Source organism: Talpa occidentalis, unplaced genomic scaffold (assembly GCF_014898055.3).
Source record: "Talpa occidentalis isolate TD23 unplaced genomic scaffold, MPIMG_talOcc4v2.1 talOcc4.4, whole genome shotgun sequence".
NCBI classification, from domain to species: Eukaryota; Metazoa; Chordata; class Mammalia; order Eulipotyphla; family Talpidae; genus Talpa; species Talpa occidentalis.
This window is the reverse complement of record NW_023604295.1, coordinates 96,612,945-96,685,033: the sequence shown is the minus strand read 5'-3', so window position 1 is coordinate 96,685,033 and position 72,089 is coordinate 96,612,945. Positions and strand designations below refer to the sequence as shown.

At 38.3% G+C, this 72,089-nt stretch overlaps 1 protein-coding gene and 1 long non-coding RNA gene across 2 annotated transcripts; one reads left to right on the top strand and one right to left on the bottom strand.

Moving 5' to 3' along the window:
* Positions 1-3,910: 3,910 nt before the first annotated feature.
* On the bottom strand, positions 3,911-6,092 carry LOC129146687 (uncharacterized). Its single transcript, XR_008553716.1, has 3 exons — positions 6,018-6,092; positions 4,694-4,805; positions 3,911-4,041 (listed from the first exon to the last, which is right to left on the bottom strand). It is a non-coding gene; the product is annotated as an uncharacterized LOC129146687 (long non-coding RNA).
* Positions 6,093-39,359: 33,267 nt separating this feature from the next.
* SLC25A36 (solute carrier family 25 member 36) lies at positions 39,360-71,355 on the top strand. The gene is made up of 7 exons (XM_037525885.1): positions 39,360-39,560; positions 52,908-53,072; positions 56,324-56,401; positions 58,839-58,939; positions 66,644-66,710; positions 68,834-69,123; positions 70,983-71,355. Exons 1-7 carry the CDS (start codon positions 39,520-39,522, stop codon positions 71,174-71,176), a joined length of 936 nt encoding a protein of 311 aa, XP_037381782.1. The 5' UTR covers positions 39,360-39,519; the 3' UTR covers positions 71,177-71,355.
* The last annotated feature ends 734 nt before the right edge of the window (positions 71,356-72,089 follow it).

Here is a 72,089-nt window from a genome sequence, read left to right as displayed (position 1 = left end):
TGAACAAAAGATTTGAATGGACATTTCTCCAAAGAAGATATACAAATGGTCAATAAGCACACAAAAGAGATGTTCAATATCATTTATTACCAGGAAAATGCAAATAAAGACCACAATAAGGTACCAAGTAGAATAGTTATAAATATATTTTTTTAATGAATGATAGCAAGTGTGATGAAAATGTGTAGACATTGGAGTCCTCATACATTGCTGGTCATACCAGCCCTCATACATTGCTGGTCAGAATGTAAAATTGGGCAGCCTCCATATCAGTTTTGCAGTTCCTCAAAGAGTTAAAAATAAAGTTACCATATGATCCAGCAATTTTCACTTCTAGGCATATATACTCAAAAGCATTGAAAACATATACTCATATAAAAGTATGTACATGAATGTACATAGCAACATTATTGAAAATTGTCAAAAGTAGAAACAACCCAAAGGCACATCAAACTGACAAGAAGATAAACACAATGTGATATATCTATATTCAACCATAAAAAAAGAAATTAAATACTGGTGCTGTGACCTGCATAAACCTTACAAACATTGTACTTAGTAAAAAAAAAAAAAAAAAAAAAAAAAAGCCAGACCTAAAAGGTAACACGTCATATGATTCCATTCAATCACTGCAGATAGAAAAAAGATTAGTGGTTGCTAGAGGGGTTGGGAGAGGGGAGAATTGGGTGTAGGTAGTTTGGGTAAGTGTTGAAAATGCTCTGAAATTAGGTAGTGGTGATGGTTGCTCCACTTTGAGAATATATTAAAAAGTACCAAAATGTACATTTCAAAACAATAAATTTTAAGATATGTGAATTCTATGTCAATTTTGAAAGTATATGTTTCTCTTCCATCCTCGTATCACTATTCACATGCAACCACATTCACCTACTCAAGCTTTCTAACTGGTCTTCCTGCCTCCACTCCTGCTACTACTTACTATAACATTTTTCGCATAGCAGATCAGAACCCAATATTGTGTGCATGATTTTTAAAACTACTCATTATGTGTCTAACTTTTTGTTTTGTAATAGTTTCATATTTTATTAAAAAACTTCAAAAATAATTAAAGAGTTCTAATGTATCCTTCATCAAGCTTCCCCAACTTCCATAATCACAGAATAATCATCATCAATACCAGGAAATTTATACTGTCCTATAGCAGGTCTACAGACCTTATTTAAATGTCACCCATTGTTCCATCAATATCCTTAGCTGTCCTGTCTCCTTAATTTTCACCAGTCTGAGATAGCCCCTCTTTTTTTAAATCCCCTTGTCCATTTCTCCCTTCCCCACCCTTCTTAGCCTCGGAGCCCTCACAGTGTTTATTAATCTGCTCATTTGGGGGAGTATTTTGCTTTATCAAATCACTCACTGTGTAAATACCCAGTATTTGCTTTCATCAGTCCAACTTCTTTTCTGTATATAATCCCCTCCATTTTGCTGAAAACAGCACCATTTCATCTTTCCTTGTAACTGAATAGTATTCCATAGAGCAGATATACCACATTTTCTTGATCCAATCATCTGTTGATAAACATTCAAGTCCCTTCTATAGCCTAGCTACTGTAGTGCCACAAAAACCTTTGTAGAGCATATAATTTTTTGTGTTGATAGTTTCATGTTGTATGGATAGATGCTCAAGAGCAGGATTATTAGGTTATGTAGCATTTCCATTCTTAGTTTTTTTAGGGTAAATCCAGATCATTTTCCATAATAGACACACCAGCTTACTTTCCCACCAACAGTATAGTAGGGTTTCTCTTTTTCTGCATCCTCTCCAGTACTTAGTGTGGGGGTCTTCTAAAGTGTATGCCATTCTCATGTGCTATTCTCAAAGATGTGAGATAGCCTGGCATTATAGTTTTAACCTGCATCTTTCTTACTGGAAGCAACATGAACATTGTATTCATATGTCTATTGGCCTTCTGGATATCCGGGTTGGTGAATTTTCTGTTCATGACTCTGTCCACTTATTAATCTTTTTTTTATTTTTTTTTTTTATAGAGGCATGTTTTTTTTTATTTATTTATTTTGTTTGTTTTTTGTTTATACATGCACTGGGCACAGTCAGAAGCGCGGGAGGGTGAGAGAACCCACCAGAGCCAGAGCGGGGAGCAGAGCAGGCAGAAGGACCGAAGTACACTGCTGAGGGGAGCAGCGGGCGGCAGGAGAGGCCTGCGCGCCACGCGGGATCCTCCGCCGGTGGCCGGGGAGCAGCCGGGGATCGAACCGGCGCCGCAGAGGCCGTGGGCAGCTTCGCAACCCAGCGCTCAACCGCTGCGCCACCGGGGAGGCCCGACTCTGTCCACTTATTAATTGAGTTGTTTGTTTTTCAATTGTTGAATTGTGTAAGTTTTTCATGTATCTTATATAATAACCCCTTGTCAGTTAGATATTTTGTGAATATTTTCTCTCATCTTTGTCTTTTAATGTTTGAAAATGTTTGAAAATGAAAGTTAGTTATTTTGTAGAAAGTTAGTTAGTTTGTATTTTAATTTGTCTGATGTTAACTCATGATTATTTTCAAGTTATGCATTCTTAACAAAAACACCACAGAAGTAATATGTCCTTTTCAGTCATCTTATCAGAAGCAAGGGCATCAATTTTCCCATGACGAGTGATTACCTGGCTAAGGGGTGTCTCCAAGTTTCTCCTTTATAAATTTTCCCTTTGTAATTATCAAGTTTCATAAGGGAGATACTACAAGAAATGTAAATATGCTCTTTTTTTAAATCATATTTAGTCCACTAAATTTAGTTCTATTGATTATTCTTGCCTGCAACAATTTTACTGTGGTATTTGTCAAAGGATTATTTTCTATATCCATCACTTCTTTTTTAATCTTTTAAATTTATTTATATATATATTTACATCATTGTTCATTTTTTACAATGTTTGCTTTCTTTTATATTAATCTAATCAAATAATGAAGATCTATTCCTTATTCTTTCATTTTAGCATAAATCATGGATATTTATCTATTATTTGAGTTATAATTCACTATTATCTCTATTGTACAAACTATCCCTGGCTTGGTCTGAGAGCTCTTTCAAGTTGGTTCTTGTGTCTGCCCATCACTTTTTGAGTGCTTTTTAGCTTTCTGGCACTGCAAAATATTCCAGACTTGTTCTGCACTTTCCTTGGCCTTAGGTCTGCAATCTCACTTTTTTTATAAATATAATTCTATTCCCAATTTAATATCCCTCAGTGACTCCCCAGAGAATAAAATCTTATTGTGATTTCAAGTCCCTTTTTCACTTCTCAAGCCTCAATCCGTCCATTCTCCCTCTTGCTCACTTTCACTCTAATTATACAGTCATTCTGACAGTGGCCAGGACTTGTCCATCTATTGTGACCTCAGGGCCTTTGCTCCGCTAGCTCTTCGTAACCCTTTAACTTTTACCTCACCTCACTACCACTAAAGGATTCCTTGAGCTCTCATTCTCAAGTTACTTATCTTAATATTACCACCCAAATACCTCTTCTTAGCACTTGGTATATAATCTCTGTTGTGTTTGCTTTAAAACATATATATTGTCTCCCCAGTGGCGCAGCGGTTGAGCTCTGGGTTGCGAAGCTGCCCGCAGCCTCTGGAGCGCCGGTTCGATCCCCGGCCACTGGAGGAGGGTCCCACATGGCACGACAGACCTCTCCTGCCGCCCGCTGCTCCCCTCAGTAGTGTATTTCATCAGTCTGCCTATTCTGCTCTCTGCTCTGTCTCTGGTGAATTCTCTCACCCTCCCACACTTTTGACTGTACCCAGTGCTTGTATAAGTAAATAAATAAATCTTAAAAAATAAAAAATAAAAAAATAAATAAAACATATATATTATCAATGCTTTTTCTTTATTTTGGGCATTTTAAAGTAACTATGAATGCAATAGTTGTAATACAGACTAATACAAGCAAATCAAATTGGGTATCAAAGCTGTCAGTGTTGTTGCAAGTGACATGGTTTCTAACATGGTGAACATCACTCAGCAAAGCTCCAGACAAAACAAAGAACATTCTTGTTTGATTTACACTGTAGTTGCACCCCTGGAAAATTCAGTGTTTATTAAAATTGAGCAGAAAATACTTCTGTGTTTACATATAAAACAAGATTAGGTTTTAGACTCATATGGCTATAAACAAGTTATGCATCTTCTTGAATGTCAGGCAGGGCATTTGAGAGTCATGTACAACTGACAACAATTTTTCTTTGAACCAGACTGTCCTCTGCTTTCAGGATGTTTAGCTTCCCTGACTGTCTTAAACTTGCCAGCAGATTCCCCAACCAGTATGATAATAAGATGGGTCCCCATTTAATTGAAATTTCTAAAAATACTGGATTTATAAAGCCCATTTGTTTAAAATGTCTAAACATCTCCTGGGCGGTGAGGAGTTTTTTTAGAAGCCATGATTTAGAACTAAGACCCAGACACAAGGTAAACAAAAGGCCATGAACTAGGGCCTTTGTGTGGGATCACCCCACCTTACCAGAGCAGTCATCACAATACTAGAAATAAGCTCTAACTGACAGGAAGACATTCCCAAGAAGGAAAGAAACACAGCACCCCCTGAGCAAGATCTTCCTTGATCCCAAATAAGAGTTACCCATCTTTCCTTAATCCCCAAAACACAGCTCCTCGCTTGGGTCACTTCTACTTCATCTTAGTACTACATAGACATAGCTGTCCTCTCTATTAACCTGTCAGTTCCAGCAGGTCTGCTCTACTCCTGCATCTCCAGCATCCAGGGAAGGACCCAGCAGGCACTCCATCAGTGTTTTGTGGAATAAATAAATGTGTCCATGCTTGAATCTGGAAAGAATGGGAGATAGGACAGGCCTGAGGCAAGTTCTCCCCCAGGGCTGTTTCTAATGCACCACTGGACACCTGCCAGGACAGATCCCTACAGTGTACTAGGACCTGAGTGACACCAAGGATGCAGAGATAAGCAAGACAGATGTGTGCCCACACCTGTGGCAACTGTGGCACTGGGAGTCCAAAAGAGGGGCGACCAATTCTGCCAAGGGCAGATCCCCAGGATGACATCTAATGGAGTGAACGTCAGCCCTGGTGAGGATGGAGATTGCTCCACATGCAGTCAAGCTTACAAAACCAGGTCTGGAGAACTCTAGTAACCCACGCCTCCTCCAGAAGCCTGCCAGCACTGCCTTCTGCACACCACTGTGTGAGGGAGGCAGGGAGAGTCAGGAGACAGACCCAGGCCTGTTCTGAAGACCTGCTTTCTGACTAATACACGGCATTTTGTTCTTAGAATTTAAGGGATTTTTTTAGCCTAAGCAAATGATAATAAAACAGTTTTTCCTCAACTTCGTCATAATCTCTCTTCTGATATCCCTGATCCTGACTTTGAAGAGTAATAATAATAGGTCTGAATCTTTGAAGACTTCATATGAACTATTTTGGAGGAGGAAAATCCATTTAATTAAATTCTGTTTTCTGTTTATGAGTAAAAATTTAACCAATTAATTGTTCTTCCAAACTCCAAGTCTCCAGATTTATCTCTGAGATTAAGATAATAGCCGCCCCAGAACTCAAGTGGGATTGATAAGAAGAAAAATCTAATTGGTAGATGCCCAGGCCAGGAGACAGGGAAGACTGAAATTTGTTGAAGGGTGACCTGAAAGAAACATATTTTTGCAGCTATGAGTTGCTGAAGACATTCTCCCTGATCAACAGCCCTCATGGTGCCCCTCAGCCTGCCACCCAGGTTTCCGGCTCCTCTGCTACCTCACTGAATGGCCATGTTCTCCACCCAGAGAGGTGAATGCATCTGTCTTGTGTGCTGACTCTCGTTCACTGATAGTGGCGGCCTATTGAGGACTGTGGGCCTAACCTTCTAATAAAGCAATGAAGCATATGAAGGAATGAGGTAAACATAAAATGTGGTAAGGAAAGAAACCATAACAATGAGAGTAACTGGCAGGAGACTTAAATAGAGGAGTGGTCCTGGAAGACTGTCCCATTCTATTTGAATTAAACCGAAGATAGCATTTTAATACATACTGGAATATGAAACTGAACCCAGTGCACAAAGGCCAAAGGAAGCAAAGGCCTGGAGGAAGGAAGGAGCTTAGAATGTTACAGGTGCAGGACCAGGCAGGTATAACTGGAGTAGAATGAGCAAGAGAGAGTGCAAGTATTATGAAGTCAGTGTCGTGACACACCCACAGGCGCTTAGAGACTGTGAGTGAAGTGTAACTGTTATCTAATGCTGTGTCACAAAACAACCCAAAACAGTAGCTTAAAATAACAGCCATTTTATTTGTTCCCCATTCTGGGAGGCAGCAATTTGAGCCAAGATCAGCAGAACCAGCAGTCTCTCCTTGTCTTACTGGTGTGGCTATGATTATTTGGGGGCTGGACTGGGACTGGATGATCTAAGAAGACTTCACATATTTGTCTGGTATTAGTGCAGTTTCACTGGTTGGTCTAGGGAATCCTAGGTGAATTCATCTCTGTCAGATGAAGAATGGATGCATTCTACGGCCCTGAGCATCTACCAATTGTTTTTTTCTTATCAATTCCACCTGAGTTCTGAGAACCCATTTCTGGGAACTGAATTGCTGTGTGTCACTTATAACAATGGTTAATATTTTTAATTCTTTAACCATTGTCTACTGGAGATCCCTCACTCTCCAGCAGGCTAGATCAGGCCTCTGCAAGTGTTGGCCTCAGGTGAACATTCCAAGGAGACAAAAGCAGACGCTGTAAGGCCTAGAGGCTTAGGCTTAAAAGTCAAATGATGTCACTTGTAGCACATTCTATTGATCAACTGAGGTCACAAAGGCAGCCTAGATCCAAGGGGTGGGAAAAAAGACTACTTCTCTTTATGGGAGGAATGACAAAATCACATTTCAAAAGGGGCATGCAAACAGGAATGGAAGGAAGTTGTGACCAATTTTGAAATAGACTTCATCAATATTAGAAGTGTATATTTAAATCTGTGGGCAATAGGAAGTCACTGATGAGTTTCAAATATGGAAGTTGAGTGAATCTAGTTTATGTTTTACAAGGAGCACTCTGGGGCCTCCCTGGTGGCACAGGAATTAAAGTCTCAGCGCTATCAACCTATTGCCAGCCACTGTGGCATGAGTTCACATGAGTTCAATCCCCAGCCAGGGAGCTAACCCACATGGCTCAGCAGATCTCTCCTGTCTCCCCTGCTGCTCCCCTCAGCAGTGTATTTCAGTAGATCTGCCTGTTCTGCCACCCACTCTGTCTCTGGTAAGTCCTCTCATCCTCCTCATCTCTGGCCTACAGCCCAGTTCTTGTATGCATAAATAAAATAAATCTTTAAAAAAATAAAACAAAGTAAAATAAAAAAGGCACTCTGGTGAATCAGTGGATTAAAAATGAGAGTGAGGAGGGGCCTCCCTGGTGGCTTAAGGGGTTAAGTCTCAGCATTATGAAGCTATCCACAGTCACTACAGCAAGAGTCTGATCCCCTGCCAGGGAGCTGACCCACATGGTGCAGCAGACCTCTCCTGTCTGGCCCGCTGCTCCCCTCAGCAGTGTATTTCATTCAATCCACCTGTTCTGCTCCCCCCTCTGTCTTTGGTGAATCCTCTCACCTCCAATCCTCCACTTCTGGCCTACAACCCCAGCTCTTGTACGAGAGTGAGGAAAGAATGTAAGCAGAAGGCCTCTCCTGGTGGCGCAGCGGTTGAGCGCTGGGCTGTGAAGCTGCCCGCAGCCTCTGTAGTACCGGTTCTGTCCATGGCCACCCGCGAGGGTCCCACATGGCGCGCAGACCTCTCCTGACGCACTCACTGCTTCTCTCAGCAGTGTACTTCAGTCCTTCTGCCTGTTCTGCTCCCCGCTCTGGCTCTGGTGAATTCTCTCACCCTCCCACGCTTCTGACTGTACCCAGTGCTTGTATAAATAAATAAATAAAATAAATAAATAAATAAATAAATAAATAAATAAATAAATAAATCTTAATAAAAAGAATGTAAGCATAGACTGGTTAAATGTCTTTGGAAGTCTTCCAGACTGGAGATGGAGTGTGGGCTAAGGTGGGGGCTGTGGAGATGGTGAGACATGGGCATATCTGAAAGCTATTTGAGAACTGGAGAACATAGGATTTGTTTAAAAGTAGAGCTGAGAGACAGAGAAGCAAAGGTCATGCTGAAGTTTTTGGCTTCAACCAATGATTGTACCACTTACTGGAATGGAAAAGAAGGTAGTGGAGCAAGCAGGAGTAGGGACAGGAAGGAATCATACCTGTGGATTGGAGAAAGGCAAGTTTGAAACATTAAGTGATCATCACGGATAGATGGTTAGATGTTTAAATATGAGGCTCAATAGGGAGGTTGTGGTTGAAGTTGTCAATTCAAGAGTTTTGAAGGTCAGTTCATGCATTAACTTGTTTAGGCTACAGCCTCGATATTGCTGTGAAGGTATTTGGTAGATGTGACTAAATTCATAATCAGCTGGACTTAGGTATTGGAGATTTTCCTAGATAATCTGGATAGAGCTGAATCAATCTGTTGAATTTTATTAAGAGCACAGCCAGTCTCCCTAAAGGAAGAAAAATTTGTCTGTGGACAGCAGCTTCACTCCATGCCCAAGAGTTCTAGCCTGACCTTCCTGACAGCCTGGCCTTCCAAGTCCCTAAAATCACATAAGAAATTCCTTACAATAAGTCTTTTAGTTTTTGTATTTCCACTCATTTCTTCAGCCAAACCCTGCCTGATACAGGGTCATCAACAAATATACCACTTGGGTGAAATATTATGTCATGGGACATACGAGATCCCACAGAAAAAGAAAGAGATGAGAGCAAAGAATGGAGACCATCCCAGGACACAGCAACATTTAGATGAAAAAAAAAAAAGATTAAAAAGAGACCAAGAAGGACCAGACCAGCTAATGGAATAGTGGAAACTTTTGAGACTGTGCTGTTGCTAAAGTCAAGAGAGGAAAGTGTGTCAAGAATGAGGAAATGGTCAACCAGACTTATAGTATTGAGAGGTCAGGGTTGATAAAAACAGAAAAGTTTAGGTTTGGCAATATGGAAGACATTGGTCAATTTAGCAAGAGTGACAATTTCTGTAAAACAGCAAGACCTGAAGCCACATATCAGATGGACCATATTCTGGAATATACACAACAACCCTTAAGGCTAAGGATTGTAGGCCTCCCAGATTACTCAACATTGTGTCTGGACTTACAGACTGAAGCACTGGCACCGGGGCCAGATTCTGGCTTCTCCACATACTGACTAGAATACCTGGGCACATTACTTAACCAGTCTGTACTTGAATAATTTGTTAAGTATTTATTATCTGCCTTATTACCCCCATTGTACAGGTGATAAAACTGAGGCCCTTAGAGCGTCTGTAGATCTCAAGATTAATAGCAAGAGAGGAAGGATGTCAGCCCTGTCCTCCTGGATTCCATATTTTGAATTAGAATTTGAAGAGCGACTCTCATTCAAACACCTATACCTCAGATCAAGGATCCTTGAAGAGGAGGAGGTCTCTTGCTGGAGGTAAACCACATGACCAGCAGGACCCAGTTAACAAGTTTTACCCTTCTGGTAACAGTTGCCCACTTCATATGCCATTTATAAATAATATTGCATTCCTTAATCATACACATCTAGTAAACAAGGACAACATACCTATTGCAGTAGTTGAGATTAGTTGGTGGCAGGTCCCCAAACATGGCTATCATCTCCCCTATCTATTCCTTCAGCTTCTCTAACTTCCACATCCCTGTTTAGCCAGCCTGTAAATACTTACCTATAGCCAAGCTATTCATTCTCTTTTTTTTTTCCAAAAATTTATTTATTTATACAAGAACTAGAGTACAGGCCAGAGGCACCGCGGGAGGGTGAGAGAATTCTCCAGAGACAGAGGAGGGAGCAGAACAGGCAGAAGGACTGAAAACACTGCTGAGGGGAGCAGCGGGCCAGACAGGAGAGTTCTGCCATGCCATGTGGGTTTCTCCCTGGCCGGCTGGGAATTGAGCCCGCGCTGCAGAGGCTTTGGACAGCTTCACAGCACTGCACTCAACCCGCTGCATCACCAGGCAGACCCTTTTTTTAACATGATGGAAAAAGATTATATTTAAAATTAGCCAGCTGGCCTCAGGTTAAAGGACCTCAATTTTGCTGGAACATCCAAAGTACTATAATCAGGAGAAAGTCACATACTTTCTTCTCTCTTCTTATTCTAAGGATGTTGACCTTGGCCACATCAGTTTCACAGAGCTTCTTCACAGCCCGTGTGATGTGGTGCTTGCTGGCCTTGACATCTACTATGAACACAAGTGTGTTGTTGTCTGCTGTCATCTTCATGGTCGGGGGAACTTGATGATGGCATAGTCAAGCGTGTTTCCCCCGGGGGCACTCTTTAAGGATATTTGGACTATCTTCAGAGTCTCAGTGTCTTGGCCCTCCAGAAGGCAGGTGACTTGTGGATCTTCTTTTTTGTGTGTCTGTGGATGCCTTTCAGCTGCTTTCTTGTCCCTCAAAGTTTTAGTTATGGCTTTGACTTTAAGTTTGGGCAGGGCTGGGGCTTCCTTCTTTACTCTCAGTGCCATATTCATAAAGTGACTCATTCTTTATGAATGGCTCAATTATCTCTGGAAGACTGCAAAAATAAATTACAGCATGCAGACAATTATAACTGTTAAAACTCTTTAGGAGAGCAATAGGATGTACTGTATCCAGAATCAAAATAATGTCAACACCCTCCCCCATATCAAATTACATTTCTAAGAATTTATCCTGAAGAAATAAGCCAAGAGGAGGAAAGGATTTAATGGGCATGAAATGCTATATTATTAAGTGGACTATTGTACAGTTGGGTCTTCATATCTCCATAACAATATGAAAATCACTTATGCTCATGATCACCAGGCTATAGTTGAAGGTAATGTGAAAATTAAAGTCATGTAAAAAGCTTTCAGTATATAATAGCTGCTGTATACATAGGACTATTTGCCTTAGGGATAGCTGGGTTTTGTAATGAGAAACAGTAAGAATGGAGAAAAAGGGACCCAACTATGGAGGCAGCCCAGAAGGTTAGGACCCAGAGAACAATAATAATGACAGCCAATTTATATTACGTGTTTGCTTTTACTGGACACTGTTCAACTCTCAGCTCATTTAATCATTATAAATACCCTAAGAAGTTGGCAGTATTATTATTATTCTTCCCACATAATAAGTAATGAAATTAAGGCAGAGAGAGATTAAGAAACTTGCCTAAGATCAAGAGCTAATAAAAGGAGGAAGAGGTATCAAACCTCAGGCAATCCTAGCTTTCCAGCTCACCTGTTTTGCAATCTTTCTACACCTGTCTCAAAAAATAACAATGTTTGCCCTGCAATGATATCAAAAGATCACCTTGAACCTATCTAGGGATTGTAGATGAATATTTGCCCATTTTGTTGGAAGTTCAATTAATGTTGCTGTAGTGTTTACATGATTTTTTTAAATTCTAAAATTAGGTAAAGACTTGATAAACATCTTCAAAGAAGATACACAAGTGGCCACTTAACAAATAAAAACATACTCAACAGCACTAACCATTAGGGCAATGCACATCAAAAACCACAGTGAAATACTACTTCATACCCATAACGATGACTACTATTTTAAAAAAAAAAAGACAAGTGTTGACAAGAATATGGAAAAAAATGGAACCCTTTGCATTCATTGCTGGTGGGACTGCATCTCAGCATACACATTGGGAAAGGTAGCATGGCAATTCTTCAAAAAAATCAACATAGAATCACCATATCCTCTAGCAATTCTCCTTCTGAGTATATACCCAAATGATTTGGAAGCAGGAACTTGACTTAATATCTGTACAAGTTCATAGAGTATTACTCAGGATTGCCAAAAGGGGAAAGCAACCATGATGAGCTGAATTATGACCGCCCCCCCTCCTTCATATGTTGAAGTTCTAATTCTCAGAACTTCAGAATGTGACTGTATTTGGAATAGGGTCTTTAAGGAGGCAATTAAGATTAAATGAGATCATTATTGTGTGCTCTAATCCAATATGACTGATGTCATATAAGAAAAGGCAATTAGCGTAGACACAGGGAAAAGATCATGTGAACACACAGGGAGCCATCTGCAAGCCTCTAACTTGATGTTAAAGGCTCTAGAAGAAATCTACCCTGTCAACACCTTGATTTTAGGCTTCTAACCTCTAGAACTATGAGAAAATAAATTTCTGTTGTTTAAGCCACGCAGTCTGTGGTACTTTGTTATGGCAGCCCAAGCAAGCTAACTCACAATGAAATTTCCATTGACATATACGTGAATAAGCAAAATATAGGACATACCTACAATGGAATATTATTAAGCTCAAAGAGGAAAGGTAATTATGACAGCTGCTATAATATGGATGAATCTTGAAAATACTATGTGAGAAAAAGCCAAATACAAAAGAACAAATATTGTATGATCCCACTTACATGAAGCACCTAGAGTAGTCAGACTCATAGAGACAGAAAATAGAATGGTGGTTACTGGAGGCTGGGTGAAGGGGAAAATAGGGAGTTGTTGTTTAATGAGTACAAAGTTTCAGTTTGGGATGATGAAAAGTTCTGGAGTTCATGATGAATGATGGTGCTGGTTGCACAACAGTGTCATTGTACTTGATGTCACTGAACTGTCCATTTTAAAATTTTTGATGATAAATTTTATTAGGTAGCTATAATGCAGTTAAAAATTTTAATCAAAAAATAAGAATTTCAAAATAAAACGAAAGCCATATCAGTACAATAGGGAAAAAAGAAAACACTAGATAATTTAAAGAAAGAGAATTAAGATTAGGAGTGGTTACAAAGTTGTTGGAAGGAGTAAACGTGGAAAGTCCCCAAAAGATTAGCAACTGCAGAAAGCCACTACTAACCCCGGGAGTGGAAAAGTACAAATGGATTTGGTATCTCCAGAACCCAGAAATGTACTTCCAGGCTGCTATACCCAGCAGTTTGTGCTTGACTTGGTGACCACCCACAGCCTCTGCCCCCAATATGCCTGCAGGTGCTGTGGGAAATGGGTGGGGTGGCTGGAGAATTCTCTCTCTTCTTCCAAAAATCCTTCCTAACAAAAGAAACTGAAAAGGATTCTGAGAAATGTATTGTGTAGGCTTCCAGCATTAAAAAAGTATAGAAAGGGGCACGTTGATTGATGACAGGCTCTGCCCAACTCGCGGGTCTTTAAAGAAAGTGATCAGAAAAAGAAAAAAACAATGTGGGGAAAGAAATGAAATCTTGATACTCCCGGGTTTCCTGGACTTTTGTTACTTTCTATCAACCCCGCCTCCAGTTTTGTGGAACTGGCCATCCTAATCCAGGGGTCAATTAAGGAGGATGGCCGCCCTGCCGCACAGGGGTGAGCAAGAGACCCAAACACGTCACTCCTTATCTCCTGTCCCCTGGGCAGTGATTAGTTCAGGGCAGTGATTGGTTCAGGGCACATGATCCAAACAAGCTATTCACAGCCATTTTGGGGGATTTCTAGGGGTAAAAAGTCTCTCACTTTAGGAGACCATAAGCTTAGGACAATCCTGTTAGGCTGACAGTGCTGGAATCACCTTCCTACTAAGGAGAGAGAACCTGCTTGGGAATATGTCAGCTTTCTTAGCACTGTGTCAACTGCTAGTTTGGGCCCAGGATTAATCCAAACTCTGAGCAGTTTCTTCTGCTTCTTCTAAAAATTTTATCTGTAAAGTTTTGTTGTGTAAAATGCTATTGGTTCAGGTCTCCACACCTTAAACTTATGCAATGGAATTTTTTTTTTCTTTTTTCACCCAAAATGCGGGTTCAACTAGTTCAGCAATTTTCTTGTGCAATGCTCTAAAGTTACACTCAGGACCTGCCCTCACGGTGCAGGTCCCTGCACTATGGCCCTATAATTATGTGCTTTGGGAACTTGTATAAATAATTGACTTGAATGGGAGCCAAGGAGCTTTCTACTGAGTTCTGATATGTACAGAAAGGTGTCTCTGTGACCTACCAATGTGTTTGCTTGCTTAGTGATGACACAGGTCACCAAAGCCACCAAAACCCTCGAAACCATGGTCTCCGTCCCAGTCACTCAGTGAAAATCAGAACACCTTGTATTCAACCAAAAACTTTGTGAGTTTCCTGTGTCTACAGTTATTTGTATTATTTAAATAAGTTGAATTATTTCTGTTGCAAGTAATAAAAGCCCAAATCAAACTAGGCACAAAGGGGAATTTATTAGCTTCTGCACAAATTAGAGGCCAAAGATGAGAGAGCAAAAGGTAAACCCTAACTCCCCAAAAAGGCAAAGGCAAGGACCTACATTCCTAAGAGTCCTGACTGAATGTTAAGGAACTGCAGGTAAATATGAGGGGCCCCAAAGAAGCCACATGGTTGCCAGGAAACCAAGTCTACAGGCTGCTACACCTAGCATACAGGTGTTGCAATCCAGTTTAACCATAGGCTATGTGGTACCCAGACTTTAAGAGGGCCCCAATGATCCTACCTCCTAGATTTAAGAAAATCGTCAGGCATGATTGCATCCCCATGCAGGAATCTTTCTCCATCTCTAGAAACTCTTTGTCTTTTTTTTCCATCTCAGGCAAACACAGGCCCAGTTCTGGGTCAGAGCACACTGGGAGAGGTATGCTGTCTGGGAAGTCATTCTCTAAGCACAGAATGAACAAATGCAAATACACAGGTGTGGTAGCAAGTCGAGGATGGGTGGTTGGATCTGTCTCCCCCAACAGAATGGAGAAGTTTACCAGTGATGTTGTTTAGAACTCTCTGTACTCTTGATCAGAAAAAGTAGACTGACTTCTACTTCATTTTTATTACTTTTATTGCTTTTATATGATCTCCAGACAATGCCCCTCCTAATCTCTATACCCAGGCTGATGGCCTGAGCCACCCTGCATGAGATGTAGTCATCCTTCCTCTCACTTAGCACATTTGCCTGAAAACAAGAGCTTAACCGCCCCCCATGGTGCCTCCCCTTCTCTCTCCTTTGCAGCATCAACCAGCTAGCTGAAGGATTTTCCACTTATACCTCCAGCTGTGAGTCTGAGCTTCTGCCTGTCCCCCTGCTTCTCCCATCTGATCTCAGGGTGCATCTATACAACAAGCATGCGAGAGAGCATTTAGGAACACATGAGATGCACCCCTACTCTTTCAGGCAAGTCAGCCAGAGTTTCTCTCAAACTATCCTGCTTTGGGGACCTCTCAGAGACACCCTATGTGTCTGACATCCCATGTTGCTGACTGAATGAAACCAGACATTGACAGCAAGTTATTATTCACAAATCTTCAAGAATGGCCACAATGCTTAGAAGCTACCTGTTCCCAAGCCACTTTTAGACAAGAAAGGGAACACAACCCCAACCCTTACTTCTCACCTTTATGCCCAAGTGGACTCCTTGTTTCCAAGTGCCAGGCCTGGAGGAGCCATTTAAGATAGTTGAAGAGGTTCTCTGAGTGGCCCCAGTATATGGCTGGCAAACCCGGAAGCCCATTTTGGGCAGTGGAAGCAGGTCTGGGGAACAGGGGAGCCACATAGAATTCAATCATTCTGAAATTTATCTCCAAATCTGATCCCTAGATGTCAAAATTTCAACGGCACTCTTTTCCAAAACATCCCAACTTTGAACCCCCAAGTTAAATACACTGACAATGTTGGAGGGAAAGGATGTCCTGAACAACTTCACAAACAGGTTTTATGGACCCCACCCCAACCCCAGACCAAAGAAATCCAAGGTGTCAAGGACTACAAATCCCATAATGTCATCACCACCAAAGGGAGGATTGCTGGGAACTGAGGGTGAAGTTAAGCAGCCAGGTTTGGTACATCACCAGACATGTGGGCCTTGGGGCCCTTGGTTTTTTTGCCAGATTTCAGCATGCTGTTGGGGTTCCAGCTCAGCGGAACTGGTAGGACATGTTCACAAATTTATTCTCTCTCTTTCTCCCTGAGTTATTCATTTCTTCATTTCCCCTTTTTGTAAATAAACCCTTCATTACCCCCTTTTTGTGTGTGCCTGCAGTTGGGTCTCATTATAAGTCCCTCTTAAGCATGTGGGTGAGGACCCACAGTCAGCAACCCATTTCACATTGGGGTTGCCTTGTAACAACAAAACCAGCCTGTGCATGCTATTCTTTACAATATTCACCAAATGCCCAACAGTGGTTTTGTTTGTTTGTTTACACACTCACCTATTCTTTCCAACCACCCTGCGGGGGCTAGACAAATTCTTCCCCACTTTAAAAAGAGGAAATTAAAGCTCAAAGAAACTAGCATGACTTGGCTAAGATCCCACAGATAGTAAGTTGGGGGAGCCAGGCCCCAAACCCCAGCCTCAGTGTGCCATGATTCTATGTGAGAATCCCTGGCAAGGAGAGATCTCACCACCCTGGACAGGGCTATTCTGCTGACAAGACCTCCCCCTACCTGTCCGGTGATCAAATTTGCACCCCTAGAGAGTCATTACTTTGAGGAATGATTTGTTATCCATTGACTGGTGTACTCATTTATCAGATTTCCTCCTGAGATCACAGCACCAAGGACGTGGGCATCTTGCTGAGAAAAAAAGGAAGGTGCAGACATGCAGCAAGCTCTATGTGCAAAGGCAAAGCTCACAAGAAGGGCCTTCCAGGCCAGTGAGCTCCTTGGAGCATGGGTTCCTACAGCAGAACCAGAGCCAGCTAAAGGACTATACATTCACCCTCAGGGCTTCTCTACACCCTCAAAATTGGGTCAGAGGTCAAGTACTGGCATAACCTCTCAGTTTGCTTTTAACTACCTGGAATCATGAGGCAACTGTGCTCAGCAGGAGGGGAAACATGGAACACAGAGGGAGATTGCATATGAGGCTGTCACTTACCCTGGCATTCTTCCCTGAAGCCACTGACTTGTTCAATTTTGGAGAGACATCAGCTTTATGTTTTTAGTCCAGGACTCATTCATTCAGACAAGAGTGCCTGAGCATGCCCAGCATCCAGACACAGGCACACCCTCCATGCCATCACTGACTTCCCAGCTCTTACTCCTGACTGAAGGGCCTGCCCAGCCTTTTCTTAAAATCCGAAATTCCCTGTGTAATTGGACCCTGGAATTACTTAGCCTAGAATCCTTCGGCTCTTGGAAACGATCACTTTTATTTATGACTGAATTCTTCTGGGGAACAGTCCCTTCCTTGGCCTCATTAGATGCCATAAAATAACCTGCTGCTTAGGTCATCACCCGAGAAAAGCTGTAATATTACTCTTCAACAGAACTTCCAACAATACACAGTGCTGGAAGTCCTTTCCGTTTGCAAGAGCAGTCTCTGTAAAAGGATTGAGTGCACTAATAAACCAACCTTATAGCTTGACTTTTTTGATACAGGTTTATTTTTTAAATAAGGACTAATTTTATTCACATTTGGTAACAGGAAGCTAGAGTTGTCAACACAGCCATTTATACACATCAGAAAGCCCTAAAATAGTGCTTGTAGCCAGCCACTAGATGCCATAAAGCTGATGCCTTAATGGAACCATTCTTTCATTATTGCAAAATAGTCTCCACATCGATAAACATGTTGTCAACTTTGGCAAAGAAACCTTGGTTTGAGGTTTTAAAAAATAGCAGCATTGCTGTCTTGCAGGAAGAATTATTTACATTATCCATTCAGATTTATATTAGATTGGTATATTTTAAGCAGAGTTTCAAAGGGTGAGAGCCTGTTTTCCTCCAGAGAAGTAAGATTAATCACACTGTCTTCCAGAAATGAGTTCAAGCTGATTTGATAGCTTCCCTGCTGTTTCCTAGCAGTAGTGAAGGTTTTACAGTTAATTTGGAAACCCAACAAAATCATAGCAAGTGAAATAACATACAAAATTTCTATGCAGAAATTTCTTAGAGTATCTGAACTTAACTACTTTGCTCCCTCCTTGTTCTCTTTTCTTCCCCTCCAGAAAATTTTTTGAGCTCAGAGCAAGAGATTCACTTTGCAGCCAACTTGCCAAGGGTACCTGGTATATTGAACAACTGTCAAGCAATTATTAGGTGACCACTGTATATCCAGTCTTGTGTTGGGCTTTAGTAGAGGCTCTTTAAGAAAAGACAGTTAATGAGTTGCTACATGCAAAAGAATGAAGCTTGACTACTACCTCACACCATGGACAAAACCAACTCAAAATGGATTAAAGAACTAGACATAAGGTCCAGTGGTGCAGCGGGTTGAAGCAGCACTGGGAAGCTGTCCACAGCCTCTGCAGCGCGGGTTCAATTCCTGGGCAGCCCGGGAGATTCCCACATGGCATGGCAGACCTCTCCTGTCATGCCTGCTGCTCCCCTCAGCAGTGTATTTCGGCTGCCTGCCTGTTCCGCTTCCTGCTCTGTCTCTGGTGAGTCCTCTCACCCTCCCGTGCCTCAGGTCTGTACCCCAGCTCTTGTATAAAAATAAACATATCTTAAAAAAAAAAAAAAACCTAAACATAAGACCTGAAACCATAAAATATATAGAAGGAAATACAGGCGAAACACTATATGACATACACCTCAGCAACATCTCTGAAGACTCATCACCCAAAGCAGTGATAGTGAAGGCAAAGATAAACAGCTGGGACTACATCAAATTAAAGAGCTTCTGCACAGCAAAAGAGACAATAACAAAAACAAAGAGAAACCCCACCAACTGGGAGAACATTTTTGCACACAATACTAATGATAAAGGACTGATCACAAAAATCTGCAAAGAGCTGATGAGACTCAACAACAACAAAGAAAATAATCCAGTCAAAAAATGGGCAGAAGAGCTAAAAAGAAACTTCTCTGAAGAGGAAATGCAAATCGCCAACAGGCATATGAAAAAATGTTCAACATCACTTGTAATCAGGGAAATGCAAATCAAAACTACCATGAGATACCATCTTACACCAGTGAGAATGGCACATATTAAAAAAAACTATCAACAACAAATGTTGGCAAGGATGTGGAGAAAAAGGAACTCTCCTGCACCACTGGTGGGAGTGCACACTGGTCCAACCTCTATGGAAAGCTGTGTGAAGATTCCTCAACCTGCTAAAGAAGGAGCTTCCATATGACCCAGCAATTCCACTCCTAGGTATTTACCCAGAGGACACAGAATCATTAATTCCAAAGGACACCTGCACCCCTAAGTTTATAGCAGCAATATTTACAATAGCTAAGCTATGGAAACAACCCAAATGCCCTAAAATAGATGACTGGATCAAGAAGATGTGGTACATACACACAATGGAATATTACTCAGCAATCAAAAAAGATAAACTCGTGAAATTTGCAGCAACATGGATGGCGCTGGAAAGGATCATGCTCAGCAAAATAAGCCAGAAAGAAAAAGAAAAATGCCGGATGGTCTCTCATAGCAGGCATTTAGAAAACCCAAAGATTAATTATAATAAAGTAAAAATCAAAATCAACAAGCAACTATAAGCCAGAGACACAGTGAAGGGGCGGGGGGGAGAGGAAGGATTTAGGGTCAAAATAAGGGGGGTGGGAATTGTATAGGGAATATAACCAAGATGAAAATGCATACATTGTGCAAAAATGAAAAATGATGTAAAAAATATATATAATAAATAATAATGCAAAAAAAGATAGTTAAGAATTACTTGTGAAGTTATGTCTGACACACATGAAATAAACAGAAAATAATGCAACATTCAAGGTAATTAAGTATTAAACTGTGAACTGCTGACTCAGAGTGCTATTTGAGTTTAGAAAACTAGAAATGGCAATGCTAATTTTATTATTGTGATACAATTGAAGTTGACGTAAAAAATTAAGTTGGGCCTTGAAAGAAGATAGTAGTAATAATTACTAAAACTGATAACATAATAGACCAGGTTCTGGTGCTGCTTGTCACCACAAAAGCCAATAAGCAGAAACAGGAACTGAATCTATAAGCACTTTTATTTTTCAGACTGCTTGGCAGCAGTCTGAGAAAATGGTGAGCATAGCACCCTGAGGAAACCATTCTGCCATGGATATTGATATGAGAGAACAGTGGGCAAAGCACCTGAAGAAACCATTCTGCCATCTCATCTGGAGCTGGTCTTTTTAAATTGAGTTAAACAAAAACAATTAGTCATAAACAAAACAGCCCATTATAATGGCCCATCGAAGTTGATGTTTCTGGTATCTGTCATGTTTAGCCTCCAGAATTTGTTATCCCAGTTATCTTAACCCTAGTAGATCTGATAGCATCAATGTCTGACACTCCTTTGGGCATGACTGGGGCAGGAATTTCAGTTTAAGGCAAGAGTTTCAGTTTAAAGAAACATATCATTAGTCACATAGTGCGTTCGTGCAGCCTATGCTATGTGTATATGCTCAGATTCCTATACTAGTTAAGTTCAAAAAGTTCAGCTACTCCTGATTCCTGACCACAAAAGCTGCATGAAATAATAATTAATTGCTGTTTCAAGCTGCTAAATTGAATATGTGATGTTAGCTAGGGTAGGATGGTCCTTAATCAGATAAAAAGAGATACTTCTGACAAATACTGTCCAACAGCATGAAATGAACTGTGTGATTTTCCTTCCTCCAGATTCCAAAGCTCATTCTTACTATTCCAGGTTTCCACAGTCTATTCCTCCCATCTAGAGCATCTTACCCTAAATATCCTCCTGTCTAGCTTTCTAGTCTGGGCTCAAACATCACCTTCTGCAGAAACCTTTCTCGACCTCCTCAACTGGGTCCATCACTTTGTCTTCTAGGATCCAACTGTTTTTCCCTACTCTGTGCTTCCTTTTATCACAAATAGGATTGTGACCTATTTACTTCTCTGAACACCCCCACTAAACTGTGAGCAACTTAAGGGTAGATGTGGTCCCAGCACCTAGCTAAGTACTTGGCACAGATTAGGTACCCAGGGAAATTTAGAAGGACTTCGAGGAACTCAGGGCCACAGAAAGCTCCCAGAAAAGTAAAATAAGCACCAACAAAGCAAATGATGACTGGCTTGAAGAGCAAGGAAAGACTCTCCGGAAAACATGTGAAGGACTCCCTCTCTGAGAAGCCCGGGGCCAGCACAGGAACCAAGACCACCAGTTCACTTGTCTCAGAGAGGAAGCACTACTAGGAATGGAATGAGGAAGGTGACTTGGGACTCAAAATCAGACTCTGTGTCAGGCAGGAGTTAGGGTCTGGTGAGCACAGGAAACTCCTAGATACTGGACATTAACTCAGGCTAAGGCTGACCAAGTGATTATAAAGTAGAAAGTAACATTTTCTCCACTGGAGATGCCAGGCAGAACCCAGAGTCCAGTAATAGCTTGATACCAGGAGGCCAGCTCTGGACAAGACACTGTATCCAACCAGGCCTGGATGTTATGCCAACCCTGTCGACCTTGGCCTAGACCTTGGTTGTCTTTAAGATTCACACAGCGTGGACATGAGGGAAAGGAGCCTGGAGCCAGATGTGAGATCATCAGGATCAGCCAGTCTAATCTGGGGCGAGGCTTTGGTTAATCAGAAACTAAACTTCTAGTTTAGGTGTAAGGTGGTGGAGGAGGGAGCAGTGCACTGGAGATGTTTTCCATTTGTTTCCTTTTTAAGATTTAATTTGGGAAAACAGTTCAAACTCACAGGAAAAGGATTTTACATTTTGATCAAGAAACAAGGGTAAAAGAAGGAGGATCTCCTGAGAATAAAATCCTCCTGATTCTCAGTGTCCAACCTTGATCTTCACAAAAACCAGAAACCCAAGGGCAGGAGGTCATTATCACTGGCAGCAGCAGCATACAGCACACTAGTTGGTAGTCTGAGACCAAGGTTGAATGGTGAGTTTATGGTTGCGTCTCTCTGTCGCCGGTGGGGTGCTCCCCTAACAGGACATGCCTTTTTGATAGAAACCACTGCTCCGGCAATCAAGACTTCCAGAATTAACCCAACTCAACTCCTATCACCTCCCAGCATCCTCAGAACATATATACCTTTATACCCTCACCAGGTTCAATTTTTTCTTTTTTTTTTTTTAAGATTTATTTATTTATTTATTTATTTATACAAGCACTGGGTATAGTCAGAAGCGCAGGAGGGTGAGAGAATTCACCAGAACCAGAGCAGGGAACAGAACTGGCAGACTGACAAAACACACTGCTGAGGGGAGCAGTGGGCATGGCAGGAGAGGTCTGTCATGCCATGGAGGATCCTCGCCAGCACCGGGGATCGAACCGGTGCTGCAGAGGCTGTGGGCAGCTTTGCAGCCCACCAGGGGAGGCCCACCAGGTTCAGTTTTGAGGGCTCTGTTTCACTTGCAATACTTTAGGAACAAGAGAAGCCAAGAAATAAATATTTTTCCATTTCTCACCCATTTTCTTAGTTTGCACATGGTATTTCTTTGCCTTATAAAAAAAGTTCATTCCTATTACCAAATGTATCACTCTTTTATGCCAGTTAGCTTTTGTGCCAAATTTAGAACTTTCCTCACCCCCAAATTATATCTCTTTTGAAGTCTCCCCTGTTCTAACCATTTTTATGATTTCATTTTTTTCATCAATCTTGTTGAGGTATAATTTACAAACAATAAAGGGCACTGGTTTCAAATATATCATTCAATGAGTTTCATAAATACATAAGTAATCAGCAATCTAATGAAGAGCAATTCCATCACCACTTTGATTGAATCCCACCAATTGAGTCACTTCCTATGATTCTCCATGCCCTTGAGAGTCAATTCCACCTCACCTCCTACCTCCCCCCCAATTTTATTTTTTAGGTAAAGCACAATTCACTTATCCTTTCTCCTGTTGCATATTTTCCAGTTTTTCATTATTTTGAAGGAAGTTGCTTGGCTTAACATCTGGTGTGGTTTTGTTTCTGATGATTTAATGTTTTTAATGAATTTTATTTTTTAGAACAGTTGAGTTCACAGCAAAATGGAGCAACAGAGTTCCCATATGCTCCCTGACTCCACACCAACCCAGCTCCTCCACTACCAATATCCCCCACAAGAGTGGTACATTTGTTACCATGGGTGAAACCATACTGGCACATCTTTGTCACCAAGAAGCCATAGTTCATCTTAGGGTTCACTCTTGGTGTTGGACATGCTACGGGTTTTAACAAATGTATAGTGTCTTGTATTCACCATTATGACATCTTACAGAATAGTTTCACTGTCCTAAAAATTTTCTTGTGTTCTTTCTATTCATCTCTCCCTCCCCCAGTCCCTGGCAATCACTTATCTTTTTACTATCTCCATAGGCTTGCCTTTTCCAGAATGTTAGATAGATGGACTGAGACAATACACAGTCTTTTCCGAATGACTTCTTTCACATAGTAACATGCATTGACGATTCCTCCATATCATCTCCTGGCTTGAGAGTTCATTTCTTTTCAGTGCTGAGTTATAGTCCATTGTATGACTGTGCCACCATTTATCTCTTCACCTACTGAAGGGCATGATTTGGGAATTATGAATAAAGTGACTGTTTGCATACGTGAGTTTTCTACTTTTCTGGGTAAATTCCAAATGTTGAGAAGCACAACTGCTAAATCATATGGTAAGAGTGTATTTATTTAATTTTATAAGAAAACACCAAACTGCCTTCCAAAATGGCTGAATCACCTCAGCTCTGGGAAGAAGCTCACAAATATCTCTTTGGCAAAGCAGAGGGACATAGGGGACAGTTTCCAGGCTTTTCTGAATCAAGGTTTCAAAATGAACCATTGTTATTCAAGTGACGAAAGAGGAGGAGTTTCAAAAGCAAAAACAGGAAAGAGGAGAGATAGAGTATCTCTTAGTTGCACCACCTGAGGCTGGACAAATCATCCCCTCCCTGCCTTCCTTCTTTACACATAAAATCAGAAGGTCTCAATGTTTGTATTTTAGATAGTCTCTATCCAGATTACAGGTCAATAGCTTTTTCTATAAAAGACCAAATAGCATATATTTTTTGCTTGGTGGGCCACATGGTCTTTATCACAACTACCAGTTGCAGCTATAGCTGGGAGTGTTCAGAGACTACACTTGGCTGCATTCCAAGAAAGCTTGATTTACTGAGGGAGGAGGGGAGATGACTGTACCACTTTGCATTCTGACTAGCAATGAATGAGAGCTCTTATTGCTCCACATCTACACCAGTATTTGGTGTTATCAGAGTTTTGAATGTTGGCCATTCTAACAGGAATGTAGTAGGATCTTGTGATTTTAAGTTGCATTTCCCTAATGACATCTGATGCTGAACACCTTTTCATATGCCTCCTTGCCATCTTACTTGCCATTCTTTGATGAAGTACTTATTCAGGTCTTTTGTCATTTTTATTTGGATTGTTCATTTTCTTAATTTTGAGTTTTAAAAGTTCCTTATAAGAAATGTATCCTGCAGTTATTTTCTCCCTGTAGCTTGTCTTCTCATTCTTTTAACTTGTCTTCACTTTTGCATTTAAATCTTTGATCCACCTGGAATTTATTTTGATCTAAGAAGTATGATTGGAAATCCACAGTTTTGTTTGATTTTTGCAGATGGGCTAATCCAATAATCCCTGTTATAGGACAGGGAGAGGGGCAGCCCAAAACCCCGCAAACCTGCCTATTCTAAATGGGTTCTGCCATCCGCCGCATCAACACAAAACATAGGAGACTTTAATGAAAAGGAACTTTAATAAAACTAGGAAACAATACAGGTAAGGCAAAGAGTCTAGTTTCTAGTCTAGTTTCTAAATGAAGCATCCAGAGTTACCCCCACATGATTTATTGAATAATATATCATTTCCCCATTAATTTGAAGGGCCACTTTAATCTTAAATTCTCATATGAATTTAGATCTAAAGAACATACTTGGGGGATCCCTGGTGGTACAAGGGGTTAAGACACAGCACTGTGAAGTTATCCGCTGCCACTGCAGCACAAGATCAATTCTCGGCCAGAGAAGTGACCGACATGGCTCAGCAGACCTCTCCTGACTCGCCCACTGCTCCCCTCAGCAGTGTGTTTCAGTCAACCCATCTGTTTTGTTCCCTAGTCTGTCTCTGGTGAATCCTCTCATCTCCCACACCTCTGGCCTGTACCCCAGATCTTGTATGCATAAATAAATAAATCTTAAAAAAAAGAACATACTGTTTGTAAAGCCTGTATCAAGTGGTTACTTAAAACAAGAGTTACCTAGACCCTACCAACTGTTCTTCAAATATGACAAGGTGCCTGAATCATATTCATGCATGTGTGGACCATATCCTAAAATTTTTATAAACCATGTTTACATTGGGCTGGAAGTGTCTCAAGGACAAATTGGAGGGTCCTTGAAAACAGAGACCCTTAGCCTGAGAGCTCTTTGAACTTCTTTACTCTCTTAAATTGACCATTATCAAAGGACAAAATTTCTGTCCCCTCCTCTATCAGCAAACCTTATCACAGCAAGATGTTCCTTTGCCCTTCAGGGAAAAGGCTCCTTTAGCTTTTGTCAACACGGGAAAGCCCTGGGATAGAGGCTATGCCATCTGACCACACCCTCCTCCTTGTTGACTATTTTTTAAAAACCTCCCTGGCTCTGGGCCTGCCTGAAAAAAAGTGGCAATGTGTGTTGTAGGCCAAGTGAAAATAAAGACCACCTCTGTTTGGTGTCCACTGCTGACATTCCTTCCTACCAGAAAACCACGTAGGAGTGGAGTGTGACCTCCCCTCACCTTAGGCTGGCAGCTCAGGTCAGGCTCACTTCCCTGCTCAGTGGGCCCCCTGGGAGCGAGAGCGTAGGTCTTATGCTTGACCTGCCCACCTCCCACACCCCACCTCCTAATTGCTTCTGCTTCCCAGCACTGCCACCTGTGCCCCACCCTCAACTTCTCTCTCCCCTCTTTCCTTTTCACTGTTTTGTTTGCCTCTTCATAAAAATAAGTTTCCAGCTTTCCTTAGGAGGGCTGAAGGGCGGAGTTGAGCAGAGTCCTCTGGGAGGAGTGGTTTTCTTTGGTAAGATAGAGCAGAGGTAGAACTTAGCTGAGAAAATGGAACTAGAGGAGTTCTAGTACTTTTGAGATTGCTATAAATCAAATTACTCACTGATTAATATTGCATAGAGAACAAATTAATAAAACATGCAATTAAATGCTGCCTTTTAGCAACTATTTCTTATTAAAGACCCACAGGCTTGGGTCTCCACTGTGGGGTGGGGTTTGCTCTGAGACAGGCTCAGCTGCTCAGGACAGAGGCTACACTAGCAGCCCTCCTGACAGAGTGCCTTGGGAGGGCAGAGGACAGGGTTCTAAGGGTGTCATTGGGGCTAGATGCTCACCAGAGGTTCCACTAGACTCGCAATCCTCTTCTGGACCGTATGGTGGCAATTTCCTCTCACGGGATTGTCCTGAGGATGAAAGTAAACTACTTGTCACCCCAGAATGAACACAGACCTGGTTCAAGAAAAGCACAAGCATTTATTTGAGGGTTTTATTAGGACTGCAGCTCAGGGAACACAGACCCAAGAATACTTGAAGAGCAAGTTGACGCTCAGATCTGCTTTATGCAAATCTGCTTCCAGTCAGTGCAGTTCAGATCGGTAGAATATTTGTGCGGCAGTGATTGGTCAAGCTTCAAGCCTGGGTGGTCTGTGGCAACCAACTTTATTTCAGCTTCTTCCTGGAGGTGCATGTATCTGAGCACACCTAGGCATGATTGTTGGTGCCTGGAGCCCTACCCTTAACTACCTTTGGAATGACTCCAAAATCTTCATTGTCACATGTTAAAACAAGTAATCAAATCCTCCTTAGAATGACCTTGCCTTACTCATGGAAAGTGTTCATAAATTAGCATCTTCTAGTCACTGTGATGAATCTTGGCTGAAAATTGCACTTCTATGAAAGTACCCTGTACTTTCTCCCTTATCCCATCCGCTTACTCCTCCTCGCATGCCAGCCCACTCACTGGACCTCTGAGAACACTCTCCAGGCTATCACCTGCATAGTCACCCAATGCATTTCCTATTCCCTTACATTCAGTTTCATTACCAGAGTGATGTTTTGACTTTTTTTCTTTTGCATGAAGAACTGGGGTGTAGGCCAGAGGTGAAGGGGGTGAGAGACAGAGTGGGGTGCACAACAGGCAGTTTTACTGAAATACACTACTAAGGGGAGCAGAGGGTGAAACAGGAGAGGTCTGCTGTACTGTTTGTGGGTTAGCTTCCTGGCTGGGATCGAACTCGGACTGTAATTGAACTAAGGCCATAGTGGTAATAATGCTGAAACACAAACTTGAGCCTGCAGGGAGACCCCAGAGTGATCTTTTGAAACTGAAAACTGAGTCCTTGCACTGCCATGCTTTAAACCCTCCTGTGGTTTTCCATTTATCTTAGAATAAAATCCTTTAATGACCTACAAGTGCCTGACCACCTCTTTATGTCATCTCCAGCCAGTCCTCTTTCCTACTCATTCTGTTCATGTCTCACCGCCTTCCTTTCTCCATAAGTGTTCTCCAGCCTTTGTGCTTGCTATTCCTGGAAATGTACTATCACCTCTTATGTGCTAAAGAATGTGTTCCCAAATTCATGTCCTAATGTCCAGTACCTCAGAAACTGACTGAATTTGGAGACTGGGCTTTTAAAGAGGAAATTAAGGTACAATGAAGGGTGGATCCTAAACTAAGGTACAATGGGGTGGATCCTAATCCAGTAAAAGTAGAGTCCTCATAACAAGACATTAGGTCACTGATAACACACAGCCTGAGGAACCACCACAAGAGAAGGCAGCCATTTGCCAGCCAAGGAGAGGGGCCTCAGAAGAAGCCAAACCTGCCATCACCTTGATCTTAAACTTTTAACCTCCATTCCTGTGAGAACATTAATTTCTCTGGCTTAAGCAACCCAGTCTATGGTATTTTTGTGACAGCAGCCTTAGCAAACTAACACAACCCCCCATCTTCACATGATTAATTCCCTTCTTATCATTCTCAGCTCTCAATATATATGACATGTCCTCTGAGAGTATATCCATAACCACTCAATCTAAACTATTTCCTCCCATCATTTATTTTTCTTCACAGTAAAGTATTACCACAGTATGAATTGTTTTCTTTGTTGTCCATGTATTGTGGGTTGTATACCAGAATATAAACTCAGAGAGTGGTAGCAACTTGTCTGTCTTGCTGCTCCACTAAGAGAGTACCTGGCACATGGCAGGCCCATGGAAATTATTTATTTAATGTCATATAGCCAAAAAAGCTACAACGACACATATGAAATGGTACCCAATCTGGGGAAGCATGGTGCCCTGTGTGCCAGGCATTCAGGCACTTGGGGAGTACTCAGGCCTGAAGAGAGGACAGGGCATGTTTGGAGAGGCAAGCACAGAACTGTGGAGCACAAAGGAGGGGATGGAGATGTTTTGAGCTGTATGAAAGCTCAGAAGAATGAAGCAACTGTATGAGCATGAGAAACACCAGCGGTTCGCTTGGCCTAGAGGTACCTGTGCTTATAGGGAGGGTTGGAGATTGAAGGGAGAGCTAGACAAGTTTCATGGCAACTTGACCATGAAACCAGTGGGGCTGGACTTTCTGCTCTTTCTCCCACTCCTTCATCTCTCTCTCTTTCTCCTATAAGTAGCAAAAATGAAATAACTCCAATCTTGTGGGGTTTGGTGAAGATAGAATAAGAAGGCATATGTGAAAGCATCCACCAAAATGTCACTGCCTGATAAAAATTTGTTGAATGAAAGTTAAAACTGCATAGCTGTAATAGATGTTTCATTTCTTGGAGTTGAATTATCCCTAATCACTTCTTCAATCACCTATTACCTACACACATCTTGCAACTACACACTCTACTGTTTACACATCTTATCTTTACCCATAATGAGTGGAATCATGGGCACAATTAATTTATAAGAACCAAATGATATGAGCAGTGATATACTCAAGCCTGGAAAATCCTGTAGTTCAATTAAAATTATGGTTCCGTTTCATTTCATAATTTGTATGATTTCAGGACTCTTAATTTTTTTGAAATTTGTTCTAGTAACCCAAAATATCATCTATCCGGCAAATGCTCCATGTGCACTTCAAAAGAAAATGTCTTCTGCTGTTGTTGAGAGAAACAGTCTACAAATGTCAATTAGGAAAAGTACGTTGATAGTGTTACTTAAATCTAGGATAGCCTTGCTGATTGTTTACTTGTTCTATTAATTATTTAGATAAGGATGTTAAATATTTGGCTATAATTATGGATTTGTTTTTTTCCCTTTGCAGCTCTATCAGTTTTTGCTAATTGTATTTTATAGCCCTATTACTAGGTACATAAATATTTGGCATTATTCAATCTTCTTGATGAAATGGACTCTTTATTATTATGAATGGGCCTTTTTTATCTCTGATAATCTTCTTTGTGCAGAAATCTATCAATAGTAATATAGCCACTGTAGGTTTTATTGAGTAGTGCTAGCTTGATGTATCTTTCAACTTTCAACATATTCATTCTTAATATTTTAATTATAGGCAGCATATAGTTGGAGCTTGCTTTTTGTTCAATTTGACTATCTCTTTTTAATTGGGATAATTTACATTTGATATGACTATTAATATAGTTATGTTTAAGTCTGTCATCTTGATTATTTGACTTCCCTTTGCTCACCTGTGCTTCGAAGCCTCTTTCAGTCTTGTGTTTGATTATATACTTTTTACATTTCATTTTACCTCTCCTGTTAACTTTCTAGCTATAATTTTATTATATTAGCAGGTACTTTACATTTGTGATATCAATCTTCACATTATCACAGTTTATCTTGAAATGATACTCTACTTCTTCATAATAAATATAAATAAATTTTTATTAATATACATTATATGAAAGTCAGGTCCTATTTTCCCGTTTTATTGCATGCCTGGTTATCTTTGATTGAATATCAGGCATTGTGATTTGACTTTGTAAAGTGCTACATATTTTTGTATTCCTATAAATAAATTTAAGCTTTATTTTGGGATGTATTTAACTGCACACAGTTTAGTCCTTTTGTTACAGGGCAACCCCAATGTGAAATGGCTTGCTGACTGTGGGTCCTCACCCACACATTTAAAAGGGACTTATAATGAGATTCAACTGCAGGCACATGCAAAAAGGTTAATAAAGGGTTTATTTACAAAAAAAAAAGGGAGTGAAGTGAAAAAAGGGATAACTCAGGGAGAAAAGAAGAGAGAGATAAATTGGTGAATGTGTCCTACCAGTTCCGCTGAGCTGGAACCCCAACAGCACACTAGAAGCCTGTGAAAAACCAAGGGCCCCCAAGACCCACATGTCTGGTGATGTACCAAACCTGGCTGCTTAACTCCACACTCAGTTCCCAGCAATCCTCCCTTCGGTGGTGATGACATTATGGGATTTGTAGTCCTTGGTGTCTTGGATCTCTTCCTCTGGGGTTGAGGTGGGGTCCGTAAAATCTGTTTGTGGAGATTGTTCAGGACATCCTAATCCCCCAACACTTTCACATCTCACTCATGAGATGAATTTGGCAGGAGTAGAACAGTGTTTAGTCAGAGCTAATTCTTCCCCATTAATGAAGCAAGGCACTTTTTTTCCCCAATTTTGTCCTTTTTTAAAAATTAATTAATTAATTTGTTTATATATATTTTACATCATTACTCATTTTTGTACAATGTATGCTTTCTCCTCTCAGGTGTAGTCCCCATAAAATTCCCACCAGCATTGACCCGTGCACCATCACCATAGTCCCTTGTGCTCTTCCCTCCCCTGTTTTGATCCCTTTCCCTCCCCCTCCCCTGCAGAGTGTCTCTGATTTATAGTTGCTTGTTAATTTTATTTGTTTATTATTACTATTATTTCCTTATCCCTTAGTTGGTTCCCCTATATTCCTCCTATAAGCGAAACCATCCAATATTTTTCTTTTTCTTTCTGGCTTATTTTGCTGAGCATAATCCCTTCCAGTTCCATGTTGCCATGAATAGCATGAGTTTGTTTTTTTTTTTTTTTAATGCTGAGTAATATTCCATTGTGTATATGTACCACATCTTCTTGATCCAGTCATCTATTTTTGGGCATTTGGGTTGTTTCCATAGCTTACCTATGTAAATAGTGCTGCAATAAACATAGGAGTACGGGTATCCTTTTGAATATGTTTTGTGTTCTTTGGGAAGAGTGGAATTGCTGGGTCATATGGTAGCTCCATTTTTAGTAGTTTGAGGAACTTCCACACAGCTTTCCACAGTGGTTAGACCACTCTGCACTGTCACCAGCAGTGTAGGAGAGTTTCTTTTTCTCCACATCTTTGCCATCACTTGTTGTTGCTAGTTTTTTTAAATATATGCCATTCTCATTGGTATGGTTTTGATTCACATTTCCCTGATTATAAGTGATGCTGAAAATTTTTTCATATACCTGTTGACCATTTGCATATCCTCTTTGGAGAAGTGTCTTTTTAACTATTCTGCCCATTTTTTGACTAGATTGTTTACTTTGTTTTTGTTGAGTCATGTGAGCTCTTTGGACATCTTTGTGATCAGTTCCTATCAGTTTTATGGAGTGCAAATATTTTCTCCCCATCAGTAGGAGGTCTCTCGTTTGGTTAATTGTCTCTTTAGTGAAACAAGACACTTGAGTACTCTATCCAATGTGCCCTGATTTGTAAGATTTTCCATTCTGGTTGATGGAAATAGACAGTATTCCTGGCCATGTGTGAACTCCAAATACTGGTCTCTTTAATCCTGTGAGATTTGTTTCTCCTCCTTCAGTTAGTTTTCTCATGTGCACACACTGATTAGTACTCAGATGAAAACTTAAAGAGGACCCTCTCAGCTCTCTGAATTATTTTTATTTATTTATTTTTTTAAAAAATCCATTTATCCATGCATACAAGAGCTGGGGTACAGGCCAGAGGTTCAGGGGCTGAGAGGATTCACCAGAGACAGAGTAGGGAACAGAACAGGCAGAGTGACTGAAATACACTGTTGAGGGGAGCAGCGGGAGAGTCAGGGGAGGTCTGCTGTGCCATATGGGTCACCTCCCTAGCTGGGGATCTAACTCGTGTTGCAGTGGCTGTGTCTTAACCCCCTGCGCCACCAGGGATATCTGAATTCTTAGTACCATATCTCATAGACTCTAACTGCCTTGGTCTCCCTGGACTCTCAACTGTGTGTTCTCAACTCAGAGCCTGCCAGACTCTAAAGGTTCCCACCTTTCTGTTCTGTAGCCTGGAAACTATCTCCAGGCAACCAAGTGGAGCAATTGCATTGCTTACTTTATTGGTTTCCCATCTCACAAGAATCAATGTCTTTCACTGCCTGATGTCAAGTATCTGAAAAACATATCACGTAGTATTAAATGATATTTCTGATCCCTTCTATTCCATCTTGTTTGGAAGTGAGAGTTTTGCAAAGCCACATTGATGGGAAAGCTATGAAAACAACTTTATATGTAGGTCACAATCGATGAAAAGAAATTGAACTTGAAGTATTTCTCAATCAATGATAAACAAACTGCTTAATTATGGCCTAGAAATTGAATGGGGATAGCTTCACTGACATTCTGGAAGTAGACTTTTAAGATTGAGCAGCAGACATAACATTAAATACAAAAAGCTCTTAGTATCCCCTACTTTGGGGAGACTGAAAGACTTTTCCTCAGTAATTCTGTCTTCATGGCATGGAAGTCTCCCTTCCAGCCCTGATCTTTGACCCTAATCTCAAGTACAATGAAACTTCAGTCTGTTCTCCATTTCCCTTCTGTTCACTCAACTGTGAAGCTGCCTAAAAGGGCATGGCCTGGAGTTAACACTGGATAAAGTGGAAAGTTGTTTAACCGGTCTCTCCATCCCAGACTCAAGGAAACTGCCTACTTGTGAAATGGAGCTGTTATCACTCTCTTCCCAACTACATGCTTGTCAAGTGCTGCTTCTCAGAGCATTGCTGCCAAAGTAGAAATTTACTCATTTATTCTCTGGCCTTGGACTCTGGGTATTGACCCAGTGCTAATTTCTTACCAGGTACTGGGGGCACAGAAAACATCATCTACAGATTTCAACTTTGGGGACTGAAAAACCCAAACTAGCACACCCCAAGTATTAGAGAATATGCCAAGGGAAAATCCTAATTTTCAGACTGCAAAGGCCACCCTAGGTACCCAGTGTGTGAATGAAGAAACCCCAGTGTCATTGATGGAGGTTAAGAACAGAAAAGTTGGAAAGGAGGCACCACAGACCAAAAGCCTGACTTATACAATGCTGGAACCTGGAGATGGGGGTACAAGTGATTAATATAGTCATTAAACCAGCTATGGGAATTAAAAATCCTTAGGCACCAAGGCAGAGACCCAAGCAAAGTGTCAGATGCTGTTAGTGTCCAACAGCACAGACTGGAGGGCAAGATATGGAGGTTGTAGAATCTCTGGTCTCTTTCAAATTCTACGTAATTATCCAAAATCAACAGGAAGCAGACCACTGCACAATGAACCCCTCCCAAAGAGAAGAAGACTATATCAGTGCAGTCTTTGCACTGGCATAGGTAGCCTAGATAGTCCTTCTGCCCACCTGTGACTACGCAGGAGCTCCTCGCTGCCAACTCTCTCCCTCCGCAGGGCAGCAGCCTCCTGCCTGCCCATGGCCTGTACAACGCTAGGGCTTCTCTTCTCTCAGCAGACGCAGCTCTCCTCAAGGCTGCCCAACTGTGACCATGCAGGCCTCTCTCTTAGCAAACCTGTCACTTTCAGGGCTTGCTTGTGTCTATGCAAGTGTATTTTATTTTTCTCTACCTTTTATAACAAGCCTGCCCTTTTGAATATAACTCATGTCTCTGTGTCATGAAGAAACTCGCCTGAGAAACTCACCGGTGCCACTAAAAGGGGAGCACTCGTGAAACTTTTCCCAGAGTGAACCCAAGGACCCCACTCTCTGAACCCCAAAACTCCAAAAAGACAAGAGAGAAATCCTAATAGGTTTAAAGAGCAAAACACATGTTATATGTAATAAATCAGAGGCACAAATGAAGTCAAAACTTCTATTTTTTTATTGTGTCATAGAAGAACTGGGGGTGTAGGCCAGAGGTGGGGGAGGGAGTGAGAGGATTCACCAGAGACAGAGTGGGGAGCAGAACAGGCAGATTTACTGAAATACACTGCTAAGGGGAGCAAGGGGCTAGACAGGAGAGGTCTGCTGTGCCCTATGTGGGCTGGCTCCCTGGGCCAGGCATCAAACTCAGGCCACAACAGTGATAGTGCTGAGACTTAATCCCTGGGCCACCAGGGAGACCCTAACTTCTTAATATTAGCACTGAATGGTAGAAAACAATGGGACCCTGAATTCAAAAGTCAAAGGGAACATTTTTTTTAACCCAGAATCCTATACTAAAATTATCAAATATGAAAATAAAATAGAAAGCATGCAACATGTAGCAGTAGTGATACCTCCTGTAGACCTTTTCTTTGGTATCTGCAAAAATGTACTTGTGCAAAATAAAGTAGCAAACCCAGAAAAAAAAAATGAGATCCAGGAAACAGGTTGGAGGATGTACATTCCAGGAGGCCAAGTATGTGATTGAGAAAGCCACCAGTTTAAGTTGCCGCAGGACGATGATGAATCTGGAGGAAAGTCTCCAGGGGGAAGCAAAAGATAGCTTTGATAAACTGATACGTAAACCTTTAGAAAAATATTTATAGATATTGATACATATGATGGAGTAAGAATAGGTTCATAGAAAGTTAAGCAACAAGGGAAAACAGAAGAGTAATTGTTAGCACCAAGAAAAATATCAAGTTGTTCCAAAAAAATATGTGCACCATTTGGTTTTGAAATGAACCAAATTTACATAGCCTGATAAGATAAACAATTGTCAATTTAACTAAAAAATTGTGATACAAGTATAGGGAAGATGAAGCAGAGAAAATGGAGAGTAGAGGAGTGGGGTAAGATCTAAATCTGCATTGATTATCACCAGAAGAGTAATGGTGCTTGAAACTAACAAAATCAAGACAAGCAACATGAGCGGCTATTCTGAGAAATTAGGCACTAAAGAAAAATTTAAAAGTTGAATAGTTGTTATCTCTAGGAGCAAAACTAGGGAAATGGAAAAATGGAGTAGGGATTCTGATGTTATTTGTAATGTTTATAATACTAAATACTTTTACTTTTTTGCAAACATGTGCATTGATTATACATTTTTATTGTGATAAAATATACATGACATGAAATTTATCATTTTGACCACTTTTGAATAAGTTTTCAATGGTATTCAATACATTCACATTATTGAACAACCATCACCACCACCCAACTCCAGAACTTTCCACCACGCTAAATTGAAAACCCATACTCATTAAAACACTAACTTTCCAAAGCCTCTTCCTCAGCCCCTAGTAACCATTGTTTTACTTTCTTTCTCTATGAATTTGACTATTTAGGTATATCATATAAGTGGAATCATAAAATATTTGCCCCTTTGTGATGACTTATTTCACTTCACATAATTCTTCAAGGTTTATCCACATTGTAACTGTGTCAGAATTTCCTCTGTTTTTAAGAATCTATATCTAGGGGCCTCCCTGGCAGTGCAAGGGGTTAAGACACAACCGATGAAGCTATCCGAAGCCACTGCAGCACAAATTCAATTCCCGGCCAGAGAGCTAACCCACATGGCAGGGCAGACCTCTCCTGTCTCGCTCGCTGCTCCCCTCAGTAGTGTTTTTCAGTCAATCCGTCTGTTTTGTTCCCCACTCTGTCTCTGGTGAATCCTCTCACCCACCCCACCCCGCACCTCTGGCCTGTACCCCAGTTCTTGTATGCATAAATAAATAAATCAATCTTAAAAAAAAAATCAATATATAGCTGGGTGGTCCCCAGGGAAAGGGGAGATTCCAGGTTCTATCTCAGACCCAGAAACAGACTAGACTTCCACTCCAGCTCAACTTCTTGCAAACTATATTTGACATGATTCCATCATGGCACAGATACTGAGAGGGATGCTCACAGCTCACAGAACTCTTAATGATTTCCTCTGAGGAGTGGAAATTGAGGAGGAGACACTGAGGAGTGGATTTTAATTTCTCATGCACTTATTTGAATGTATTGCTTTTTATTAAAAGCAAAATACAATGCACACCCATATTATTATAATGCAATGTTACTTCAATTTTTTTAAAAAAGCAAAATAAAGAAAAAATAAAAATAAAAAGATATCTGGCTATAGAATATAGAGCATAAAACCATCTTTCCTAATCTCTCACTAAAAACCTACCCAAACATTTAAAACTAATGCTTCCAATTCAAGGCTTGAAACACAAAGGAATTGTCTGTACCTAAATGACCAATAGAGACAAAGGATGGGGTAGGAGGGAAAGGCATCAGTGACCCAGTTATGTTCTACTCCTGGCATAAATAGCTATAAAGATCTCTGCTCATTAGCAACTAAAATTCAAGATCTGTACCAATTAGAAAATAGAGAACCCTGGTTCCTCTCTACTTAATAATGGGCTTATTTGCATGTGTTGAGGTAAGCACTGAGTTGTGAGACAACCCCATCAGTTTCTCTTTCTATATTCAGTGTGAAACTACAACTCCCAGAAGACACCTCAACAGGAAGACTTGAAGGTGCTTCACACCAAAGCTTGATTTTAGCCCTACCCACCCTGCCTATCATCCTTCTGCAAAAGCACTTGGAAGCTTGTTTGTGTAAGGTGCAAGGGTTCAAGAGATCTCTTTGTGCCACTCTAGAAAGAATCACTTGAAGACATGCTGTAATGAACAAGAATGATGAAGAAAGGTTTGAAAAGAGCAGGCAGATAACAGTGCTGTGGAACATCAGCATGCATAACAGCCAATTCAATCCTAGAATCCCTGCAAGCATGACCTCAGCTACCACACCCAAGTGGGCAGCACCAATGATGTACCAGTTGGAATGTGCGGGGGCCAGGGACTCCTTCAATGGCACATAAAGGAGTTTAAAAAGACAGGTATTGCTCATTATGGGGAATAACTTACTATACATAAGAACTCTCACTATAATGTGGTTACAATGGCATTCACTATGCAAAACAAAACAAAACAAAACAGGGAGCTACAGCTATTGCCTTGAAAGAAGTAATCTAAAATGCTACACTTTGGAAAACAGTCTGGCAAATATTCAAAGGATTAAATATTGAATTAGCATAAGACCCAGCAATTCCACTTCCAGGTATACACCCAAGAGAATTGAAAGTGTGTATTCATGCTAAACTTTTTGCACAAAAGCTCATGGCAGCATTATTCCCAACAGCCAAAAAGTGGAAACAATCTAAATGGCCATCTAAGAGAATGAGTAAGCAAAATGGTGTACACATACAATGGAATATTTAGTCATAAATAGACTGAAGCACTGACACATGCTACAACGTGAATGAAACTTGAAAATCAGACACATAAAGCCACATATTGTATTATTTATTTATAAGAAATGTTCAGATTAGTAACTCCAAAGAGAGCAGATTGTGGTTGCCAGGAGTTGGGTGAAGAAAATGTTCTGGAATTAGGTCAATTCATGAGAACATACTAAATAACACTAAATTGTACACTTTAAATAGCTGAATTTATGGCACATGAATAATACTTCAATAATGCTACTAATAAAACAAGAAATACCTCCAAATGTTAATGCAATGAGTTGGAGAAAGAATGGTCAGTGGTGGCAATTTTTATGTTTACTTTTCTGGTTAAAAAAATTTTCCTTTCTAAGAGAAAGCTATTACTTTATCAAAAGAACTGAAATCATCCAAGCTTCATTTTAATAAAGTAGGTCATCTTGGGCAAGTCAACCATTCTACACCCTCCCTCTCTTCACATGAAATTGGGGGCTAATATCTTTTACCTCATAGAGTTATTGTGAGTTTAATGAGAGAAGGCTACAAAGTGCTTACTTAGCTCAGAATGCTGCACATGAGTAAGTGCTCAAGAATTATCAACTGCTATTTTTCTTAAGAACACAGAGCAGTAGATAATTCTAGTAATAATTACATGTAGCACTTATGTAGCACTGCTATAGGGACTTTATATATTTTAACACCTCATATTTTAGTCCTCACTACTGCCTTGTGAGACGGGTGCTCTCATGACTATTTGGCAGATGGGCATTAATTGTGGAGTAGATGAACACTTCCAGGATCACAGTGGAACACTTCCAAATGCCCCATTTTGTAGGCTTTTAGGAGCCAGTGAAGACCATACAGAAGACTTCATGAAACCAGTGACCCTGGAGGAAAGCAAGGTCATGGTTAACCCCTCTTGGGTGGGGATAAAGGTCTTACAGGTGGAAAGGAAGTTACTAAAAAAAGGGGTGGAAAATAATAACATGTATTCCGTGTGAATGATGAGGACATGACTATATGTGATACTATTTTCTGCACCTTAGAAATAATTACTAATAAAAATGTGAAAACCATGTACTGGAGAAAGAAAATGTTTTCTTCCTTTAGTATTTGACCTCTACTACCCTAATGTATACAAACATGAAATATTTACCAGCTAGAAAAAAGAATAAATCGCAATTTTCTCTATTGCTTCTAAAAAAAAAAAAACCTCATTGCTTTATCTGACTGTTTTATTTAATATGCCTTGGAGATTTTTTCCATATGAATCCACCTTACTCCTTGTCACAATGCTATTATATTCCACAATAGGAATGCTCCATGATTTATTTCTCCATTCCTCTACTGATCTCAATTTTCCACTATTACCAGATTGTTTGCAAATACTGTATTGTGGTTTGTGATGCTGTGCACCAGTCACCTCACACAAGCTGCCTCAGGCATTGTGGAGTGTTAATCTCAACTAGGTACCAGGAAGCAGAATTGCAGGGTCATAAAGCCAGAGTGTGTGTAAGTAAATCAAACAAGGGAGAAGATGGGAAATCTCTGAATTTTCCTTTTAATTTTGTGGTAAACTTAAATAAGAAAAGCTCTAAAAATAAGACTTTTATTTATTTATTTATTTATTGAAGTCGGTCAGAGACTGGGCACGCGGGCGCCCTGCCCCGCCCAGACAACCCGAAAGCTCTAACGCGTCTCCCGCGGTCCCGGTATCAGGAGGGGCTCGGAGTCCCGATCTCCGCACCCACGCAGGCCCGGGCCGCGCGGGGTGCCGCCTCCAGGGCCCGCGGATCAGGTGCGAGGGCGCAGCGACCTACTCCCCTCCGGGCACGCGCTCTGACCCCGCCTTGCGGCCTTTCATTGAGAAACCCCTTACCGATCACGTGAAAGAGGCATGCCGACCGCTGACGTCACGCAGCGCGCGCCAATGGGAGCTTCTGTTTATGTCGGGGGTCATCGGAATATTCATGTCCCCGCACCCACCCGGCAGCCGGCAGCCGCCGCCGCCGCCGCCGCCGCGCCGCTCACGGGCTCGGGAATAGAGCGCCGACCCTGAGCGGGAGGCGGCGCGGCTGCAGCGCGGCGGGGAGGGCCGCGAGGAGGGCCGCGCGGGAGGCTGTCTGCGGCCGCGTCTCCGCCTGCTCGCTCGCCGCCCCTGCGGCTCTGTGCAGCTCCCGCCCGCCCCGAAGCCGCCGGCCGTCTCGGGCGGCCGCATCCGCCTCCCGCCTCAGCGCCCGGAGGACATGAGGGAGAGAGAATGAGCCAGAGGGACACGCTGGTGCATCTGTTTGCTGGGGGGTACGGTCCAGGCTGGGGGACCAGCGGGGGGGCGGGCACTGGGCTGAGGCGCGGGCGAGGGGGTGAGGGGGGAACGGGGGCCGGGGCGGGGAGCGCCGGGGGCCGCGGCAGGGCTGGCCCTGGAGCCCGGGCGGGACGTGAGGCTTCGGGCCCGCGGAACGGGGTCGAGCCTCCGGGCGTGGGGCGGACGCGGAAACGGGCGCGCTCCGCGGCCCAACCGCTGCCGGGGGTGCGGGACGCGGCGGGGAGCCCAGCTGCAGGCCGCGCCGGGGTGACTCGGCCGGGGGACGGGGTGGGAAGTGCGGAGGCCGCGGACAAAATGGGCGCCGGGCCTCCTCCTTCCCTGCTCGCGGCGCGGGCTCCGGGGCCTCCTCACGTCGCTCACGCTCCACCTCGGACCTCGGGCAGCTGATTTCCGGGCCCCGCTGTCCCCCGGTGCAGCCGCCGGGGGAGGTTTGGGGGCTCTGGCCCCCGCTTTAGCTGTAGGTTGTTTCTCGCATTTGGGAAATTTCCTTCTCGAGCTTCTCCGGGTCGAGATCGGCGGCGCCCAGCGGCACTGCCTTGGGGGGGTCAGATTTTTTTTTTTTCCTTGAAAACCTGTCGACCTTCTGTCAGCCGTCCTACACACCCGCGGCTTTTCGTCTGTTTGAAGGAGAAAGTGGTGGGTAGAGAGAGGTCATATGCTTTGACAGTGTGAACAAGATTAAAACTAAGCCTAAAGTTTTCCTTCCCCGATTGCCAACCTGAAACAATTTAGTCTCCTTTTAAGGAGACGAAATAATTTGTTCTGTCCGAATTGTTTGGAGAGACATAGAGCTCTTCTCTTTAGGATCAGTGTCTAATTTTTAAAATAGGAGGGGTGCTGCAGTGAGTTACTTCTGTCAGTATGACCAAATAGAGTCACCTTCCCTTTGAGCCCTATAGTTTAGTTTTAAAATCGATCACTCTAAGACTATTAAAGTAACACATTCATTTCTATTTACAGTGCCTTGATCTGAGTTGAACTTATGGACTCTGTTGCCAGTGATGGCCGTCCTTGCCTTGGGTTGGCATATTCATTCACCAAACACACATTGTTCACCAATTAGGGTCAGCCACTGTTCGAACATAAAACAATAGTTTTCTTTAATCTGTGAGGCCCAGTTTTGTCAAAGCTTGCCCTTTATATTTCTGGTAACTTTATCAAAGGTCTTGAATTAAATAATTTTTAAAAACCTATTAGCTCTGTAGATGTTCTCCTAAAGATGTCTTGTTAGGCAAATAGTTGGATTCCTTCCTGTTACTAGGGCACATAGTAACTCCAGAAATAGACCAGACACTTACTTCTGGCTACTGTTTTAATTTGGTTGAAAAATAGATAAACCTTTTGTTTTTAATTGCTTCATTTTTAAAATCCACTCTCTGGTTCCTAATAATTTTATTATTGTGTAGTCAAGATTCATTTATCCAGTTTTGTTTAAAGTAGAGGACATTTATTTGAAATGTTAACTTGATTGCACTACACTTCCCAGTTCAGATTAGGATCATCAGTCACTTAACTTGTTATTAATACATGTTAAGGCCCATGGTTAGCTTTTTCTTTAAGAACATGAATGGAGTTTTTGCATCATCTGAACACATACAGATTTAGAATTCACACAAGTCCCCCCAAAATCCAGGTTGTTGAGAGTATTAAATGAGATACTGGTATGTAGGACCCTGGCATGAGACAGGTACTCAACCTTATAAATTCCCTTCCTTTGCATCTCCTTTTGATTTTCATTTATTAGGTTGATTTTACATTTATGTAGTTGCATAAATCTTTTCAATAAAACTTGACTTGTCTCTCAAAGAAACATTAGAACTAGGAAAGATGGTAATGGTCATCTGGTTCAGCATCTTGGAAATATGGAAAAATACTGAAATGTAAGAAGTTGACTTATGAAAGGTCAGTTTTTCATACCTGTAAAATGAGAAGTGAATACTCTAAAAAGATCCTTACAGCACTATCTTACGTAAACTCTATCTGGAAATGAATGCAGAGAGCATTGTAGAAATGCATGTCAGGTTGTGTTGTTAACATTGTTCTTAATTGAAGATAACTATGATTATATTTCAAATTTCCTTAGAAAGTTTTTCATAGAAACGTAAATTTCACTTGTTTATCCTGATAGAATTCTGCAAATTAGGAGCTAGGGAAAATTTTACTTTAATAATAACCAGATAGATAAAAAGAAATCTTGGGCCTCCCTGGTGGTGCAGGGGGTTAAGTCGCAGCACTATGAAGCTATCCGCAGTCACTCCCTGGCCAGGGAGGTGACCCACATAGTGAAGCAGACCTCTCCTGTCTGGCCCTCTGCTCCCTTCAGCAGTGTATTTCAGTCTACCTGTTCTCCCCACTTTGTCTCTGGTGAATCCTCTCTCCACCCCCGCACCTCTGGCCTACACCCCAGCTCTAGTATGCATAAATAAATAAAAGAAATCTTTAAAAAAATAAAGAGAAATCTAACTAGCTATTATGTTGGAGATACTTCACACATGGGTACCATTTGGATTAAATTATGAAGACTGTATATTGAAAGAACCAAGTAACTTTTCACAGTGGCATTTAATAGTAGCAAAAATTGTCTGAATACAGAGCTTTTGGGTTTTCTTGATGGTTATAATTGTATACATTAAAGTATTTGTTTATCAGCATCTCAGAGAGATTTCTGATTGCTTAGTTAACTGTATTATTAAAACAGGAACATTTTAAACAGACCAGCACTGGACCTTGGGTTGGGTGACATACTCACATGCATAACTCGTGCTTTGTTTAAGACACCCTTTGGTCCCATTATGCTTTTGCCAGAGTTAATATTCAGAGTTTGTTAGGTCATTGGTTAAGTGGAGTTACTGAGGCAACTCATGACAGCCTACAAAGACATGTAAATAAGAATGAGTTTTTGCTGTACTTCTATTAACACTGTATGTCTGAAAATGAAGATATAAGCAATAAGAAATATATTTTTAATTCTTTAATAGAATTACACATTTTCTAGTTAGTGTATTAGCTGCACATATCCACCAAAGGCAGTTGATTTCTTTGCTATTTGAGAGATTTCAATTTTTGTCTCAAATGGGAGGAATAAGCCTTTCAAACATGAAATAGGTAAATCTTTTTTATTTTTAATATAGCTCCTGTGGACAGTGAGAGACCTTAATAAATCTAGTGAAGAATAATTCAGAGTATCTAAGAAACTGTATTTTGATATACTGGATTTAATCCATTCACATATTAAACTATTCATTTGTTCAGCAGGAAACTCCCACTTTGATTATCAGATTGTTGATTCTGCAGAACTTCTGTTACATTATCTGTTAAATTATTTAACTTGCCTGTAAAGTCAAGAAAGTGGAATACTTAAATATATAAGTAATGTTTATTTCCATTTCATTGTTGAAATGTTTATTTCCATTTCATTTTTTATTTTCCTTATTAAAAATGCATCCTTTCATCTGACTAATAGCAGGCAAGACTCAGGCGGTATTCTGATAGAGAATATTCTCAAAGAAACTATTCTGCTGTATCTGGGTTAATGTATTACAGCAGTGTGGGAGAGGCATTCCTGAGACCTTTTCTGTCATCTGACAGAATTATTTTCATAGAAATACTAGGACAGTATTTACCTTTTCACTGTATTGACATTTGTACTGATGGTGCAAAAGTAATGGTAGGTAAAACTGCTGATGCCTCAGCCTCCATCAAGGCAGTCACCAGATTATACTAGCAGTCTTCACACTTGCAGGTTTTTTTTTAAAGCCAGTTTCACTTCAGGACATTCTTGAAGCAGTAAAAATTACTAATTTTGTTAAATCTTGACCTTGAATACCTATCTTTACTTAATATTATGTGAGAAGATGAAAAAAATGCATAAAGTACTTCTGCATATCTAAGTAGTTTTGCAATTGTTTCAGTCTAAAGCTATTTATTCATGAGAACCACTCTTAAAAGAACAATTGGTAGACAAATTGCACTATTTAGACTTGAATATTTGGCACATTTTCTCAAAAAATGAAGAGAAGCTTGTTGCTTCAGGAAAAACCACAGATAGTTTATGTTACCATATGATAAAATTTGAATTTTCAAGCAAAAATTAGAATGTGTGAAATCTTGAGTTGACAGGAATTGTTAATTTTTTGATAATGTATAATTAAAATGTATCAACATTTGGAAAATCTGTGTGACCCAGCAAATCTGTGTTTTTCAGATGACCAATGCATGATGTTTTACACATGCAGTCTGTTGTAAAATAGACTGGTGGATTTTAATGTAGCGGTATCAAAAAGTTATTGGTATAGTTAAGATTCCATATTGCAGCTAAACTTTTCAGAACCCATCATTTGCCCAGTTTTAGTGTTGTATCAAAGAATATCCACAATTATGTGCAAAAAAAAAGGAATTGTCATGCTATTATTAATTAGAAAGTGTTCTGTGCTGTTGGATGGGGGGAATAGAGCAGTATAAAAGAGAAACTGTAAGACTGAACTGTAGGGGAGTGGTGATGATTGTTACTGAGAAGGTAACATTTGAGCAGGGTGGCAGGAGAGTCAACCATTCCTAAGGAACCTATGGTGAAAATACACTGGGGTTAGAGCACAGTAATGAGGCAGGTGTAACCTGACCAGAGTCTTGTTAGGCCATTAAAGAATTTCAAGTTTTTCAAAGTGATAGGAGGCATCGAAGGAATTTTAAAGACTGGTCAGACTTTTAAAGTCCTGTTCAGACTCCATAGTGCAAGGGCAGTTTAGCAATTGTAGTAATCCAAATGGGAGTTAACAGTGGTTCCGAGCAGGTTGGCAATAGTGAGAAGCGGTTGAATTCTGGTTAGATTGTGAAGACAGATTACAAGCTTTGTGATGTATTCAATGTAGAGTTTGAGGAAAAGGAGTCAAGAATGTGCCTAGGTTTCGTATCTGGATGGATGGCATCGTCACGTGAGATGGACCAGGTTGCAGATAGAATAGGGTGGGGTGGGGAAAGACGAGACGTTTAAAATTGGGGAAGTAAGGAGGTCAAGGCACCAGTTGTTTGGGTGGTTGGACATAGTCGCCTGGACAAGAGGTCTAGACTAGAGATAGACATTTAGTAGTTACTGGAACATAGATGGTGCCATGAGCCTTAGATCACTACGAGAGTGAATGTAGGGAGGAGAGCCAAGGACTGACCTCTGGAAACTTTGGCAAAAGAAATCAGGAGAAAAGGGGGAATATGAAAATTAGACTTACAGTGACCAAGAAAATGTGGTGTTCTGAAAGTCAGATGAAGCAGATGGAGAGTACCTAGGAAGGTGATCAGAAGTCAAACATTACTGTCGTGAGGTTTGAGAGATATTAATCATTGAATTTAACACTTGGAAACCATTGGTGACCTTGACTAGCAGGAGTAAATCAGGAGTAAAAGGAAGCCAGGGCAAGGAGTAAAAGTCTGACTGGAGTGGGAGAGAAATTAGAGACAAAGAGAACATTTTGAGATTTGCTGCACGTGAGGAGCAAATAAAACTCACTAGGAGAAATTTGTGGGAGAAATTTACTTTTACTAAATCTACCATATGCCTTCAGCATGTTTTGTTTCTGTAGTGATTTTTTTTTTTAAAGATTTATTTATTTATGCAAGAACCAGGGTACAGGCGAGATGTGCGAGAGGGTGAGAGAATTCACCAGAGACAGAGCAGGGAACAGAACAGCCAGACTGACCGAAATACACTGCTGAGGGGAGCAGTGGGCGAGTCAGGAGGTCTGCTGCGCCATGTGAGTATCTCCCTGGCTGGCCGGGATTGAACCCACAGTGCAGAGGCTGTGGACAGCCTCACAGCACTGCACTCAATCGCCTGTGCCACCAGCGAGGCCATGTAGTGATTTTTTTTTTAATCTTCAGTCTGATACCTTATTGTTTTTCCTTAAAGTGAATTATTATACAACTGTATCTTGTATGATATTTAATATGACTTTCTTGTGTTTATATATTCACCTATGTTGGTTAACATTTTCCATTTTTCAGTATTATTAGATTTAAAATTTTGGCTTTAGCATTCAGCAAATAACCAGCCTACACCAGAAATGATGCATGTACCTAAAAAAAAAAAAACCCTATTCTCAACCACTGTTACATCTTTCTGAATTCTCATAATTTACTGTCAAATATGTATACTATGTCCTTTGTTCACTGTTTCAAGAACTTATATTATCTCCTGCCTAAACACTAAAGCTTTAGAGAAACTATCTCTACAAATAGACAACTTGAGAAACAATTTTTGGTAAGACTTTTAAACGAATTTCATAAAATTTCAGAGACAGGCTACATGTTTTGAGATTAAAAGACTCCTTGGCTAACTTTTTTTGTGTGTGTGTGACCCTCGCCAGTGGCTGGGGAACGAACCTGGCACTGCAGAGGCTGCGGGCAGCCTTACAGCCCAGCGCTCAACTGCTGTGCCACCAGGGGCGGCCCTCCTTGGCTAACATTTTAATGAATCCATTCCTTAATGGTATTTCTTAATTTGACTAATGCCCTAACTAGTAAGTTATAGTACATTATTACCTATAGGCAGAAAAATGACAAAATGTTTCAAACTGTTAATTTGGCTTTACAAAGTAAGACACAACAATTGTCTGACAAAATAGGTTTAATTAAAGTTAACAAAAATATTTCCAAAGTATGTACCTATGTATACACATACACACACACCCCCAATATTGCGGACTCAATCAGAAGAGATTTTGTTCATTTATAAATTATGTTGTCTAAAACAAGTCCCTTGTTTTTGCTCAAAAAGGTAAGACCATACATGCCCAAAAGGGTAAGATCAAGATGTACATCCAACAGTCACAGTGTTGGAATCACAGTTTTCCATGATCCACCGTTTTCTTAGCAGAACCCTGGTGTGTCTTAGGTATGCCTTCCAGATTAGACTAGTAGAAGTCCTATAAAGCAAAGGGAACTGGTTCTAATGGTTCAGTAGCTTAGGGCTGTCAGCTGATGGGGTTTTATGTCTGTGCACCTTCTCTAGGGATTTATGACTTGGCATCTGAAACTGATGGCTGAAACTGATCTGCTAGCTATTAATATTACTTAGTGAACAGTTTCTCTCCCCTTTCCTTTTCATCTTCTCCAAACGTCTGATTCCTGTGTTGCTATAATTTGGGTAAAGGAGAATACTTTGGTGCCCCCAAGAGGCCTGCCTTTTGCAAGATCTGTATTTGTACAAATGCTTTTCGCCTTTTTTTTTTTTTTTTTTTTTTTTAAGCCAGTCTCGGTTACGTTGTGCCTAACTTCAAAAAAAAAAAATCTAAGTAGCTTTTAATAACCCAGAGGTCCATATTTTTTATCCTCATTTTATACAATAAGCAAGTAGAAGCAACAGTGGAAAGTTCTTAGGCATTTACACTCCTAAATAACCATGTGCTAAAAATGTGTCTAGAGTCTAGTAAAGTCCCCAGGGTGACTTAATTTACTTATGCAACTTGGCATACATTGTGAAGATGGAGTAGTTTTAAATGTCTTGTAAAGGTGTTTAGTGATAACCAGGTTAAATAATCCTTACTCTTTAAAATCCAGGCATAGTTATGTGATTATATGACTTGCACCAAGAATGTGGGCCTTCTCATATCTTTAGAATATATGACATTTGTCTATAAAACTAAAACAAGCACTGATCCAAGTAGTTTCACATTAAGAACATGTAGCTTAAGCACTCACTAACTTGTGTACACCAAGAGTAGTGACATTTAATAGTTTTATTAGATTCATAACCTAGAAACTGGCCTTTCTATATGGAATAATGAACTCATAGGCTTATCTACTATCAAACTTGGCTATTATTTCCTTGGAATTCTCTGCTAATCAAAGCATTTAAGGTAAAGCACCCAACTTTCTTTATTAGAAACAGCAGATAACATTGGTGGCACTTTGCAACTGATTATCTTAATGCATTGGCCACATCACTCAGGAGCAATTTGAAGACAATATCAGTAAATGAAATGAGGGCCTGTGTGGAGTGTCAATGGTGACAGGAAATCAGAGGAAGTTTAGGTTTAGATTATAGAGCCAGCAAAACCAAAGGATAGTTGGGTATCAGAAAGACTGTCCCTTTAGCTACATTTCAGTCCATGATTGTTAGTTTTTAGTAACTCCTAGCTAGATAATTATGGGAGTTTCTTCACATGTCCACCTTTTTTTTTCTTTAATTGTATATATTTAAATGTATAACTAGATTGAGTATACATAGTTGGTTACTGTAGTTGAACTAACATCATCTCACAGTTAACCTTTTTCTGTGATTGATGAGAGCACCTGAAATCTACTCTTTGCAAATTTTCAGCACTCAGTCCAGTGTTATTAGCTGTCCTCATGCCTGCACTTTAGATTTCTTAGATTTTTCGAGTTACTCATGTTACATAACTGTAACCCTTTGACCAGCATCTTCCCATTTTCCCTACCATCTACCCGCCCTTAGCCTTCAATGTGTTCTACCTTGTTAGATTCCACATATAAATTAGATCATGCAGTTTTTTTTCCTTTGTGTAATATTTTTCATGTTCATACATTTTTTTGCAAATGTCAGAGACTCCTACATGGCCTTTTAAATTCCATATTCTTCCCCTTCTTGATTCTGGATTCTTGTCAGCCTTGGTACATTCTACATTTATACCTTGCTTATTTTTTAAAGCATTATATTGGCTACATGGATCCATGTTCATGAGAAGTTTGCTTATTGTAAGTATTAAAATATTTAAAGCAATATTCATTGCTAATGAAATTTTCTTGTGGAGTAGTGAAATAAGATAAATAATTTAAAATGTTGCAATATTTGTATAGAATTCTGCTATCCATGTCTTGCAGACTCATAAATGAGGCAAGTAGTATATGGTTTACTTGTGCTCACATGCATTTAATTGTGAAGCTGAAAATGCATTGTCCCCAACCTCCAGCTTTAGTTTAGCATTCTGCTTGAATCTTGTACTAAATTGACTAGTCCATAAAAATATCTACTCACAAGCTACATAAAATGTGTAGTAATACAGAAGAAAAAATTTCCCCTACTCTTTCTAGTTAAATTGGATGTAATTAACACAGAACAGTATGTATCAAAGTGGATAGCAACCCATCAGTGTATTATGAAATCAGTATTTTTGGTTGTGACCAACATTTTAAAAATAAGAGTGCATTGCATATAACAAGGGCAAATACTGTTTTAGGAAATGTTTGTGTGTGCATGTGAATATGTTGCATCTTTTTTTTTTCTTTCCATCATTTATTGAGTGCTAATTATGTGTTAGATACTGTTCCAGGTGTTAAGGATACAGGATTTGTCATTGCTCTCATTCTCCTATTTGTGAGATTTGTGCTCAGGACCTGGAAAGAAGATAGACTGTAAACACGTGACTAAGATTCCTGTGACTGGTGTAACAAAGCCTGCAGACTGTTGACTTAAAACAGAAATCTAATCTCTCACTTCTAGAGGCTGCAAGTCCTAAGATCACTGTCTTGGCAGTCGTGCTCACAACCCTTCCTTGCCTCTTCATAGCTTCTTTGCCTCATATTGCATCTTGATGTAAAATATTTTTCATGGCTTGAAGTCAAAGATTTGAAAGCCACTGATAAAAAGGAGGAAAAGAGCTAGGTGAAGAAATAGAAGATATTGGTTTGTCCTATAAATAACTAGACTGTCAGTTTTTTAAGCTGAGGAGTGACATCTGATTTAAGTTTTTAATGTATTACTCTGGCTACTGAAGATGGTTTGGAGGGAGTGGGGAAAGGGTAGAAGCAGGGAGACAATAATTGGAAGGATAATGCAGTAATCTCAATAAAATCGAGGTGACTTAGAAATAGAGAGAAGTTACAGTCTGTATTCTGGATTTATTCTAGAGCTCTGTGTTAAAGAGCACGCTATAAACATCATTTTTTCAGTGGTGTCTAGTCCATTGCTCCCCTTTGCAGTGTATTTCAGTAAATCTGCCTGTTCTGCTCCCCACTCTGTCTCAAAAAATACCAACTATATGTTCTCAAAAAGTATCAACCATGTATTCTCCATTTAAAAATTCTTACTGTTGGGCCTCCCCTGGTGGCACAGCTGTTAAGCACTGGGCTGCGAAGCTGCCCGCAGTCTCTGCAGCACTGGTTCCATCCCCGGCCGCCGGCAAGGGTCCCACATGGCGCGCAGACCTCTCCTGCTGAGCAGTGTACTTCGGTCCTTCTTCCTGTTCTGATCCCCACTCTGGCTCTGGTGAATTCTCTCACCCTCCCGCACTTCTGACTATACCCAGTGCTTGTATAAATAAATAAATAAATAAATAAATAAATAAATAAATAAATAAATAAATAAATCTTTTTAAAAAAAATACTGTTTAAAAAAATACTTTTCACTAAAAATTAATTTAAAAGTAAATGTATGCATGTGGTTTTAAAAAAAATCTGCTGAATTAATAAAACCAGCGTCCCCTAGCTGTATACCCCATATCTTCTCAGTGGAAATTTCCTGTTTTAGCTATTTCATTTGGGGTTTTCCTTCATACTTTCTGTTCTGGTAAATGAGGATTTAGTTCTTTATACCACTCCTTATTTCCCTCATCTTTCCATTCTCTCAATGTCGCAGTTATATTTTGTTAAGCCAATGGTCAGTGCCTACTTTATTGTGCATGGTATAGCTAGGTTATATTACATTGACCTTTTCTTTATTGAATAGCATCCTTTTCCCCCTGAAATTAATAAGTGCCTATAAACACTTGCTTAGTTTACATTAATACTTATAATTGAATATTTTTATGTAGCAAAATATATTTATTGGTATTTTTTTCCTGGAGGTTTATTTTATTTTTTTTAAGGTTTCTCCCTTTGTATTATTTTACTTTTTTAAAAAAAGACATTTATTTATGCATACAAGAACTGGAGTATAGGCCAGAGGTGCGGGGGTTAGAGGATTCACCAGAGACAGAGTGGGGAGCAGAACAGGCAGATGTACTGAAATACTCTCCTTAAGGGAGCAGTGGGCAAGACAGGAGAGGTCTGCTGCACCTTATCTGGGTTAACTCCCTGGCCAGGGATTAAACTCATGCTGCAGTGGTGATAGTACTGAGATTTAACCCATAGGCCACCAGGTTGGCCCTTTCCTGGAGTTCTTCACCCCTCAGAACTCTCTGTCATCCTAATTCTCTGTGCACTCTTATTTTCTAAGCCTGACATTTTACTACCATGATGAGACTCCTTTCTTTCCTGGATTAGTCTGTCCCTGTATTTATTTCCACCCTCCCCGCCCCCCTCCCCACCTTAAAATATAGTTGACATAAACAGTTATATTAATTTTAGGTGTATAACATAGTGATTTTGTATAGTCCGTCTTTTTTCAGTCTACTAACTTGTGGTACGTATCTTTTAGTAGTTGTTTAAGAAAAGATATAGGTTGGAAATTTCTGGAATATTTCTTTGTAACTGTATTTAGTTTGTTTGCTGCAGAATTCTAGCGTAAGTTACCTGCAATTATCAAGAAGTTTGATGATATTCTCACTTTTTTTTTACATATTATCTTTTATTCTTTCTGGAAGTAGATGAGATCTTTGTCTCCAGTATTATAAAGGCTTGCCAAAGTGCAGCTTGGTTTGGGGGTCTATTTTAGATTTGGGGGATTTTTTTGGCCTAACCCAAAGTTAAAAAGATTTTTGTCCTGTTTCTTTCTAGAAGTTCTAGTTTTCATGTTTTTCATTTAATTCCATGATGCATTTTTTAACTTGTTGTATAAATTTTTCACTCTTTATTGTGTAAAGAAAGTTTGTTTCAATTTTATTTTGTTGATGACATACTCATATCAAATACTATCTTGTTTAATGTTTTTTCTTCTTTAATGATGACTTAAATTTTATTTGGAGTGATATTGTTGCCATTCTTGTTTTCCTTATATATTTTACCAAATAGCTTTTCTAAATTTTGGTGGTAGACTTATTTGATATATTTTGTGATGGGCTGCATTTTTTTTTTCTTCCTCTGATATCCATTTTGGGGTCCTAAAATGTTACCTCTGACTTAGTCTGCTTTAAAGAAAACTTTTCCCATTGTTGTATTTATAAATAATAATTACTCAGTTTCTCTCTTATATACCTTTAAAATGATTAGATGATGTCATTTGTTAAGAATTCAATTTTAGGGGTCACCCTGGTGGCTCAAGGGGTTAAGTCTCAGAACTATGAAACTGTCCTGCAGCCACTGCAGCATGAGTTCAATCCCCGGATAGGGACCTAACCCACATGGCGCAGCAGACTTCTCCTGTCTCTCCCGCTGCTCCCCTCAGCAGTGTTTCAGTAGATCTGCCTGTTCTCCCCATCCTGTCTCTGGTGAATCCCCTTACTCCCCTGCACCCCTAGTCTGTACCCCAGTTCTTGTATGCATAAATCTTTTTTAAAAAAGAATTAATTTTGTTGTTGCTTATCAGGTTTTGTATTTAAATTTGATCCTTTTATTTATTTATATATTTTAAGACTTTTTTTAAAAGATTTATTTATATAAGAACCGGGGTACAGGCCAGATGTGCAGGAGGGTGAGAGGATTCACCAGAGCCAGAGTGGGGAACAGAACAGGCAGACTAATGAAATACACTGCTGAGGGGAGCAGCAGACAAGAAAGGAAAGGTCTGCTTCGCCATGTGGGATTCTCGCCAGCTGACCAGGTTCGAACCCGCGCTGCAGAGGCTGCGGACAGCTTCACAGTGCAATGTTCAACCACCTGTGCCACCAGGGAGGCCCTAAATTTGATTCTTTTAGTCTGTCTGCTTTGCACAGATCACATATAAGTAACAGATATTAATTGTTAGACTTAAATATCATTTTTTTGTATCTGAAACATTCTGAGTATTCGGATATTAAAATAGAAATATGAATTAGTATCCATTAGTGATTTATTTCTAACTGTTGCAAACATTATTTTTGAAGTTTTGAAAAATGATAGGAGTTTGAGAGAAAGGATAGGACTTAAATGATGATCTTGGTTTTAATGGGACCATAATAATATCTGGGCAAGGATCACAAATAAATCCTTAAAACAATATTTAAAACTGCAGTATGTCTTATCAGTAAATTCTGGTAACAACACCTCCTATTTGGAGTCGTCTTTAGCTGATTATATTCTTGCTAGGTAGATACTAAACTTAGTTCTTTTTAGCTACTAAAGATGTCTGAATGCAGTCCAGTAAATGAAAAAATCACTTAGTCCTCTAAAGTAAGAATTCTTGAACATGTGGTTTGTTGTCCCAAAAAACCTAGTTGTTTTCTCATTTTACAGTTTTATGTATGTGTACTAATTGGTAATTTAAGTGGATAAGTTTTGTTCTCTTTGTTTTTTTGTAGATGTGGTGGTACAGTAGGAGCTATTCTGACATGTCCACTGGAAGTTGTAAAAACACGGCTACAGTCATCTTCTGTGACGCTTTATATCTCTGAAGTTCAGCTCAACACCGTGGCTGGAGCCAGTGTCAACCGAGTGATGTCTCCTGGACCACTCCATTGCTTAAAGTGAGAGCACAGTATTCATGGTTCTTTTTTAGTCTGCTTGCTTTAATGATGCCTATATTTGTTTATTTACATTCTGCCACTTATTAAGAGGTTCTTTACAAACTTAATGACAGTTTCTCTGTGTTATATTCAATAGAAATGATAACCCCTAATGTAGAAGAATAGTTAGATAATATAAAATGTTATTTCCAAATTGTATTTGGACTGTTTTTCTACATTGATGGATTTCTTTTATAAAGCTATTATAGGTATTTTATTTTCTGGATTATTCATTTATTTTTGTACTGTGATGATAAATGCTGACTCTTGAATATATGTTTAATTTACCAAGTGCTCATACAAGTTAAGTACATTCTATTAATGGCAGTCTGATTTTTCTATGACCTAAACATAACTAAGTTTTAAAGTAGAATTCTGCATATTTTAAACTGTGATTTGTTTTTTGTTTGAAATATCTTGACCATTTGAAAAAGATTTGTTTTTCTATTTTACCACATTTCATTATATTAAATTTGGTGTGACATTTCAGACCTATTGCAATTTGTTTCTACATGTTTAAACCTAGGTATGTAACTGAATGCCTTGTGTGTCTGCCTTATCAGCTCACTTGGGACATAATCTATTTGAACTTAGTTCGGTAGTGTTTATTTTGTAGCAAATAAACGCATACTGTGTGTTTACTTTCACTAACAAAAGATTTCATCAGTCTTTTCTTTTTTCAAACTTCCAGAGTACATGAATAGAATAAAATGCCATGGATAGAGAGGAATACTTCTGAATAATGATAGAGTGCCTTTATATCATGATTTCGACATTACTGATTACCTCTCCATAAAATTCTTCCTTAGACTTGTGACAGTACTATTTATTTTTTTTTTCTTTCTATTTTTCATTGTTTTTTGTCTTCTCTGACTTTTCTTACAGCAACTATAGGAATCCCTCTGGATTCATTTTAATTTCTTAGTTTTTCAGGCTCTCATGTATGAGTCACCCTAATGCATTTCAACTGTCATCAATATACAGGTGACTTGAAAGTCTGCATTCTCATCTGACTGTCCTCTCACTCTTGTTTCCATTGTGTCCCCATTCAGGAACTGTTTCATGGCTGCTGTTTTGTTTTGTTTTGTTTTTCCCAACATCTTTATTTTGATAATCCACATGCCATAACTTTCACTCACTCATTTGTTCCTGTTAAATTCATAGAATTGTGTAACTATCACTTTCTAAATACAGAACTTTTTCACCATCCCCACAAAAAGAATTCTGCCCATTATTGATCACTCATTCTCTCCCTTCCTTTCTCCCTCCCCTCAGCGCTAGGCAACTACTAGTCTACTTTCTGTCACTATAGATTTGCCTATTCTAGACATTTTATGTAAGTGGAATTGTGCAGTATGTGGTCTTTTGTGTCTTGTTTCTTTCTCTTAGCATACTGTTTTCAAGGTTCATCCATGTTGTAATCTTTTTATTGCCAGAGTTAACATTACATTTTACTTATCCACTCACTGGGGTTAATGGATATTTGGGTTGTTTCCACTTCTTGGTTTTTATGAATAATGTTCCTGTAGGGATATATGATATTTCTCTTGAGGATATATGGGCCGTGGAATTGCTGAGTCACAAGGTAACTGTGTTTAACATTTCTGAAGAACTGCCAGACTGTTTTCCAGAGCGGCTGACATTCTCAACAATGAATGAGATGTTCAGTTTCTGCACATTCTTGCCAACCCCTCTTACTATGTCTGTCTTTTTGATTCTAGACATCCTTAGAGGGCATGAAGTATATCATGGCTTCTTACATAGGAACTTCAGGACTTCCCCTCGGGCTCTTACTGTCATTCAGGGGGCTCATGGATGAACCAGTAGTGGTCTATAAATCAGATGAAATTGTATACAAAATAGTGAGATGTTACAAATGTCTTTCTTTTTTTTTAAAGAACACTTACCTTCTTTAATTTCTTAAAATGATTTATGATATAGAAATGGTTAATCATCACTGGGTCTTCAAAATGTACTTGACAATTTGTCATTCTTTACTTGTTTCTGTATAATCTGTTACTGCTGAGCATTGTCCTGTACTTATGGGATCAGAATACTTTGAAGATAGAATCAGAGAAATCTACATTGTAAACAAATGTTCTAGTAGTAAAGATAATAGTGACATTAAGATATGTCAAGTGCTGACTTGTATGTCAGGTTCTTTCAAGCTCTTAATATATACAAATTTATTTAATTTTCACAGTAACAAAAAAAGTACTTTTTTTTTTTTCTAGTGAAAAACTGCTGGTGAAAATAAGGGTAAAAGAAAAGTCAATTATTTTTTTGTTCTCACAGCTAGTCAATAACCAGACTGGGCCTAGTAACTGAGAAGTCTGACGCCACAACTTGGGACTTTAATTAGCCATTCTGCTCAATTGCTTTTCAAGAGATTAATCTTAAACATATAGATGTATGAAAACCATTGTTCTAATTTGTTAACGCTGCATTAAAATATCTACTCTTACTGAACCGCTGTTTCTCCTGAACTCCAAAACATTGGAAGGCCTACCATCAGAAGAGCCTTCCATTACTTAGACATGCTTCTGTGCCTTTCTTTGTTGGCCATATGTATCTAACTTACATAGTATTTGCTTAGTAGTATGGTCTGGTAATTACTTGTGTCAGTAAAATCTTTTTTCCATAATTGGACAATAAATTTCTTCACCCTCTCTTTTATAGCTATTCTGCTTAGTCTAGTTAACAAGGTAGAAGGAGAGAAATAGTAACAGGCCAACTATTTTAGTGCCCCTAAACAATGTTAGAATGACAGGTTTTTCCCACAGCACTTCACTGATGTGGTTGGATGAGATAATGCTGCAGTACCAAAAGACTAACATTGAGAAAAGGCCTTCAGATACTAGAAAGGAACCATGTTTCTGGCTGGGAATTGAATTTACTGGTAAAGATAATGAAATGGAAGTAATTAAAGAGTAGAATGACCATATGAAAATAAATGTAGAACTTGGTATTCTTATGTTTTTTTAAATTTTTAGGCAAGAATCTGAGTGGAGTTCTTTTTATTGTGATAAGGAAATTTATTGTCAGGTGACAGTAATTTTATCCTGTATCAAGAAAAACAGATTTTCCTAAGTAAGGAAAACTGAGTAGAGCAGCATAACATGTATGAAGCTTACACTGTCTAGGTTTGGTACAAATGAAGTACCAGACTTTGAAGGCCGTTCCCTTATAAACAATATTTTTTTCCTTTTCAGGATGATCTTGGAAAAAGAAGGACCTCGCTCCTTGTTTAGAGGATTAGGCCCCAATTTAGTGGGGGTGGCCCCTTCCAGGTAAAAAACAAACAAACAATAAATTTAGCAAACTCGTGGCAGTCTTTCTTGTGTCAAGCTAAAGAGAAGTCAAGGTGGTAAGGATAATGCACTGTGGTATAACAGGTGTCAGTAAACTTCTGAGAGAATGTGCAGATTATATCAAGTTCAAAAGGTAAAGAGAAAGGGGCTAAGTGAGAAAGTAAGAAAGTGAAGACCTGAATCTGTAGAACTATGCCTAATTTTTGGCTTATATTTGGCTTATGGAACAAGCCAAATAAATAGCATAGTTTCATTCTCTACCAAGAAGCCAAGAGAACTTGATGTAATAATTTGTTAACTTTTCTCATATTACTTTATCTTTTGACTTCTTCCATGCAAGTCCTCTGTGTACAATTCACATTCAGAGTGAAAATGCATACCCAACTCTCTGTATTCAAACCATATACGAGAGCTTTGTCTCATTGTTTATTGGGTTTCAACTTTTTATGGGCCTTTTTCTTTCTTTTTAAAAGGTTACCCAAAATTCCATCCCCATTGTAAAAACTAAAGGAAATGTTTAGCATAGTTTGAATTCCACCTTTTACACATCATCATTCATGCACCTTCCAACACGCTTTTCTCTCCATATAGACTACCATTAACATAAATAGTTTGGTGTGTTAATTTCCATTACTTTTTATGGCTTATGCCCTTAAAAACATTTGTTACTATCATTTACAGAAATTGAATCATATTACTTATTTTACCAGTTCTTGAAGATTTTTTCCTTGAAAATCTGTGATTTTATTTAAAATTATGCGGTATATGGGCTTCCCCTGTGGAGCAGCAGGTTGAGTGCAGCCCTGGGAAGCTGTCTGCAGCCTCTGCGGTGCTGGTTCGATCCCAGCCGGCCAGCGAGAAACCTACATGGCATGGCAGACCTCTCCTGTCTCACCCGCTGCTCCCCTCAGCAGTGTATTTCAGTCAATCTGCCTGTTCTGCTCCCCACTCTGTCTCTGGTGAATACTCTCACCCTCCTGCGCCTCTGGCCTGTACCCCAGCTCTTGTATAAAAATAAATAAATCTTTGTTTAAAAAACAGATTAAAAAATAAAAAATAAAATTATACAGTATGACCACCCCATTATTAGTAAGCATTGCCTTATTGGCGTGCCTTTCAATTATCTCCAGATTTTTGCTGTTAAAAGTAATGGTTTTATGAACATGGCTGTACATTTAACTTTATTTACATAGATACATTTTTTAGGATAGTTAACCATAATTTCTGGGTAAAAGGGCATAGGCACATTTGAAACTCTCATGAATATTGCTCAAGTTCTTTGTGAAAAGGCATCTCATATTTTTGTTCTCAAATTGTAAGTTAGTTGCTCTTTATTCACATATTACCAACATTGACTTTTATTCATGTCTTTTAATACTAACCAAGTAGATTAAACATGATTTTTACTTTTCAATTTTTGCTGTAGTCATTCTCTCTGTCTTACTGTTATTTGTATATCTTCTGTGAATTGCCTGTATTTCTCATTTTCTCATTAGAATGGCTTCTTTTTTCTTATTTCTAGGAATGTACTTATTCCTCTGGCAGTTTAGCATCATTAAATATATCCTATTTTTTTTTCTTTCCATAAAGTTAATTGTTGCATTTTAAATTACATTCTTTCCTTTTTTCATGAGCACATCATAAAAAGCACAACAGTAAGATTCTTGTCTGTACTTATTTGCCCTTTACTGATCAGATAATCAAGATTATTGGGAATTGACAGGATGTTTGATAAAGCAAACAGGTAATTCAGTGCTGGAAAGCTAAATAATGAGGAGGTAATTGGGATACATGAAGTCATAGTTAATAAATTAATAGGGAAATTTTAGACTTAATGGAATGTTTATAAATACTAGTAAATATGATCTGATCTGATGAGACTGGTTTCTTTTGGAGTTGTCTTTTTAAGGATGGCATGAACTACTGTGTATAAGTTAAAATATACCACAGTCTCAAATTGTTTTAATATATACTTTGATCAGTACAGTCATTTCTACCTTCCTCTTCGCACCAGTTTTAAGTATTCATACCATAAGCTAAGTGTATTTAATTTGACCTTGGCATTATACAAGCCTTCCAATCTTATTCATAGGCTTTCCAGTCATTAAAATCTGTTTCTAATACTTGGTTTCAGTCAGTTAGTTGCTGTTGAGGTGCTAGGGGTACTCTATTTAAGATGCTAGCAACTTCACATTTGAGTTGTGTTTTTTTTTTTCCTTAATGAGTCAATGCATAGGGTACTTCACCTTTTATGGGAAAAGAGTATAAATTGACCTGATGTTATTACATGACTGTGGCTAAGACTTTATGTTTTGAGTTTTCTTTACTCGATAATTATAAAGATCAATTTACATGTCATTCAAATCTTGTGAATTAAGCAACATGCTTATTGATAAAATTTAAATATTTATTTTAGAGCAATATATTTTGCTGCTTATTCAAACTGCAAGGAAAAGTTGAATGGTGTATTTGATGCTGATTCTACCCAGGTACACATGATTTCAGCTGCAATGGCAGGTATGAATATATAGTATTAAAAAAATAAAAAATTTTCCCAAAACCTAGAGACTTAATAGTGAATTATGATGAATTTACATTGAAAAGTTAAGGTGATTAATGGGCTTTTCATTGATTAGCATCCGCAAACATGATTTTTACACTTAGTAGTATATAATAAATTTTATTAGAATGCATATGTAAAATCTGTTGTCAGTTGACTTTTTTATAAGTAAAAGTGTAAGTGATAACATGCAGGTATATACACTGTGTAGACCACTGAATATTGACTGATGACTTTTAACAGATTTAAGAATACAGTCTTATTTACACTATAAATAAGTTATGGAGCTATAATTTATTTTTCTCTCCTCAATTTCTGTTAGTGCCTTTTCCCTTTTTGCTGCATGTTTTGGCTTCTGTCTGAAATGTGCCAGCAGTTCTTGGTAAAGTATTCATTTTGTCCTGTGCTCAAATGCTGAAATTTTTGTGCGTGATGTGTTAACTGATAACTCAGTTACTGAAATATATGTATTTTGAAAAATATGTTTAGCATATCCACAAATCACACTAAATAGCAGTCAAAATTTAGGCACTGGCTATGTGTACATGCTTGCTATAGAAATGTTTTCCAAGAACTCTTCTATCATTGTTGATGAATATGTATGATTGTGAATTAAAATAGCTAGCCCTCTACCTCTGATTTCATTCCCTTAAAGATGATAAACTGGAAAATTGGTTCTGGAATCATTTGCTGCCTTGCATGTTAGACAAAGCCATGACCTTCGGCTCTCCTTAGAAATTCTCAATGGTTTATTGAGATGTGTTGCATATTTAACCATACCTCACACTCCCAGATTATGCTATGACTTTATAAAGCAAATTATAGCTACTTTATCAACTGTTGATCAATTGAGTGTCAGTTATATACTTAATAATGAGTTTCTTAAAACTGTTAACCATTTTCTGTTTAGAAGTAAATTGGATCAATTTGAACCACATATTCAACAAAGTACAAGTTTGAAATAATTTCTGAAACATCAATAGCCATATGGTAAATCTAGCATATATATTACTTGAAAATTTTCAAGGCCTTTATATTTAGTAAATGTTGAATGACTCGTTGAAGTTTTAAGGGTAGGAGGTACAACTTCAAAGGTCAAGGTGGTGACGTATTCTTATTCACCAATGAGGAAAAATGTTGGGAAGCTAGCTAGGTGATTTAGATGAACCTCCTTTACTTTATCCTTAGAATGAGTAAGTAGGTTGGTTAACATAGATGTGGATTTTTAGAATTAGTTCTTTAATACTATAGAGATTATGTAGTTACAACTAGATTTATTTTTCAATGTACTTTTTACAGATGTTGAATACGGATAGATATGATTTTCCCTCTGCAAATTTGAGTGGGTATAAGGTAAAAGTTGGTGGACAATGACAAACTATATAACCACTTGTACTAGGTTCTTTATGAATGTATTTCTAGAATACCAGTGGTGTTTGATTTTGATTTTTAGCCCCCCAAAATTGTAAAGAAATGTTAATCATTTTTTAAAAGAATTGAAATCAAGAAAGTAGGTGAGGGTTTTAAATTGAGGGTTATTGTTATATATTCAGTATTATTAATTTAGGATTTCAGAATATTTTAATTCCCATTGGAACTTTTTTATTAGACTGTCAGCAGAATTTATTACTATATTTGTATCACATTACAAAGAATTTCAGTGAAATTGTCATTTGCACTTTTTTTCTCAAATGTGTACAAATGTTAACTTTTTTATCTATACATTGATATTATTTCCAATTTAAGTTCCTTGAATTTTTGAAAATCGAACCCTTGTTTAGAGATTATTGTACTTTACACTTACAATTTGAAAAGACTTCTTCCATTTGTTGCAGTCACATTTTTCTGAGAACTGTGCTTTTAGAGCTTTGTTGGCACTATTCAAGAACATTAATATTTAGCTTTGCAGTTTTCATATATAACTCCTTGATTGGTAAAACTGCATGGGACTCTGTGCAGACTCATTAAGGTAGCTTTTTTGCCCCTTCATTCTTGAAATAATCTAGACCAGATTGTGCTGTTTTTCTTCAGATTCATTTGTGGAAGTCTTCTAAATATGAGTTGGGGGTCAAAGTGCTTAGAGGCAGTTATGTGAAAAATCATTTTTTTAGACTGGCTATTCAAAAAAAAATGCTAACCTTGTCACTTTAGTATTTAAAAATGCACTAAAATAGACCATCAAAGATTTTGCCTACAAGATTTTTTCACACCAATTGCACACATATTAATAATGCACCTGGTACATAATTTTTATTTCTAGTAACCTCCGAATTCAGCTGTAGTTCACATTTTATCTATATAAACTTAAGTGTTAATGACACTTTTTATCAAAAGGGCTGTTTATTTAAAGTGGGTCTTTTTTTTTTTTTTGTTTTAGTGTTTCAAGGGAGCCTTTATAAATCTAAAGTTGAACTATAAATTTTACATTGAAATATTTGCGTAGTTTTAAGGATATGCTTAATGAAACTAAGTAGAGTTGACTCTGGTTTACCTACTTTTTACTTTTTCTCTACATCACCTTTGTCATACTAAGTGTTTCTTAGCAGTTGAGGATATTTGGTTTTTTGATAGTATTTGTGTTTTTGTTTAAATGAACTTGCATGTCCCTCTGTATACACTTAGACACAAATGTGTGTACAAAAAAATAGTATTACATTTCCTTTTTCTTTATACTAATTTGCAATTTTCAAAAGTTTTTATCTGGAATGTATATACTTATGTATATAACATTACAGATTTTAAGGAAATGAATTTTTATTGGATTAGATATTCAAAGTAATTGCTCAGTTTTTAAAATATATTGTAATTATTTAGAATCTACTATAGACCTACTGGGTTTTATTTGCTTATTAGCACTCATTGTCATTTTTCAAGATATATTTTTCTATGTGACTCAGTTTATTATTAATGGTTACAATTTTACTCATATAATAGAAATTTTGTCTTAGAAATATAAAATATTTTTTAGAATATTTATTTGTCCATGGCCGTTCGTTCAGCCCAATGGCTGGTTTGATAGATGTTTTGTGTGTTTGTGTGTAAACATTCTTCCTGTTTTTTGTTTTGTAGAACACAAGAAATTAAGTAGAAAATAATCCAAAATATTCCATAAAAATGGATGTGCAATATTACTGGCAATAGTGCAAAAGGTGAAAGGTACTATTGTAGTGACATATACTTTATTTTATAAAAGTAATTATAGTTACAAAATGAAGTTACTTGAATAGGGTGTTTTTGGGGTAAAGATTTACTAAATAAGCTTATTATTAACTAGAACATTGGTATTTCAACTCTGATTGCCATAGATAATAATGGAAGAATAATGGGATATGATTATCCCCTCTAAATATTTTCTTAGATTACCCTTTGACAAGGTTAGCATTTTTTCTTTAAAGTAAATGGTCTTCTTTTAGGTAAGTATGTGGACTCTGAAACTGCTGCAGGTGGCAGAATTTTCAGTACTCGGTGCATTTTTTAAAAAAATTTAAGGCCCATTCTGATATTTCTTTTTCTTTTTTAACTTAAAATTTTCAAAAAAGTTAGATCTCACAGTAAATATTTCTCAAATCCTTCCAATGGGATTCATTTTGTACACATGTTTCTGATGAGGTCACTGCTTGTTGTTATGATACAGAAAAGCCTGTGTCTATTTTAGGCATTTACTGTACATTTCTCCCGAGAAAAGAGTGAGATCGTGTCATCTCATGCTCCCCATCCGCAGGTCACTTCCTGTAGAAATATGGACTAACTTAAACCTCGTGAGTACTGATCTGAGCATCTCTTGCAGCCTCTAGTATAAGAACACACCCTGGGAATTTATAATAGATATGGAATTAATAAAAGGCGGGAAATGAGCTCTTATTTCCTGAATTTGTGTGTGCATTGAGTATTTTATAAAACTTTAATTTTGATCCCTTCATAATATTCCTTCTAGAAGGAAGACTGGGGTAACTCTTCAGTCATTGTATAATAAAAGCCTGGGATTCCATTAGGCCATATAGCCCTGACCTCCAAAGAATTTGACAACAGTTTTTTATATACATAGTTGTAAATTATAACAGACCATCCTGTGACCTTTAGAAAAGAATAGTAGTGCTTTTTACTCAGCATAACATTTTAAAAATCTATTACAGTGCTTCCCATTATGTTAATACTTGACTTTCTGCTCTCCTGCAAAAACATTGATCTTAATGCCTTACCATTACTTTCCAAATAAATGCAGGATAATAATATACAGGATCTTAGCTGTTTTAGTTTTAATTAGGTGTGTGGGAGTTTTGGGGGGTGGCTTAATACATTTCTCTTAGAAGGCTAGGTGAGCTTTGTTCTTTCAGAAGTTAATTGAAGTAAAAAGTTCTGAAAAATGCATTAATACAGGTATCACTCACTTAATGAAATGGACATTTTCAGCAAGTTTTCTTTAGACAAGATTTCTGTTAATGTTGTTTCTAATTGGTTTACATTTTCAAGTGGAGTCTTAGATGAAGTAAAACTTTAAAAATTGCATTTTAAAAGTGTTTGAAAACTTTCTAATAAAATACTAACCACACTAACAGTATGGTCACTTTGCTCTAACTGCCTGTGGGGCTATATTAATTCTTCTTGACCTACAAAAAGATCTTCATATACCTCTATGTCAGTTTTAGTATTTAACTGGATGTTCAGAACATTAGTATGAGTTAGCATATTATCAAAATTCACAAAATTTAAATGCAACAATTAAAAGTAATAGGAAATTTCTAAATCTGAGGGATTTAGAATTCCCAATATCTTTGTCTCATAAGTATGTTAGTCTTAGAAGTAGTAGAAAGGTGTGTTTAGTTTTGGCTATTTGTCAACTTCAAGTTGCCTTATTCTATATAATTCTAAATCACAAATTTGTTTCTTCCCATTAGTTTCATTTCTTGAATTAATAGATTTCCAGATTTAATAAGCCTAATAATGTCTACTTAGTTTGAATATCTTTGCTTAAAAGAGAAATAGCATAAAACTCAGGAACCAATAGTTTTAACTGGTAAAGAACCAATAGCTAAAAACCCATGAATTGATTATGCCTTGATTATTTAACATAATGATTTGCTGGCAGTTAGATTAGCATCTTTATTAAGAGCTAGCTTTTTATTGGGAGACGAAAATAATTTAGTAAATGCAAGTTACTGATTATAGCACTTCTATAGCAATAAGTAAGAATGTTCTCTCAGTTACCTAAATTTTAATGTGTCCTGTTCCATAGGTTAATTTATGTCTGGAAATGAATCTTAGTTAAGTGAGCAATACCTGTTTGCTTCCTGTTGTTATTTATTAATATGTATAAAGTATAATTTAGTTTATTGGTACTTTAAAAGTTTGTTCCTAGTAGCAGTTATAAATACTGTATTATATGTATGAAGTTTTTTTTCAGCCTCTAATTGAGGAATTTTGTGACTTGGAAAAGCATTAAGGTTGGGTACTAAGTTTATCTTTTTAGAAATAGAATTTTTATTTTAAAAGAAAACTTTGCTCACCTTTTAAATAAAAATGTAATAGATTGAATGAGAGTTTTACCTAGATAAGTTTTTTTAAGTTTTATATAAGGATTCCCAGTTTTAGGTTTTCAAAATACAATAAAATGCAAATATTTTTTCTCAAATTAAAATTTTCAGAGAATGATTAATAAAGAACCATTGTGAATAATGCAGAATAATTTGTTCATTTGTGCTGCTAAGTGACTTTTGACTACTAAACCCCTAATATTTCTGTACAGATATTTAGCTAATGCAAATAAGCTTAAAAATAAGACTCATTGGAGATATGACAAAAATACTGATATATGGTGCATACTTTATAATTTGAATATCTTTAGTGTGATTTTCTTCATGTAGAAAAACCATATTTTAAAGAAGAAAAAATACATAACTTTATTCTCAATTATGCCATGTGTGCAAGAAAAATCTTTTCCAAACAAAATATCTAAACTGGTCTGATCGATTTGTATTTTTATTCTCTTTCCTTTAACCAAGAATATATACATGGAAAGAATCTTTTATTTAAAATGTTCCTGGTAACCTGCCCCAAACCTTAAATTTTTATTATTTTAATATTGACTGATGCTTACAAATTGTTGTTCCCATTTCAGTTTTAGATGTATGTGTATAGTGTTAAAAGCATTTAAGAGAAGTTGACTATGTAACCATTATAGAACTATTACAGGAGTTACCAAACCAGATTTTTATTCCATTTATCTTGTTTATAAACATAATTTGAGCATCTTTGTGAAACATCTGGCTATTTCTATAGTTTTAAAATAGTGGATTAAGGCAGTAAAATTTGAGTTAGCTAATTATCTGTCATCATAGAAGGGAAGGAACTGTGAAACTAAATTTTTATTTGTAAGCAGTTTAGTAAATAATTTTGCATTTGTAAATATACCCATACTAACTTTGAAAGCCAAGAAAGACTATGATTGCTTCTGCACTGTTAACTTTAAAAAAAAAAAAAAAAAAGATTCTTAAGTACACCAGAGCATTTTTTTGTTCCTGAAAGTCTTTAATAATAGTAAATGTGCTAATTACATTCCACTTTTCTAAAAACAATGTGCTTGACCTGCTAGTATTTGATAGAAAATAATAAAACAGTTGAGATCTTTACACATTTCTGTGTGTAGCTTTTCACTGAATTTAAAGACCAGTTGAATAAACTTAGCTTAATGTAAGTAGTTCTATGAAGTTTGAAAGCTATGTTAAAACCATTTTTGGATAGATGAATCAGTCTTCCCAAGTTCCCATTAATAAGATTGCATTTGATATTTGCTATTTTTTCTTAACGCCAGAATGATAGCAAGTAAAAGATAGAACTACTGTAGTAGTAAAAGATAGGATTACTATAGTAGCCTAGAAATACACTGTTCCAGGGATCTTAATTTACTGCCTGGAGTGAGCCATCTTAGGTGACCACCCTTTTGCACTAATGGTGCATTACATTTGGTTTCAAAGTCAACTTAGAACTGCCTTGTTTTTTCAGTGTCTATAAAAATAAGAGGGAAGTTCCAATTTGTAATTTTTTGAACTTTCGAGTTTTTGTATGTGTTTAAATGAATAAAAACCAGATCTGTCCTATAAATTATAACAAATATTTTCTATGTGATACTGTTATTTTAACAATAGTAGCAAGTGTATATTTATGTAAAGTATTCATAAGGCCAAATAATTCTTTCTGATACACAATCAGTTTATGGTCAGATATGAGTAAATGCTGATATTTATAAAGAATCCATTTTGAATATAGTGATTTGTGATGATTGGACCCCCAAGTAGCTGTTTAAGTTTGCATGCTCAAAAGTCCAAAGTACATAAAATTTCTAATTTTGTCCTTAGAAATGGGTTTTTGAATTCAGCTTAGAAAGTCAGGGTACCCCAGAAGATATTCTGAATATATACATCTATCTATTTATATAAGTAGATTTTGTCTTTAAAAATTCATTTAGTTATGGTCAGAATTTGAGAATTTAGATTGAAAATAAAATATAAATGTTCATGGTCATGAATTTGCAAAGTAAAAGTATAAAGTATACATCAATTATTAGTTTAAATATTATATGCATTTTCTTTAATGTAACTTAAACCTTAAAGTTAATAGTGTTTTCTTAATTTTTACTTGAGTTCATTTTAAACGTGTTTGTTTAGGTTTTACTGCAATCACAGCAACCAATCCCATTTGGCTTATAAAGACTCGGTTACAACTTGATGCAAGGTATGTTGATTCATTAAAATAAAGTTGTTTCCAACTAATTTTATTTTATAAATTTCTATCAGTGAAATTCAGTGCCAGGTGTCTTAAGTCTTCTTACACTTGCTACTGAATTTGGGTTTTTTTTGTTTTGTTTTTGAAACTTGAGTCTGCCATTAGAAGCAAAAATGACATGATTATTGGCAGAAAAGAAGGTGCATTATGTGAAGTATGTGTGTGTTTAAAGAAGAAAAAGAAAAAGGAATATTAACAGCACAAGAAATGATACTTTCACTACATAGGTGATTATAATCAGCCTCCCAACAGTGCAGTAGCCCACATAATCAACTTATATAGAGTGAATCTTTGAGAATCATTGGTCAAATTAGGTAACCTTATGGAAAGAGAATTCTCGCATGGGATTTACCTCATATTTGTAAACTTGCCTCTCTTATCACTTTATGGTAGCAATATTCATTCACTAAATCTCTAATGAACGGACACTGCTAGGTATTATAGATGTACTAGCAAAGAGTGGGTACTAACTTTAAATGGAACAGGAAAGGTTTTTTTTTTGTTTTTTTTGTTTTTTTGTTTTTTTAAGATTTATTTATTTATTTATTTATACAAGCACTGGGTGCAGTCAGAGGCGTGGGAGGGTGAGAGAATTCACCAGAGCCAGAGCGGAGAGTAGAACAGACGGAGTGACGAAGTACACTGCTGAGGGGAGCGGCAGGAGAGGTCTGCGTGCCATGTGGGACCCTTGCCTGGCGAGCTGGGGATCGAACCGGCGCTGCCGAGGCTGCGGGCAGCTTCGCAACCCAGCGTTCAACCGCTGCGCCACCGGGGAGGCCCAAGGAATTTTTTTTTTATTAGCCCACTTGAAGCAGAGACACAGTCAGTCCAAGCTTTGTAAGTCCTAAGTTTAGGGCCTTCAGCATGTTTTGGGAACTGAGAGAAGGCCAGAGCAGTGCAGTTTAAGAGTCTTGCCACCTCCACCTGTTGACCTTTAGAGTGGAGAATGGTGAAAAGGTAAAGAAATAATCCCATCTGATGTATCATAATAGCTTAATACTTTGCATTTGTTTTAGGGTTTTTTAAAAAGATTCATTTTATGCATATAAGAACTGCGGTGTGGGCAGAGGTATGGCGGGTGAGAGGAGTCACCAGAGACAGGGAGTAGAACAGGCAGATCTTCTGAAATACACTGCTGAGGGGAGCCACGGGCAAGACAAGAGAGGCCTGCTGCGCCATGTGGCTTAGCTCCTTGGCCAGCCAAGGATTGAACTTGTGCTGCAGTGGCTACCTGTAGCTTGGTAAAGCTGTGTCTTTAACCCCTGCAAGATCCTACTGGGGGGAAGATAGTGTAAGATATAAATATTTTTCCAAATTCAAAATGATATGTGTAAATAAATATATGTGTGTGTGTGTGTATGTCTAAAGTAGCACTGAAGAATGTTTCTGGGCACAGCACTCAATAAATGCTTAATAACCGTTGAGGTCCTCATTCAGTATTCACTAGGAAGATACTGAGTTGAAACATATGGATATTGCCTTCAGAGGATCATAGGAAATTAAATTCACCCCATCATAGTTTGGGAGAAACCGAGTGGGGTTGGAAGAATTCCTCAGGTGCATGAAATTAGATTACTCCTACTGCTTGGTTTGTGACATACTATCATCATTGGTGTCTCATTCATTCTTTTTATATGTTATTAAATGCAAAGGAAATTCAGTTTAAAACTAGATTTAATATGAAGGGTTTTTTTTGTTTTGCTTTTGTCTTGAGCTACATGGCAGTGTATTTGGACTAAAGAATTTTATTAATTATCCCTACAATACAAACTCAATGAAGATGTAAAATTGAAGAGTCAATGTAGTATATTTTGTATCCAGTAAACTACAAAGTATTTACATGTTACCCATCTAATGACAAATTTGGAACAAAAGAACAGGAAATCTAAAATGAATATTTTAAAATTCTGAATTTTAAATGAATTAGAGGGTCATTTAAATGAACTTCATGAATTAGAGGGTCATTTTTTATTACAATATCATTTTTACTGTATTTTATTTGCCTTATTTAAAATCCTGTACTGCTTTGTTTATGTTAATTTAATAAGACTTTTCCTGTTTCTCCTTTTTAGGAACCGTGGGGAAAAGCGAATGGGAGCTTTTGAATGTGTTGGTAGAGTGTATCAGACAGATGGACTTAGAGGATTTTATAGGGGCATGTCTGCTTCATATGCTGGCATATCAGAGACTGTTATCCATTTTGTTATTTATGAAAGTATTAAGCAAAAACTACTGGAATATAAAACTGCTTCAACAATGGAAAGTGATGAAGAGTCTGTAAAGGAAGCATCAGATTTTGTGGGAATGATGCTAGCTGCTGCCACCTCAAAAACCTGTGCCACGACTATAGCATATCCACATGGTAAGGGGACCTTAGTTTATTAGAGTAATGGGCTATTAATTCAGAATTTTTTTCCCCACCCCAACCAATAACTTAGAGCATTTATAAATAACTGAGTTCCAGTTAACAAAATTCTGTGCTTGAGAGTCCATCATAATGGGATTAAATCTGTATGAGTGCTATAAGGCTGTTTTAATAGGTCAGTACATGCTATATTAGGTTGGTGACAATTTATCATGAGCTATAAATATTCAGATTTCAATTCAGGACTTAGTCAAAGTCTAGGTATCCATCCTTTGGGCAGGTTACTATTTTTTAAAAAAAATATGGCTGTAGATATAACACTAGCTATGTTACATAGTTTATTGCTAATCTACATAAAATATCCTGTAAATTACTTCTCTGTTTAAAGCTAATTTTATGCTAGAACATTTAACCATGTTTGTCCTCTTTCTTAAGTGAGAAACAAATTTAAGTAATTTGTTCAAAGTCACATAGCATACTCGGTGGTGGAGCCCTGATTTGAAATGAAATCTGTAATGCCCAAAACCAACCCTTTTGCTCCTATTTCATGTCAACAAATAAATATGAGTAGACAATTCATCTGTCTTTGAATTTTGCAATATCAGCCTGTTTTAGTCATGGTCAAGGAAAGCACTTAAGAAATTATCTGTAATACACAGAATTTTTTATTTTTTCTTTCATCTTTCTTTATATGTAGTCTTCGATTGTTGGTATATTTTATTAAAACAAGGCTAAGAAATGAGTATTTGCTCTAAAATTTAATTTATGAGTTTTACCAACTCTTTAATGAAAGTTTCACTAACTCTAGCCAAGTTGAACTGTGCATTTACCTCTTTTCTAACCTTAAAAGAAGTCAGAAGAGGGCAGTATCAGCAACATGGTTTGGGTTCTTATGGGAGGACCAGGATGGCCACCTGCTTAGTGAGAAATAAAGTTTTGGAGAGTTTTAAGTATCCTGTCTATTCAAGTGAAATGTTATTAAGAGAAGAGGTAAGGTGTTTATTAAGCAAGATATTTGGAGTAGAATGTTTATAAACAACACAAATTTTTAAGACAGGAAACAAGATTTCAAATATTTATATTCATTGTGACAGTGACTGTAGGCCATTTTCATCAGGTATATTATGTTGAAATTTTTGAAAAATGGAAATGGAAAGAACAAAGGAATAGTATAAAGTACAGTTTTTGCCCTAGCCTCTGTCCTCAACTGATTAAAACTGTACTTTCATTAGCCCCAATTTCTTCATTTTTTCAAGAATTAAAAAATGGATCAGCAACAATCTTTAAGAATCTTAATTAAGATCTCTTTCAGCTTTTAAATTTTTTTGCTTACTTGCTTCCCAAATAGGGCTTTAGCTGGTAGCTAGTATTTTAAACATTTCAGGTTTATTGACATGAAATTTCATGTTGGTATGTGCATTGTGGATAAATTAGTGATTCTGTTTTCTCATTGTGCTATATACACTTGAAAAAGTCTTTTCTGCTTATTTTCTCACTGTATCATTTTGTATTCATTTGTGATATCACCTCCATTTCGTTTCCTACTCCACCTTTTTTTATTACATCTGTTCTTTTTATTTCTGTCTTGTATGTAACTGAAACTTTTGTTTCTTTCCATCTTACAACATTCAGGAACCTATGAAATTTTATAATTGGTATCCATGATTTTATTTGGCTGTCTTACATGTTTGGTGTTACTCTAATGTGACTGGTTTCAATATGTGGCACAAAAGTCATTCCTTATTTATGTTACGCTTATGCTTGCAGACTCATTAGTGGGATGTGCTCAGGCTTTGGAGAGTTATAAAGGTACAACTAATGTTTAAGTAAAATGACTTTATTTTTTTCCTAAACAGAAGTTGTAAGAACAAGACTACGTGAAGAAGGCACAAAATACAGATCTTTATTTCAGACACTATCTTTGGTTGTTCAAGAAGAAGGTTATGGGTCTCTTTACCGTGGTCTAACAACTCATCTGGTGAGACAGATTCCAAACACAGCCATTATGATGGCCACCTATGAATTGGTGGTCTACCTACTTAATGGATAGCAACATCTGGCTGCCGTACTACAGAAAGGGAAGACCAAAAGATTACAGTGGACCATGGAATAGCGAAACCAGCATGGTGGACAGAAGGAAAATAGTTTGGGAACATGTAACTATGCCTAAGTGGAAGTTTGGTTGTAGGAATAAATCATACCACATTACTCAGTCTTTTTAGTAATGTGGGGAAAAAAACTTGACTGTCTCCAAGGAAATGCCTTTAGAAGCACTCCTTCCTCAAAATTGCCATTTTCTCTACCATGTCCACAGGACACAGTTGCATTTTGTTGATTTGTGGCAGTCAGAGTATAGTGTTTATTTCATGAGCACTTTTCCATACTTCTAAACAAAACCATCCCTGATTGCTTACTATGTTGTAACTATCCAAAGATAGTATTGACAGTTACACATTTCTACCTTCTCGCTTTTGTTTAATTCCTACAAATTGCAAAATAACAACAATAATAGTGAAAGGTTCAGTATTATTTTCACATTTTCTTGAAAGAATCAGGCACAATATTTTAAAAGTAATTATTTGGCATTAGTGTCTTTGACAACCAATGAAATTCTCTGTAACATTCTTACGTATTTTTAGCTTTAAAATATTTTGGTTTCCACTGCAGACAAGTACTTAGTGTTAAACATAACGTGGACATTTACATTAGTATCACATCAAATTCAAATGGTAATAGTTTGGGACAAAATGGACCAGTAAAATGTTGATTCGAGACCATTTCAGTGACTTGTGCATGTATTCACATATTTACTGACTTTATGATACATGACTCAGCCCAAACGTCTTTTCAGTGATTTATTAGTTATAAACTTGAATTCTCACCTGTCATACCTAGGTTATTATTTTTCTTAAGTGGAAAAAATTGACCACTTTCTGAACATTTCTCTTTTTGCTTTCATATCA

Bases quoted from the DNA above. Each gene is read 5' to 3' on its own strand.
- SLC25A36 (XM_037525885.1), top strand. From the start codon at position 39,520: ATGAGCCAGAGGGACACGCTGGTGCATCTGTTTGCTGGGGG. The intron at 39,561-52,907 runs GTACGGTCCAGG...GTTTTTTTGTAG, and splicing joins GTGCATCTGTTTGCTGGGGG to ATGTGGTGGTACAGTAGGAG. The intron at 58,940-66,643 runs GTATGAATATAT...GTGTTTGTTTAG, and splicing joins GATTTCAGCTGCAATGGCAG to GTTTTACTGCAATCACAGCA.